Genomic DNA, 72,089 nt, shown 5'->3' with positions numbered 1-72,089 from the left:
AAACGCAGTATTATATTGTGCTTTACTTTAACGGAATTTTAGCCGTTAAAGTAAAGCGCAGTATAATACTGCGTTTTACCTAAAGCACAGTATAATACTGCATTTTACCTAAATCGCAGTATTATACTGCATTTTACCTATTAAAATATAAGCGATCCCCTTCTTTCCCATGACAGAACCCAGAAAGCTTCCATTAAAAAACACCACAGCCCCCCGATTCAAAAAAAAATCGAGTGGACCCCACCCATCACACAAAAAGTGAAGATTGTATGTCCCGCATACAACCTCAAGCCTTCAATTGTTGTGGTTTCCTCATTTCGGGCTCAAAATTTCAATTTTTCGACTTTTCTAAAAACATAAATCGAGGTATTCCGATTTAGTTTATGTCGAAACTCGTATAATAATGCATATTAGTTGTCTTGAATGTGTTTCCATGTTGTTTTGTGTTTTGTTTGCGATTAAATTTGTATATTATTTTTATCCAGATTAAATTATTAGTGTTTAAAAAGAATAGTTAAAAGTTGAGAAAAATAATTTTTCTTGTTAAAAAAAATATTCATAAATTTCATTTACTATTTTATATGTAATTCCGTGAATGTCATGTTATTAAAATATGTTTGTTGTTTTTATTTAGTTTAGATTATTTATTTGCTTACAGAATAGTGCCCTTTTAGCGTAGTAAAATATAAAGTCTTATAGCGTAGTAAAATATAGAGCCTTTTAGCTGAATAAAATATAGAGCCTTTTAGCGTAGAATCTTTGTAGTTTAAGTATCTACTAACTACAAACTCTATCCAATTACACTTTACAAAAATTAATTATTTAATTTATAAAACAAACACACAAAATTAAAAAATTAATATATGTTGTCAAATTAAATATCGAGCATGGAACTCAAAGATATATACCCTGTCCAATTAAAAAATAATTATTTAATTTATAAAAATAACAAAATTGTAAAAATATTAAAATTGACACACATAAGAATTCAGGATAGCTTGGTGCTACTGGGCCTCAAATATCGATACTGGAACCCATAAATATATACTCTATCCAATTAAATAATTAAATATTAATTATTATTTCTGAAACAAAATTCTAAACATATTAAAATTGATACACATAAGAATTCAGGATAGCTTGGTATTACTAGGCCTTAAATATCGAGTCTGGAATATATATATATATATATATATATATATATATATACACACACTGTCCAATTAAATAATTAAATATCTAATTTATAAAACTAACAAAATTGTAAAAATATTAAAATTGACACACATAAGAATTCAGGATAGCTTGGTGGTACTGGGCCTCAAATATCTAGCCTGGAACCCATAGATATATACTCTGTCCAATTAAATAATTAAATATTTAATTTATAAAACTAACAAAATTCTAAAAATATTGAAATTGACACACATAAGAATTCAGGATAGCTTGATGCTACTAGGCCTCAAATATCGAGTCTAGAACCCATAGATACATACTTTGTCCAATTAAATAATTAAATATTTAATTTATAAAACTAAAACAAAATTCTAAAAATATTAAAATTGACACACATAAGAATTCAGGATAGCTTGGTGTTACTGGCCTCAAATATCGAGTCTGGAACCCATAGATACATACTCTGTCCAATTAAATAATTAAATATTTAATTTATAAAATTAAAAAAATTCTAAAAAAATATTGAAATTGACACACATAAGAATTCAGGATAGCTTGGTGCTACTGGGCCTCAAATATCGAGCATGGAACTCATAGATATATACTCTGTCCAATTATAACAACAACAACAACAACAACCCAGTAAAATCCCACTCTGTCTAATTAAATAATTAAATATTTAATTTATAAAACTAAAACAAAATTCTAAAAATATTGAAATTGACACACATAAGAATTCAGGATAGCTTGGTGCTACTAGGCCTCATATATCGAGCCTGGAATCCATAGATATATATTCTATCTAATTAAATAATTAAATATTTAATTTATAAAACTAACACACAATTAATATTGTTTAATTTACATTAGACGATATGGATGTGCCGCATGTGCATCTTGGACCTTTCTCGGATGAGATATTAGTGTTACAGGGTGATCATAGGTCTGCCTACGTATGGGAGGGAGAGCTAGTGGAGCAGACTCTCCGCGCTAGGAGAGTGGACGACATGTAGGGCTTTATGAGGGAGAGAGGTTTTCATTCCCGCGTAGTCCAGCGCCTGCGTGATACGAGCTTCTATAAGATTTTTGAGATTGGGCGGTTGCAGCTCGACTGGTCTTTAATCAAGACGTTGATAGATCGGTGGCGATCGGAGACACACACTTTCCACCTGCCCATTAGCGAAGCCACCATCACGCTTCAGGATGTTCAGGTTTTATATGGGCTGCCTACTGATGGACTGGCCGTTGCACTGCCTCAGTATATGAGATCTATGATGCGTGCCCAGTATTTGGACTTGCTGCAGCAGTTCACTGGTTTCAGGCCACAGGGTGAGGCTGCACCTTCAGGGGCAGTCGCATTTCTGTGACAGCTATTAGACAGTATTTGGAGGTATTGCACCCCGACATCACCGGCGAGACAGAGGATCTACATATTCACCGTTACACGAGGTTGGCGCTGCTCCTTCTTTTTGGGGGTGTCTTGTTCCCGAACACTTCGAAAATTCTAGTGAGTATGCGATTCCTACATCATCTTTGTCACACCTCCTTTTTACATACCCGAGAGTACAAGGGAGTTTTTTCCAATTAAAGGACAATCGAAACGGGATTGGTTTATTTGTTTCAGAGTAGCCACTTTGGAGATTTAGGGTGTCCCAAGTCACCAATTTTAATCCCGAATCGAGGAAAATAATGACTCCATATTACAGTCTGCGTACCAGAAATCCGAAGAAGGAATTCTGTTAACCCGGGAGAAGGTGTTAGGCATTCCCGAGTTCCGTGGTTCTAGCATGGTCGCTCAACTGTTATATTCAGCTTGATTATCTAATTTTATACATGTTAAACCTATGTGCAAGTTTTAAACTCTTGACCGCTTTTATTATTATTTTTTACGAGAATTGAAACGTCGTGAAAATATATCTCGAACCACGTTACATCAATGCACCCGTGGTTATTGACATATCTCGACTTGGTTGAGATTTGGATTTGGGTCACATAAATGTGCACCCGAATTAAGAAAAATAACTTATTAAGACGCGCCTAAAGCAACTAACGTATTGTTATTTGGGGAAGGCCGTAAAATTTGCTAAACGGCATGTCCCGAATTCTAAGTATTTTTAATATATATACATTTAGAGGGCCCCGCAGCTTCTACATTTTGTTTGTCGAGGCTCGTCTCATTCATTATTAAAAGGATTTAAAACGTCATGGAAATGCATCTCAGACCGCGTCACAATCAATGTACCCGCGATTAGAGACACATTTCGATTTCGTTGAGACTTGGATTTGGGTCACATAAATGTGCACCCGAGCTTAAGGAGATAAGATTATTAGATGCGCGCTTAAAAGAGACTATCGCGTTATTATTCCGGGAGGGTCGTGAGGTTTGCTAAACGACCTGCCTTGGAAACTGGATGCTTCGATATATACATTTAACGAGGGCCCCGCAGCTTGTGCGTTTTTACTTGGCGAGGCTCATCTCGTCCTTATTTTAAAAGGATATCCTATAGCAACTACGTTTCTTGTCGCGTTTGTCTTTACTAACTGAAAACAGAGATAGTCCTAGTTAATTGCATGCTTGCAGGTTATTTATAGCAGGATTCAAAATGCTTTTACAGAATAGGAAGATGTGGCTACACGCACGGACTGCTGATCGAACATTATGGGCCCAAATCCAGCTCATGCTAGATGGGCCAGGCCTGGCTTGGACTGGACTTGTGTGCCGGTTTTGGGCCTACTGTTTTAAATTTTGGCCCAATCCGAGTATCCTCATTTTCTTTTGCTTTTTCTATTTTAATTTAAACATAAAATTCTTAAATAAGACAAAGTAAATTATATACCCACAGATTAACATTTAATAAAAATCAACCAATGATAAGAAACATTTATGCATATATTTTTGATTTTCTTTTCTTTTGGAGTAATTCCCGTGAAGCAAAAATCACGTGCTTACAATCTTCAGCAGCTAGATGAGTTACCCCAGTACAGCTGGGGTGCTGCTATTCTCGCTTACCTGTACAGGAGTATGTGTGGGGCTAGCATGGGCACCCAAAGCGACGTATGTGGTTTTCTGCCGCTTCTACAAGTTACAGCATATTCGAATACTCTGTTCATTACTTCCAATTCTATATAGTCAAAATGACTCATAAATTTTCCGTCGACCTTGTATGTTAGGTTTGGGCCTGGGAGCGGTTCCTGCCGTTGCAGCCACCTCTACCACCATTCCTCCAGATGTAGCACCTCCGTTACTCCCTCTTGCTAGGAGGTGGGTACTCCGGCGTGGAAACTACCAAGCTATTGATGCTCATCATAATCTCCCCCTTGTCAGGGATGTGTTGAATATGCTCGAGGCCGCACATGTAAATATGTACCTAAACTTACTTGTTATAAATTCATTTGTGTTGCGCATGCTCACTTTTATGTTATTATTTAATAGTTCATTTGGACGCCATACAACGACGACTTGATAGCTAGCCTGCCCGATTATTGCTTGGTCGGTCGACTGATTTGGAGCACTTCCGCCCCGTTGATGTGCCTCAATATTGTGGAGCATTATGCCACAGAGCGGGTACTTCGCCAGATTGACCGTCCACAGACTATACCGAGGGAGCCTACATGGGAGGCTACACATTATTAGCGGGATGATCGATCGAGGGCGGACGACGCATTTGTAGCATGGCTAGAGGCGCAGGTCCATACTTGGGAGTAGCGAGAGGACCTGTTTCCGCCACCACCTTCACAGATCCAGGCGGAGACTATTGAGATTTATACGTCCTGGTACTGCCTTCTCACCTGACTGATGATCGGGAACCTTGTTCATCAAGCTAGCGATCGGTTCAGACCATACGCCAGGAGGCACAAGGCACTAGTATATTTTTTTTGGAACCCATACTTATAACTGCGATATAGCATTATGTAATTAATATTTTAAATGTTTTGCAGGCTATTGATCATCATTTATTCTACCGGTTGGGAATGCAGATACAGCAGCATACCGACAATCCTGCAGTCGCTGAGTAAGGCCGGCAGGTGGTAGAGCTGGCTCTCCGGACACTGCAACGAGCTAGAGAGGACGAGAGGTTAGATCACACTGCTGAGTATGTGGCGCCAGAGCAGCACCATCGGGGTAGGCCTGTCGCACGAGACAGGGGTCGGGCATGAGCCAAGATTGCCCCACGAGGCAGGATTGTCCCACGAGGCAAGGGTGCCCCACGAGGTCATGGGGGACGGAGAGGAGGTGGTCCTTAGCAAGGGGGGCATTGAGCCACCTGTTGAGGCACATGATAAGGATCTTGGAGATGATCAGTCGAGTTACATCCCTCAACTAGACGAGCCTTCCAGCAGCATGCCGTCGTACAGCCTTCAGCTGGAGCTGCCAGCATTGTAGGTCACCCCGTCAGATCCATTGTTGATCACGGGTACATTCGACGGAGATGTAGAGCAGTTATTTTCAGGTCCATCTACCGCAGTTGAGGAGCGGCCAACCCGAGACGTGGATGGTTGGCGCAGGTTGAGTTTTGGCTCATCCCCTGCGGTTGATGCGGATCTATCACAGACGCAGGTATGTTTGTATTACTGTTAAATTTTAATTTACTTTTTTTCCTTAATGATTTGCCATAAATTAATTTTTAATTTTCTTTTTAAGGCTTCGTCCTAGCCTATCACGGAGCCCACTTTATGCGATGATGAGGAGACCACAAATGCTTATATTCAGGAACCTGATGAGACCATGGTAAGAAAATATTTTTGACTTAACACGTACATTACTAATATACATCTTTATATACTAAGCTTAGTAATTATTTTGTAGGTTGCTGACGGACCGACGACCTCTTCTACCGATCCTGCCAGCTCTACTGACGATCATGTTGCTGCACATCCTCACATAAAGAGCCGACGTGATGATGATGATCCTGATAGTGTACCCGGGCGATAGGGGATGCGCCTCAGGCCAGCGGTTACATTGAAGCACACAGGCTGTGGGACTCATTGAAATTTTTTTATTTGTATTTTATGTAAATAATACATTATGTAAATAATGGCAAGAATTTTATTTTAACACAATTTGAACAACAATTTTATTTTAACACTACAACACAAACACAAACGTACAAAACCTAATATAACATAAATTCAGTACAACTAATGAAAATACATGACACGGGAAACATAAAGATACACTACTACGCACAACACGTACATGTCATTATTTAGTCGCGATCGCCTAGTATTCTCTGCTCCAACCACTTAAATTTGTCTTCCGGCTTATTTTTCTCTTCTTCCACCTTCTTGAGTTTCTTCTTCAACTCCGCAACTTCTCGTTTGGATTGTCGCTCTCTTTCTCACTACTTCAAACACAAACTATAAAGAGAATACAACTTGTCTTTGTAGTATTCCTGCTGACAGGGTTCATCAATCTATACCTCAAAATTGCAGACAGGTTCGTCAGGAACCCTATAAAATTTGTTCATACATGCCCAGTAGCGGCGTCCAGCTTCTTCCCAACAATCGTGCATCATGCATTTTTTTGCCGCACTCGCACTTTGGGACATAAAGGGGTTGAGACATTTGTTAAAGCGTAAAGAAAAACCTTGCTTTTATGAAAATATTTGCTATTTGTTATTGTCTAGCGCAGAAAATAACTACAATGTGCCTGCTATTTATAGGTAAGATTTCACACAAAATGTAGTATTGTACAGTGCTATATATATTCAATTTTTCTGAAATGAAACAGCTTTTGCACAGTCGGTTCAGCTTTTTTTGCTACAAGACAACACACAAAACGTAGTATTGTACCACGCTATACATATTCAATTTTTCTGAAATGAAACAGCTTTTGCGCAGTCGGTTGAGCTTTTTTTTGCGACAAGACAACACACAAAATGTAGTATTATACCGCGCTATACATATTCAATTTTTACTGAAACGAAATAGCTTTTGCGCAATCGGTTCAGCTTTTCAGACCGATAAGACAATACACAAAACGTAGTATTGTACCGCGCTATACATATTCAATTTTTCTAAAACAAAACAGCTTTTGCGTTGTCGGTCAGCTTTTTAGAGCGACAAGATAACACACAAAACGTAGTATTGTACTGCGCTATACATATTCAATTTTTCTGAAACGAAACAACAATGTCTTGATTTTTCTTTTATTATCTTTTATTTTCATGTATGTTGTTTTGGTTATAGTTGTTGTGCTTTTATCTCTTCGAATATTATGTTATGAAATTTCAATCTTCAGATTGTTCTTCTTTATTAACACAAATAAGTTGAATGTTGGAGTACCATATCATCATCCCAATTCAAAAGGTCATGTTAAAAAATAAGGTGTAACAAGATTGTGGAACATAATTTTATTTGATAGATATTGCAACATACACAAGTACAGACACTTGTTAAAAAAAACATTACGAAAACAAAACAATAGGTGTATCCTTGATAGTTGGGTATATTCGATGAACTTGCACCATCAGTTGGATTACCACCGCCACCTACACCAGCTGAAGGACATTTACGACGGTCGTGTCCTGTTTGCGAGCATATGCCATATTTACGCGCATAAACGGTATTACCAACATCCATTTGGTTCCGTATACGCGTTCTCTTTTGTACTTACAGTTTGCGCAAATAGTCCTTGTTACACACCATTTTAAATGGTTCTGGCGGCCAATAATGCTCAACGCCTAATGGCTGCAACTGCCCACTATATGTGTCTACGTATGCAGCAACACTGTATTGCCTATCAACATAGTTGGTTGCCCCTAAACCAACTTGTTGAAAGCACTTCAAGCATGTGCGCACGGTATATGGTAGATGGTCCATTACCCACATGAACACAACCTGCTGGCTTCATTCACCGTCTGTAGATTATTCCCCCGGTGTCCGCGAATAGTAGTGCGAACTTCAAAAACTCCTCGGTTGTGATCGTACTGTAAAAATGAATGCCAATGTGCTCGCCTCCTGTACTTCTAAAATCTTCTCATCGGTATTTGCATAAATTGAATACCCATGTTATCAATTCCGATGCAGCTCTATGCCCTTCAATAAACCTCTCCGCAATCTATTTGAATATCATCCAGACCATGGTAGTGACAAGCAATTTGAATGACTCCGACACATTTGTAGTCAGGGCTCCCCATCGTCTGCCACCATCAGCATGCAATGTCCACATGTGAAGCTCATATCCCATCAGCCAAGTATAGGCTCGTGGATCTAACTGCCGCATCACTACCATGCGCCTCGTAAATTTGCACTACTGGTGCTCAGTTGCAGCCATCCACATTAAATCATGCAAGGCCTTGTCGTGATATTTCTTCTAGAAATTGGCCTTCAAGTGCCTCACACAGTAACGGTGGTATGCATATGGTTCCTGCCATTCAGGCAAATGCCGTACAGAACTTAAAATATCACCATGTCGATCAGATATTAGACAAATACCTGAACGTCGTTTGACAACGTGCTGCTTCAAGTGGTTCAAAAAAAATATCCACGTCTCTTCGCTTTCATTGTCACAAATGGCAAAAGCTAGTGAAAATATTTGTCTATGGCATCTACTGCAACTGCGATCAAAAGTTTAATATCATACTTTTCATAGACATGAGTACCGTCTATGAAAATTATCGGACGACAATGCACAAAACCATCAATTTCTAGTTTAAATGACCAGAACACATAGTTGAAAATATATCCGGGTCTGTCCGGACTCCGCTCAAGCCTCCATTCAACAATAGTCCCGAGGTTAAAGTGTTGAAGTGAGGCCATGTACCTGGGTAGAGATGAAAATGACTTATCCAGTCACTATAAATAATTTCAAAAGCACCCTTGCGCCCGAGATATGCCTTTCTTTTGATTATAGTACACCCATACTCCTGATGGACAACTGTAGTACACTCTTTAATCTTGAATCTAATTGACACTTTCAAGTATGGAATCAAGACAAGAGAAATCAAGTCTACATCCAAGTTGAAATGATTCTCATTGAATGTGCCCATTTCACATCTGTGGGTGCTAATATATTTACCCATTTACACAATCCTGAAATTACTGGCACGCAACATCCAGTGACAACCCATAAAGTCTCTACGACATACAGCCTTGTATACCTCTGTAGTTGACTCCCTTACCGTCATCTCACGGCACTCTCTTACGCTGTAGATTTTTATAGACCTAATTAGGCGAGCTTTATCGGGAAAATACATGCTCTTTGCCAGCACCGCTAGTCTAGACTCATCCCACATTGCTGACCGAAATTCGTCAGCATCCCTTGTGAGTGCATTCACATCCGGCATACTTGGCAAATTATCAAGGTAGGGAATATTTTGCTCATGAAACGGCACGTGAGACTCGTACACTCTTGCTCTAACAGGAGGTGGATGAGCATGCTCCCTCATCAGCTCAGGTTTAACATTCACTTCCTCCTCCTCATCACCCTTATCAGGGAAGGGTGTATCATCTCCAGACTTATCGGCATTGTTGTCATAATAACTATCATCTTCCTCACTCTACGCATCTGCCAAATCTCGAGTGAATACGTCGTCTACGGGCAACTATGTGAGGTCAGGAACATCAAGTTGCTCGTTTTCACTGCACAAAAAGAACAAAATGATAAGCTACTCAAATTGATAAATACTTTACATATAGCTATATCACTTCACTTACAAGTCATACTGTGTTGACGTTCTATGAAGGACATTTTCTTGTTAGTGATGACTCCTGGATGTCAGAACTACGCATATTCCAACTAGGAGCGGGGTCATAACTTGTAAAATTCATATCCGGACTGTACCCCCTATGAAAAATATGAGCGTTAATACAAATCCAATTCAAACATAAAGTAAACATCGCTAAAGCGTAGAAAAATTGAAGTTTACCAGTCGTCTTGTGGATTATATAAAGTCAAAAAAATTTTCCTCGCTGCTCATTCGCCGGTGGTGATAAGTTTAAATCAAGGCAAGCTCTTTCATCAGGAAGTTGTCCGACAAAAACTGCTCCAGAATAACCATCCGATGATTGGGGGTTATCCCTACTATACACAACCTCATTATTGGGAACGTCTTCAACCTTGACGTATATTTCCAATAATTTTATGACAATAAATTCTCTATATTCATCCGGGATACGCAAAAAATCTCTAAGAGTTTCATCATCTTCGATGTTAAACTCAGAATAATAAGCAAATCCTTGCGGATACGGAAATCTACCGGTTACTTTATGGTTCACCGAACGTTTCCTCACACTCATTTTTTTACGTAACAACGGTATCAATTTATCATACTCCATTGTAAGCGGCAATTTAACATGACAGTGTGGATGTGAACTATACCTCATAGAGTTATTCTCCATTACAACCTCACTCTTCCCCCCCCCCCCAACCAATATATTGAGTGGATTTTCATAAAATCCTAACACATTTAAATAAGGCAAGTCCTAGCTCGGGGTGCAGATTTTTTTTTATGTAAAACGCGGTATAATACCACGCTTTATATATTTGAATTATTGTTATGTCAGTTAACCGTAGAACTCTTATTGATGGGCCCAAAAAAGAAGTAAAATGCAGTATAATATTGCGCTTTAGGTAAAACGTAGTATTATACTGTGCTTTACTTTAACGACTAAAATTCCATTAAAGTAAAGTGCAGTATAATAATACGTTTTAAGTAAAAAAGTAACTTTTTTTTAAAACTATAGAAACGTATTTGAAGTCAAAAAACTTACTATTTTGGTTTCGGACACATAATAGTATAGTTATGCAAAATAGTAGAGAGAAGCTGCTACCATATGCTCTGAACTCAACAATATTAGAAGTATCTCTTGTATAACGTTAGTGGATGGCAGAGGTTTCGATTTGATGGTCAGAGAAATTCAAAGTATAGTCAATCGAGATAATCACTTTTTCACTCATAAAATTATCAAAAGCAGTTCCAGGTTGTCAAGTCGAGGAAAAAATTAGGTGTACTGTACTGTACTACTATTGCCAACTGCATACTTTTAGGCACCCTTTACACCCCATGGTACTGACTTAGGTTTTTATAACGTAGTAGACTCTTATGTATATTAAGTACTATAACATATTACTTTTTCTTATCTCATGGTTAAACGTTCCTAATTGGGTTGAAATTCCTCTACATTTAATCAAAAAGAATGAAGAATCTTTCGATAGAGCTGTTTATCTCATAGAAAATTTACTTGACATGAATTTAAATTAATGAAAATAGTAAACTTCAAATAAAGAATGATTAAAGATAAAAAATATTTGTATTAAATTAGCAAAAAGTATTTGTCCAGTTATTTGTCAGACGTTTTTCACTAGTTTATTCGACAACCATCCAAATTCACTTGATACAACCAACGCAGATTTTGGCGAACTTGGTTGCTTATCATATACTAGTATTAAAAATAATTTTTACTCTATTTCTTTTAAACGATTTTGGAAATTAGTACCCTGATTCATCTCAGCTTTTTAATTTTGATTTTGGAAATTAGTTCATATCAACAGCTCATATGCCACCAAATTTGACTGTTCTTTTAGGTATATGAAAGAGATGTAAGCACCATTAATTGTAGTTATCACAATTATCGAAGTACTATTCGAGCTAGTATTTGTACTAATCAACATCGTTTTGCACTTCATTATTATTATAGCAGATAATAATAAGAAAGTAAAGTTGGGAGGTCCCAGCTGGAGCAGATGTAAGGTATGATTTATGAATTCGTTCGAACTTAATAACTTTGATTTTGATTTTATATCATATCTAAGAAATTTATTGAATAAGTAAAAACAATAGATATCGAACCTAATAAAATAAAAAAAATTGTGGTAGAATTTTAAACTTAAACCCATAAATTATGGCACAAAACAGAGGAGTGAAGAGACTAGAGAACAAGCTAGACACGAAGTCCTGCCTGTCTTTGGATTTATAATTAAAACAAAAGAGAGAAAAAGCAAATGCCAGCTATTCCCACATCAATAATTGAAATGTTAGTAGTAGCATGTGTAGAAGATGATATTTGACTTAAACTGTGGTGGGTTTTTTTGGTACTTGAAAGCTCAGTGTCCTGCTGCTTTTTTTTGTTGTGGGACCCACCTTAGTAACATGCCGAATCAAGTTTATGGATTTTGAATTTACAATCGATCCGGTTACTGGGTTCTTAAATAAATAAATATATATATATATATATAATTAACTTTTTAATACTAATATATACTATGAGATTGTTCCGAACCCGTAAACAATACACTACCTCCGCCTCTGCCTTGTAATATTTACGAATATATATATAAGCAGTGGAGAAAAATTAGGAAATGCCGGACACTAGGAAGGAGCTAACGTTTGTGGGTAATGAAGAAACGGACAAGTGGTCTCGGAGGAAACGCGTTTACTGTCGGGGGACAGTGCCTCACTGTTGCCACTGCTAACTTCACGCCAATCCTTTTATGGATTAGGTTTTGTATCACAATCCAACACACGCACTCAATGTGGAATCTATTTTACATTATTTTATTACTTACTCCATTTCAATTTCGTAAATAAAATACATATATTTACGAAAAAATTATAATGTATGTTTGTGGTGTATATACATTATAAATCATATACTTTTTTAGGAAAATTCATATATATATATATATATATATATATATATATATATATGCATATGTTGTTTATATATGTCTTTATATTTAATTATATATCATCGATCCATTCCATAATAATTTTTTTCCTTTTTACACATGGACCTTTTTATTTAACTTAATCCTAGCAAAATTATATATTTGTATATTCCAATGGAATAAAATACATATATTTCGTGAAAAAATAATATAATACATGTTTATGGTATATTATAAATCATGTGTTTTTTAGGAAAAATTATGTATATATGCATATGTTATTTATACACTTATTTATATTTAAAGAGATATTATAAATATTCCATTTATATTTTGCACTAAAATAACATGTATATTTGTACAAATTATCTGTATATAAATAGTATATGTGACATATTTTTTTTTCTTCTATATACATATTAGTGGCATACTAATATTTTAGATTAAATTTTATGTAAGGTATATGCTAACAATATACTTTGAATAATATCAATATAATAATGTAGTATGATGTATATATAAGTTACATATGTGGTATATATATATGACATATTGATGGAATATTTACATTGTAAATTATCACAATATAATATACTTGAAATATGTTAAATGTATATTTTTAGTTAAAATAAAATTGTACAAAAAAAAGTTTAAAACTCAAAAAAGAAAGAAATACTAAAATTCTCATTGTGTAGAGAGAATTATTTTTGAGATATTCTTCTTTCAGAATCTTTGATATATTTGGGTAAGTGTTATTTATGGAAGAGAAAAAAGAAGTTATAGAAGAGTGAGAGAAAAGAAAATGTAGCAAAAAGTGTATTAATGTAGAGGGATCCCTTAGTTAATGGAGTTATCAAAATGAAAGTGCTAAAAAAGTAAAAAAAAAAAAAAAGTGCTGTTTTTGAAATAAACAAAGTCTACTATCATTTATGATAATAATTTTTAAAAAGGGACCAAGCATGTAAAAATCTGAACAAGCTATGAGCCTGATTACCTTGACAAACTGTGCTTGTAAAATACAATGTAACAACCCTTATCAATAAAAACACCTATTTGTCCAATACACGACTACCTTACCCCTTCCCAATTTGGTACATCTGATAAACCCACCGTCAAATTTGATCTCCTAAGTCCTAGCCCTTGTAAATAGGATTTCTCCCTATAAATAATATTCGTCTGTCTTAGTTAGAGAGTATGATATTGGCACAATGAAGCACCAAATGGTTCTACTGGAGAATATTTTGTTCTCTTAAAACTGTATGCATGAGTACATGCAATATCGGCGTTCCAAAAGTTTTTGGTCCAATATCAGTTAGCATACGCAACTCTACATATCATTATTTGGAGAACACAAAACAATATAACTCTCTAAAAGAGTACTTTCCATAAAAATAAAAATTGTAAGTTTGTAACGACCACAAAAATAGCTTTAGAGGACTTTCATGTGAATAAAGAGAAACGAAAGAGGAAATGCATATCGTGAAAACGAAGCATAATCTTTTGGTTCTTCTCAGTGTCTTATCCCACACTCGTTATATTCTTTTCCATCTTTGACTCTGCAGTGGAAAACCAAAAAAAGGAAGTGGAGAAGGAAAGTAATTCTCTACCCAAACTTAAAGCAGGATTGAACTGCTATGTCCAAAGCATACTTTTTCCTTTACTGTCAAGAACATAAACAACATGATCCAGTGATACGTCAAAGTTCAAACCTTGGGATCTGCACACTGATTCCATCAACACTTTTACTTTAACGTCATTCAAAATTGTCGCCCTTCTGCACAAGAGACCAATCCTTCCCATTCAGACAGATTCCTTATACTTTCAGACACCATTTCAGCCTTTTGTCTTCTCAAGATCCTAGTAAAGCCAAAGCCAAGATTCATCTTGTGCTTTTCCCCCCTTTTTTCTCCACTTTACTTGTAGTACAAATATTCCCACCCCTTTTTTCTTCATCACACATGAAAATAAGAATGAAAAGAGAATAAAAGAGTAAAAACATTGGGGTTCTCAAGCTAATTACCCCTCAAGAATAAAGGGATAACTAAAAGATGTGTCTAAATTTTCCTTTAAGAAAAAGGTGAAAATATTGGCAAAACTTCTATTATTCACACCATATTATGTACAATCTCTGTGCTATACAATCACAGGCCGAATATTAAACCAAAAACCAAACCTTGGACTTGTTACAATTCTGGCTGTCACAACATCCCAGCTTATGATGCCACTACAAAGCAGAAAATGAAAAAAATATGTCAAGGTTGAAGACAGAAGAGATAGAGCCACTTGCATGAATCATTAGATACTGCATAACATTTCCGTGTTCATAAGGTCATCTCCAACCTTGCCCCCATCCCCCCCATAATAGGGGAAATATTTGGGGGAATTTAGCTCCAACCCTCCCCCATTTTTGTCCCCAAAATGGGGGATGAATAGTGTTCCCTCAAATATGGGGGTACACTATTCATCTTCCCCATTACTATTCATCACTTTTTTATTATTATTTTATTATTTAATCTTTTAATTTATCTCTTTATATATACCTAATTATGTTTATGTAATGTCTTTATAATATTAATATTATATCTTAACTTTGGTGTATAATTTTGATAAATTAATTTTCGTGCATTTATTATTTTTATGTAGAAATGGTAGTAGATGAAAATCAACGATTTCAAGAATTTTTATTTCGACATAGAAGAATTAAGGACAAAGATGCTCATTTTGCACTTCGTAATGCATTAATAGATCATTTATGGGAGAATACTAGAGGTTGAAGTTGAATATTTATCTAGTATTTCAAATGAATTTTATCGTTATGTAATATGTATTTAATTAATCTTGTATCGCAATGATTTCACTTTTATTTGAATTATTAGTTAATCTATGATAATTGCTTACAAATTATATTATTTAAAATTTTATGGAATTGTTTTAATTACGGAAATTACAAATTAATAAAAATAAAAGATGGAATTTGTTTAATGGAAATTAAAAAATGAAATTGAAATGAAAGATAATAATATAATATAGAAGAATTAGAAGAATATAAAAAAGTTTGGGAAAAAAAATGGGGGAATGGTTGGAGTAAGTTGTCCCCACCCCATTTTTGGGGACCAAAAATGGGGTAAAGTTGGAGATGCCCTAAGAAATACTCCTATTTAGATTAACTCTGATGGCAATAAGCAATGTAACCAAAACTTATTATTATCTAGGTTTACCTTCGTTGACCTTAATCTCCAGAAGTTCCTCAATGGGTTGGCGGCATATAGGGCACTTATTTGATTGATGCCTCAGTGCTTTGGCGCACTCACTGCACAAACACTGCCATTTTGAAATACCAGAGTTAATGGACATCAAAGAGGAAAGAAATTGAGAATATAAGAGAAGGCACAACTTTAAAACAAGAAAACTTCCTGCTGACAGACTATACCTTCACTTCATTCTCTTGCTTTCCTATATTTTATCGTTTTTCATTTTTTATTTAATGTAAGGGCAATTAATAAGTCCCTACAGGAACTCAAAGGAGAGATCAGATGATCAAATAAAGCATCCTAAAAAAACTACGACATTAAAAATCAGCAGCTAGCATTTAGTTCCGTTGGTTTTAGAAACCCTCAATATATCTCTCCCACTTCTTGCAAATGTCTAATGCTCATAAAACATAAAGTCTATTTCTCTTTCTTTTATTAATCACTCCCTCCTTCCCACTTATGTCACATAATATAGAAGAAAAAAAAAAAGGAAGTTGTCACAAATTATTACCTCGAGTTATTTACAATTTTGAGAATATTAGCCTATTAGGTAGTGTTTAAAGGAAATGCTAAAGCGGAAAATGACCTATAAAATTATATAAACATTAGCGTCTTCACGTGAATATATTATTACAGATGGTCACCTTCATCTGCTGAAATAGGTCAACCTTTAGCTCCACAAAATTTTCTATAAAGTGTATAAGCAGGCACACAAGGCAGACATAGATGTGTCACATAGATTCACATAGTCCACTAGGGAGGGTTAGTCATGGCAAAAGCTTCAGAAGGCAGACTAATAAAGATCACATCTCGCTGGCAGACATATTTCTTTAGCCTTAAACTCTTCTGACTAGTACTCTACTTGCTTAATTCAGTATTGTGAGAGACCGTAAGTACAATTTTACATACATTTCAGATTTCTAATAATTATATATCCAGAAGTAGTGAATTTTTTTAAGCTTTTTCAATGAGAAATAAACGTAGAGGTAACAACCTGTTAAAATTGATCAAAAGCATTTGGTAGTCATTTGACCCCTCTTGAAATTCGAGGGCCTTATCCCCAACTCCAGCTCTGGAGTTCATTATATTCCCCAATGTCAACCTCCAATAAAGACTGAACTCCGGTATGTTACTGGGAGAACCAAGTCTGCCAAATTGCAAAAGCAATTATTGGTTTGTTCTTCTTTTTTGGGTTAATTTGTTGTTCTTAAGTAATGAAGCAGCATCTATAACCTAAAGATTCATACAAGATTTTCAAACTAGAAGCAAGACCAACAATGAGTGAATGTGCGGGTGCAGACTAGAGACATCAGGAATGGTCAAGTTTTTCCAAAAGTCTACTATATCATCAATGTTCACAAAAACCTATGGCCCATCATATGCTCCAGTAAACTCCATGAGAAGAAGAGCCATCAGCCCTTCTTTTTTTTTTTTTTCCTTTTTGAGAGGAACGCCTTTACACAAGTGTAAAATCCAACACTACTTCTGAACAGGTTACTGATAAAAGTATGAGCCAAGAGTAATATGCACCAGATTCTCTAGACTTATCATATATTATTAGCTTGAGATATTGAAGAAATAAATCAACTGTCAAAGTAATGACCATACCATATGCCTACATGGCAAAACTGCTGTGTCTTTTGGCTCAGTCATACAAATCACGCATTCTTTTCCTGACTCGTCATCATTGACGGTAGTTTCATCTGAATTGCTGATACCATAAATCTCTCGCAACTCATAGCGAACTCCTTCAATCCATAAAATCTGCTTGATCACTTTCACTTGAAAATGATCCTCATTATTCTTCACTAGCACAGCTTCAGTTATTTGTGCATGGGGAGACTTATCTAGTGATTGCTCATCAAACTTCTCATCTGTTGGTGTAGACGGAAAACATGACTCCGCTGATATAATAAGCGGGAATATTTCTTCTCCTTGGGTTGGCTTTGATAAGTCATTGACGTCAAAAAACCCGAGGTCAATTCCAGTTCCTGAAGGCTGGCAAAACTTTTGGCCCAGTCCTTTTTCAAATGGTATTTGAACAGGCTTGATTTCAGGATATACAGGACTGAATTTGCAGTTGGCCCCTTCCTTCGCAAAGTAGAAAATGGTGATACTGCAGGCAAAGGACAAAGGAAAAGAAATAAATGTTATTCTAAATTTTTTGGTCAAAATAATAGTAAATGCTATTTTATGAAACATCAACTGAGTGCCAAACTAGGATAGCATAGCACCAGCATCACTAACATAAGTAAGAAGCAATCATTGGAACCAAAATGCCAACAGAGCATATTCTAAAAATTAAGTAAAAACTTTTCGAACAAGACTGCGAAATGGCTGAGAAACAATCACATTATATATAGGTTCATGAACAAGATTCATTGCCAAACCTCAATCAGAAATACTCACGCAAATTTAGCAGTGTCACAAAAGAGAAAGATCTATATTCTGTTCTGCCAGACCCAAAGAACTGGCTCTTCACAAGAAAATAAACACAATTTACTCATTCCTATTGCACAAGGCCCTATCAAGCAGAGGCGGAGCCAAGATTTGAAGTTACTGGGTTTGGGATTCTAACATTTTTATGTTACTGGGTTCTTCTAAAGTAAGAATTTGTACTTATTCAATAAATTTCTTAAGACAAATATATGGTTTGGACTAAAGCTACTAGGTTCGACCGAATCCGTTGTCGAAGCTCTAGCTCTGCCGCTGCTACAAGAACAGGGAGAAGCCAAACAGAGAAAATGCAGGAACTTCATTCCCCTATAAAACTTGAAGAGAAAGCCAAAAGACAACTGCTCCATTGACAGGTTATTTGTGACTCCAAAAAAGAGAGAAGCCTGCTCAGTACGATGGCCTACTTAAAAACCTATTACTTAAGAAGGATTTGTTATGCGCCACGTACCGAAAACCTTCTCATAGAAATACAAAAATTAACCTGACTGATCTTTTCGTCGGAGATGTTCTTAATTTTAGATAATGAAAGCACTCAATTATTACTAACCCAAAGAAATATGACCTCTCTGAGATATACGGTTTAATAATCAATCAGAATGTAATGCGCATGTCGCCATCCAGGAATCTGATATTTGAAAAAGTGTCTGATCCAGAAGAACTTCCAAACATCTATCTATTTGTGGGGTTTGTCCTCTAAAACGAGGGCTTAAAGAAAAAGAGGAAACAACAATTTTCTTATACAATAATAAAGAAGTACCTCAAGCAAAATAAACTCAGATTTTTATGTCAATTGATATTTCATAGATGATCTCTTTAGACTACATACAAACCAACCAGTGACAGAGCAGGGATTTCACTTTGGGGGGGGGGAGGGGGGGGGTTTCAAAATATAAAGAAGTAAACACACAAAGAAGCCAAGGGATTCAACATACACACACACACACACACATACATACATATATATATATATATATATATATGAAAAAAATGACTAATCTACATAGTATAATTTTCCGGCGAATAGGTGCCTATTGACTCCCTTTGGACAAGGTAGCTCCACCCCTGCCAAGCTACCATACTAGTTCAGATGTTAAAACATTATTAGCCAAGAGTTTAGCTCAATGAGGCTCACTGAGCTAGCTAAGTTATTATTGTGGAGACCTTGAACTTAGAAGTTTTTATCTTCAAAAGTTATTGGCAGACCTTCAAAGCATTGTCATGTAGTTTTTGCCGAACAAGACAAGAGGATGTAAAAGAGTAACTCATAATAGCTTCAATTAAACTTTTGTCAAGCCTTGGGATCAAGACTCTCACCATAACTACTAGAATATCATTCCATAGATCGATAACACAAAAAAATTGCCTAAATTAAAATCTTACGTAAACAGTTGGATCAGGCTTACACAGCTTTACACAATACTATCCCTTCGATCCCTGAGTTTTAATCTCATATAATAATAGAAGCAAAATAATTGTTATATTATCGAGGGATCATAGTTCTAATCGATACCACAATATCCATCAAAATAATTAAATCAAAGCCAAATTAGACATAATTCAGTCAAAAACTTACAGCATTTTTGCAGCCACTACATAAGATCATTTACAGAATTACAGATTCCTCATTAATTTTCAATTTAGTCATGTTTTTGAATCCTCCATGCCAGGGTTCCTTAGAAGCTCATTTCCATAACAAATTACAGAGTAGTAACTACACAACTCAAAGGCATAATAATTAATATAAAAATGAACCATGAAATCAAAGCAAGAGGGAAAAATGATTAGTACCTTCCATCAACAAGGGCATCAAAAGTAAAGGTAACCAAATGGCAATCCTTATTGAGCTCATCGAGTTGAATCCGTATAGTATCCTTATGAACATTAACATCATTCTTAATCTTCTTTGCATTTTGGTGATCCACATACGGCACCACCGGCAACGGCGCTGGCGGAGGTCTAAACCCACCCCCCCATCCGTTATTACCGTGAGGATGATAATAAGGAGGGTAATGATTTTGAAAGACTACAGGCCTACTACTACTACTACTACCATAACTGGACTGATGATTGAAACTGAAATGGTAATTATAAGAATTTGAAGGAGGTGGTGGTGGAGGGTAAGTCGGGACTACGTTATGGCGTGGAGGCGGGGGGAGTAAAGGATAGGGGTTTTGCGAGGGGGGAGGTGGTGGTGTTGTAGTTGGAGGAAAGGAGTAGCTTGGGTGGGGAGGTGGTGTAATAGGAGGGAGGGGCGGAGGAATGGAAGAAGACGGTGGCGGTAGTGGCGGAGGAGGGTGGTGGAGGTGATGATTTTGTTGCCTTTTACTCAAAGAAATTCCCATTTTTCTTGCTTAGGGAAGAAGAGGCAGAAGACGAAGAAAAGTTTTGAAGAAATCAGCGGAAAATTGGAGGAGGAGATGGATGAAAAATGTGGGACCCACGCGGGAAGATTTGGTCTGATCAACGTTTAAGGGAAATGGGTAGGATGTTTAGGTGTTGAAGAAAAATTAAATAATTTGCATTTGTACAAGAACTTGATTTTTTTTTTTCCAGCGTTAGTTTAATAAAAAAAACTCAACCTCTTCTTTTAAAAAAAAACTTTTTTTTGCAAATTTGGCTATTAAAGTCGGTAGTGAAATTAAAACGTCAGATTATGATTAATCCCATATTATGACGACAAGAACATTACCTTATGTTAATAATTTTTTTATATTGTTATTTTATGTTATTTTGATTCTAGAATATGTCAGAATTTGACATTTCTGTGTTCTAACAATGTATAGAAGTATATCTTTTTTTATTATAAATTATTTTACCTTTTTAAATAGAAAAAAAGGCGTGATCTTATTAAATCGCATTTCTTTTCGTCTTATTAAATTGCAGTTGTACTTGTAAATTTAATACTTCTATAAAGACTTGTGTTTGAACAAAACAAAGAAAAATCTAAATAGTATATAAAGTAGGTATTTAACTTATTCAAAAGGACTAAGCATTTAGTCAAAGATATAACTTTTCTTATTTATGATTTTTCTCCAACGAGGATTATTGGCATTCTTTTCTTCGCTGCTGGCAATTAAATAAAATAATATTAATATTGTTGAAATGCCATTTTGACCAAAGATCAAATAAAACAATTTGATGGAGAATTGAGGATCTCGAAGCCTAGTTTTGGGCTTCGACGAAAGAAATGTAGTACATTATTTACTTCTCATTAGGTTTTAATAATCTCTTAAATTAATTATTAATTATCACGATTATCACGGTTCTATTCCGGTTTATTTATTCATCATTTTGCTGTATAAATTATTAGAACTATGAGTAGACGGTTGAAGAAATGAATGTGTTTACCTCGAATAAAGAAAGTAACAGACAAAGCTAGCAAGATAAACCCCAACTTTCTCTCTCTAGAAAGTAGATGACTATACCACCTATTTCCACTAGCCAAACCACCTCAATCCCACCCAAATCACCAAATATTCCAACCAATACTATGACAAGCGTGAGTCGATCAAATGATCATAATCCTACTCCCCTAGGAGACTCTCTCACGGAATTGAAAAGAAACAATTGAAGAGAAAATTCTAGAAAACTTGAATGAGAAGAAATGATTTCATTGATTGTCCTGCTGCTATAATGTATTGTCTATATATATATATATATATATATATATAGCTCAACTAAGAAGTAAAAATATATATTGCTAGTGCTACGTAAACTCATATTGGCCTAGTTGTAACAAAAATATAGACTAGTATAATTAAATACACATGTGCTCCTGTACAGCTGTCTGTGTCCATGTTCCTGCCAATCTAGAACCTTCCACGTGCATCAGACTTCATCAAGTAGAACTAATTAAAATTATTTGGTCAAGTTTAAGTCTCCTTTGCCTCTACCAAACACTTCCTCACGGATGTGTATTGGCTCAGATTCATCACTGGCAACACCCCCCCCCCGCAAGTTGGAGGGCGGGGCACGAACTCCCAACTTGCAGAGAATAGAGCGGTGAAGAGGGCCGGCAAGAGCTTTGGTGAAGATATCAGCGAGCTGACCGGAAGAGGGAACGAACGACAATGAAACCAGGCCATCCAAGAGCTTTTGACGGACGAAGTGACAATCAAGCTCGATATGCTTTGTCCACTCATGAAAAACAGAATTCTTCGCAATATGGATAGCCGCCTTATTATCACAGTGCACTGGAACAGGTAAAGAAGGAACAACAGAAATGTCACCAAGAAGATGAACTACCAACTGAGCTCTGCAACAAGGCACCGCATAGAACGGTATTCAGCCTCTGCCGATGACAAAGAGACAACTGCCTGCTTTTTGGATTTCCAAGAAATTGGGCAACCACCGAGGCTAATAAATAACCCACTAACGGAACGTCGAGTATCAACACAAGATGCCCAATCAGAATCGCAATAGGCAACCAACTGAAAAGAAGGATCTTTAGACAGAAAAATGCCTAAACCCGAATCTGCCCGAACATAGCGAAGTGTGTGAAGTGCAGCCTGAAAATGATCTTGGGTAGGAGATTGCATAAATTGACTCAAAGATTGCACAACAAAAGACAAATCTGGGCAAGAGTGGGTTAGAAAGTTAAGCTTGCCCACCAAATGCCGATATGTTGAAGTATCAGAAAGAGGAACACCAGAAGCAGAGGTAAGTTTGAGCGATGAGTCCAGAGGAGCAGAGACTGGTCTGGAATGAAGGCAGTTAAAATCCAACAGTAACTTAATAGCAAATTTACGCTGGGAGACAATGAGGCCATCAGACTCGCGAAGTAATTCCATCCCAAGGAAATAATGAGCAAATCCCAGATCCTTGATACGAAATTCAGAATCCAAAAACTTCTTAAGGTCAAGTATCTCAATGGGACTGTTCCCTGTGAGGAGAAAATTGTCTACATAAACAGTGATAAGCATAGAAAAACATCCCTGGTGCTTGTAAAATAGAGAGTAATCATTTAGCGACACAATAAAACCCGAGACACAAGGGCAGTAGAGAGGCGAGCGTACTATTGGCGTGAAGACTGCTTAAGGCCATACAAGGATTTACGGAGTCGACAAACATGATGAGGAGAAGGAAGAGACATTCCAGAAGGTGGCCTCATGAACACCTCTTCATCTAAATCACCGTGAAAAAAAAGCGTTATTGACATCCAACTGAAGTAGAGGCCAATCACGCTTAATAGCGACACTAAGGATGCACCGGATAGTAGTAATCTTAACTACAGGTGAGAATGTCTCTGTGTAGTCAATACCCTCTCTCTGAATGTCACCCTGAATTACCAATCGAGCTTTTAGACGCTCAACAGAACCATCAGACTTAGTCTTAAACTTGTAAATCCATTTGCAGGGTAAAATCTTCTTTCCAGGAGGGAGCTCAACCAAATCCCAAGTTCTATTAGTCTCTAGAGCTTCGAATTCTTTGGCCATTGCATCCTGCCAACCTGGATGGAGAGTTGCCTGATGGTACGTGGAAGGTTCTTGGACATGGGTAAGGTGTTGAGGATATTCTGATTTTGGGTGGATAAAGCAGTAAAAGAAAAGGAATGTAAACAGGTAACAATACGGGAAGGAGATGGAGAAGCTGTGTTGCACATATATTCACTTAAGTATCCAGGTGTGTGCCTTACTCTGATGGACCTCCGTAGTGTTGGACTCGCGACAACATGAGAAGGAGAAATAGCAAGTGGAGAAGGTATAGGAACAGACAAGGATGATGCAGTAGATGTAGGAGATGTGGGAGATGTAGGAGAGGTGGGAGATGTAGGAGGGGATGATATAATAGATTCAGAGGAAATAGGAGTAGGTGAAACAGAAATAGAGGAGGAATTCAAAGGAGACGAGGTAGGAACTGGATGTGGGAAAGGAGAAACAAGACGAGTAGAAACAGAAGAAATGACAGATGAAATAGGAAGAGGAGAATAAAAAGGGAATATGTGTTCATGGAACTTAATATTTCGGGAGACAAAGAATTGTTGTGATTGTAAACTCATGACTTTGTGGCCTTTCTTTCCAAAAGGATAACCAAGGAATACATAAGGTGTGGCTCTAGGATCTAATTTATTTCTCCCATAAGAGAGCGTAGAAGCAAAACACAAACAACCAAACGATTTTAGGAAGAAGTAATCTGGTGGTTTATCAAATAATTTCTAGTAAGGAGAAACATTACCCAAAATTCTTGAAGGAAATCGGTTGATAAGGAGTATAGTTGTTACCAGACAGTCACCCCAAAATTTGATAGGTAAATTGGACTGAAATAATAAAGCCCGACATATTTCAAGTAGGTGTTTATGCTTGCGTTCAACCACACCATTTTGTTTTGGTGTCGCTACACAAGAGGTTTGATGGAGAACACCAAGAGAGGAGAAAAATTGAGAATGTGTAGTCCCTGACCCAAGCTCATAAGCATTATCAGATCGGACTTTCTTGATTTTGACATCGAATTGTCGCTCTACCATGGCAAAGAATGCTTTGAGGATAGGAAAAGCATTTGACTTAGTGGATAACAATAATGTCCAGGTACATCTTGTAAAATCATCAACAATTGTCAAGAAGTAACGATGACCATTATAAGTAGGCGTAGAATATGGACCCCAAGTGTCTATATGAATGAGGTCAAATTTTTGTTTAGAAGTTATATAGCTAGATGGAAAGGATAGTTTTGTTTGTCTTGCTTTTGGGCAAATTACACAGACTTCATTTTGTTCAGAATTCAATTTGTGAGGTATTCCAGGAATGTTACTCATAGCAGGGTATGGTAAATGACCCAAACGTTGATGCCACAATTTACTCAAAGTGCTACAATTCATAGAGCAAACAATTTTATTCATTGAATTAGCTTCAGTTACAACGTCGCTAGAAAGACGTCCATCAAAAGGACTTATATTGAAAACATCTGAAAATAGAGATTGTGAAGAACTACATGGGACACTAGGTTCAACAGAAGTAGTGGAATTGACACTGACATTGGAAAGACTAGAACTAGAACTGGGAGCTGCATTGTCCAACACATAGAATCCATCAGTGGTCTCACCAAACACGTGTAGCCTCTTCAGAGAAGGGGCCTGTATGTAACAACCAAATTTGCTAAAAATCAGTAAACAATCAAGTTGAGTGCACAACTGTTGTACAGAGATCAAGCTGTGTTTAAAACTTGGTACATATAGAACATTTATTGAATCAGATTAGGAGGAATAAGCAATTTTCCAATGGCAATAGCTTTAACTTTGTATCCATTTGGTAGATTAACATATACAGGTTTTGACAATTCTTTGGTTTCATGAAGGAGTGAAATATCATAAGTCATGTGTTGTGTGACCCTTGTATCAAGTATCCAGGGATTATTAGGAAGTTTACTGAGGTGAGAGGAAAAAACATACAAAGCAGCTATCATACCAGCCATGTTAGCAGTCACATTAGCCTCAAAATCCGAAGAAACTCCTTGACCTGCATGAAGATTTTGAAGTAAATGAATCAGTTTATCACACTTCTCCTTTGAGAAGCCTTGCACTATACTCATGGGATTCACAGTCAGGTTAGTCTCAGAAGAACCTCCTTCTTCATTTCCAAATGCTGCATTTGCACTCCCTTGTGCATTTCTATAAGTCCTCTTCTGCTTAGTGAACTTGAAAGAGGGAGGAAATTCGTGCAACTTGTAACACTTTTCAATCAAATGTCCTGATTTCTTACAATAATTGCAAAATATTCCACCTTTACGATTCTCAAAATTGCCTTTCTGGGCATTACCTCTATTTTCCCACTTTGCATTTTGAAACTTTGTACCTACTACATTGAATGAAGAGGTTTGTCCTGAAAACTGTATAGAAGCATGAACTTCACGTTGCTTTTCTTCATGCAACAGAATAGAGTAAGCCTCATTCGGAGTGGGCAAAGACTTCATCATAAGAATGTTTCCTCTATAGATGTATAAGCCTAATTTAATCCCATCAACAACAGAATTAGCTTCTGATTTTTCGTCGCCTTCAAATTCCTTGTCTTAGCTCCACATTTACACTCACATCCACAAATTTCGAAAATGTTAAGAAACTTCAATTCGTCCCAAATTCGTTTGATTCTAGTAAAGTACGTGGCTATATCATCAGTTCCTTGCATAATACTACTAAGTTCTTTTTGCAATTGAAATAATTGAGTTCCGTTTGACTGTCCATACCTTGTCTCTTGTTCTTCCCAAAGTTCCTTTGCTGTAGAGGAGTACAAAACACTATCACCTATATCTTTGCTTAAGGAGCTAAGAAGCCATTGGATTACAATATCATTGCACCGATTCCAGTTCTCAAACTGAGCTGATTTCTCATCTGGTGTTTTGATACAACCGTTTATGAAACCTAATTTGTTCCTCACAGATAAAGCTATCAACACACTTCTCCTCCAAGCTCCATAGCGGGAACCATCAAAAACTTGAGATACAATGGTCAAACCAGGGTGATCAGTCGAACTCAAAAAGTATGGATTAGAATAATCCATAGCACTAGCTGGAGAAGTCACGTTTGATGGAGAAGAAATTGTATTTGTTGTGCTGCCCATTCTCAGAGAAAATTGAACAAAAAAGAATTTGAAAAAAAATCGAACAAGGATTATTGAAGAGAAGAACAATGGACTCGTAGAATCAATAGGAATCGGAAATGGATTAGAAGAGAATTGATTCATGTAATCTCGATCTCCATCACTGATCTGATACCATCACAAAATTGAAAAGAAACCATTGAAGAGAAGATTCTAAAAAACTTGAATGAGAAGAAATGATTTCATTGATTGTCCTGCTGATGCAATGTATTGTGTGTATAAATGTATATATACAACTCAACTAAGAAGTAAAAATGTATATTGCTAGTGCTATGTGTCAAACTCCTATTGGCCTAAAATGTATATTGCTAGTGCTACGTGTCAAACTCCTATTTGGCCTAACTGTAACAAAATATAGACTAGTATAATTAAATATACATGTGCTCCTGTACAGCTGTCTGTGTGCATGTTCCTGCCTATCTAGAACCTTCCACGTGCATCAGACTTCATCAAGTAGAACTAATCAAAATTATTTGGTCAAGTTTAAGTCTCCTTTGCCTCTATCAAACACTTCCTCACGGATATGTATTGGCTCAGATTCATCACTGGCAACACTCTCCCTCTTTCAAAGAAATACTACTCACAGACCCCCCCCCCACTCTAACCTAATAGCACTATAGGGGGGGATGTCTTCCTCACTGCCTATACGCCAAGAAGCGAAATTAACAACATCAATTATATATGCAGGACACACATTTGGAGGAACCTGTAAAGGAAGACTACTGTATTAGCCTATCACCAGATGATCTCCGGCGAATCTACGATCCTTGGAAATATTGAATCATCATCAAGCTCTTAGGTAAATGAATTCTACACCACTACCTAAAGAAAAAAATCTAGGACTTGTGAAAACTTTTCGATTTTTTTTCATTAATTGACCTGGGTGCAGACTACTATATTGCGAAATTCTCTAAGGGAGAGCATATGGTGAAAGCTTTATAGAAAGGCCCTTGGTTTATTAATGGCTATTTTTTATCAGTTCAAAAATGGGAAGCTAACTTTGTTGCTTCTGAGGCAAAGCCTCTCTCTACGGCAATATGGGTCCGTCTTCCCCAGCATTCTACAGAATTTTACGATAGTTTAATCTTGTAAAGGATTGGAAACACGATAGGAAAACTGTTAAAGGTTGATGAATGCACATCTGCTACTCTTAGGGGAAGATATGCAAGGATGTGCGTGGAAATCCCCATGGATATTCCTTTTAAGTCTTTTATTTTTATTGGCTCTCATAAGCAAGACATTTGTTATGAAGGAGAAAAGTTCTTGTGCAAAAATTGTTGTAGATTAGGCCATGTTGCCCCTCAATGTCATTACTCCATTTAAAACAAAATGCCAAGGCACCATGTATCCCCACCAATTTTGAAAATATTCAAAAGCAGGAGTAGGAGCCAATGGAGGACGACTGGAAAACAGTCTCCTTTGCCAAGACAAAAAGGAAGCTTACACGATCTCCTACAACTTCCACTCATAATCAAAATGTCCCAGGTATAAATGTCAGAATTTATGATGCTGATACAAATAAATATCTCAACACTCAAAAGCTTAATTACGTGAAAAAATCTACTAGTGTTTAATATGAGAAAGATAAAAGGAAAATCCAAACCACTAATGAGCCGTTTTTCCTTAACTCTAATATGATTAACAACCAATTCTTTAGTCTAATGGAAGAGCCCATGGTTTTGGAGGAAATAACCTCTTCTAAATTTGATAGTATCCCTTCCACCCAATGCATGCCCACTTTGCATGACACTTTGTAAAATTTAAAGCCACACGTGGACAACAACATGCAACCCTCTACTATTAGCTCCCAATCATTAACTAAAAATTCTACTAACAAAAATCCTTTGCTTAATCATCAACCTCTTAATAAAATAAATTCTAGCCTTAATAGTATGGATTTTTCTCCAGCAAACACCCCATGCACTGACACTATCTTTCCCGTTAATTCCAAAGCTCCTCTAACTCCACTAGCCAACAAGCTCTCTGAGGTATGCCAAATGGACACCTCTCACGACCAAGTGTCACAAACCAAATCCTCCAAGGATCTTGTTAACTCCCTTACTCTTCCCCAATCTGACCCAATACAAGTAGAAAATTCTACTATAAAGTTTCCTAGGGAATTGTCTAGAACCAATTCCACTCGACCAAAAATCCTTAATATAAACTCTGCCACTCATAAAAATGCCAAGATTACCAATCTCATCAAGGAGGAGAAACAGACTTCTTCAATCCTTCGTTACCAACACCTCCCAACACAATGAACAACCTTCCCCCACTTCCCCCTCATCTCCCAAATCCAACAGTTTACTACACCTCTCCACCATTTCCCCAAAACTACCAACCCCTATCTTGGCTAGAAGCAGGACTGATGGGCCATGCAATCACGTTCAACATGGACATCAATGGCCAGGACACGATCCTTATAATCCAGAGCACCACTTATCTTGATCAACTAATATCGGAAGGAATGAGGCTAGCCATGAACAATTACATGAACCAAATATGGATCAACAATGTCCTACATCCCTTGGCTCCAACAATGAATCAAAATCTTATTCAAGCCATGCAACAACAATGAAATCTTCCTCCCCAAGCAAACCCTCAAGTCCTACAAAATCCACCAGTAGAGCTTCCATTCTTCATACTGGAGGAGCTTTCCCAAATCAACCCCATTTTTATCCCTTGGGACATGCATGCACATGCAAAAGCCTAGAACAACATTCCAATGCATATGGGAAACAATCCCCCTCCCAATGTGCAAGAACCAGTAGAAAATCACCTAAAAGAGGAGAAAGAAATAGATCTTCTACTTATGAAATCGAGTGTGGAATTTGCAAACCTAAACAAAGTAAAAGTACTACTATTCAAAGAGATTCTGAGCAAGAAATTCATCTTCAACTGCCTCCTTCAATGTTCAAATGCTCAGTGGACATAAAGCCTCTACGGGACCCAACTGTGGGAACCCATACAATGATCTTAGATCCATGCCAAATGAGGACCTCAAACTCCAACTTGGAGGAGGAAGAGATGACTCAACCCAACCCGCCAACCAAGAATGATGAGATCCACTAGAATCATCTTCTGGAATGTCCGTGGTGCTAACAATGACGACTTTTACCATAATTTTAGGGACCTAGTTGACACTCATAGGCCTTGCTCAGTTGCTCTCCTTGAAACTAGAATGGCAACGCATGGTTCCCTTCTTAATGATTTCAATTTCTCTAAGATGATCGAAGTTCCCTTTGAAGGCCAATCTGGAGGAATGACCATTCTCTATGACCATACCATGGTCACAGTTCATAATTTCACAAGGAGGGGTCAAGAAATTCATGCAATGATATAGGTACTTCCCTTTCGCTTTACTTGGTTATTAAGCACTATCTATGCTAGTACTAATATTCATGCTAGTGATTCTGTATAGGAAAATCTTATTAATATTTCCAATAGCTACAAGGGAGGATGGTTAGTGGGTGGAGATTTTAATGACATTACCATGTCATCCAAAAAATTTGGAGGAAGAATTGTCAGTATTTCTAGGACCTCTAGGATTTGGAACTTTAACAAATGTAGACTTATGGACTTAGGTTATAAGGGTAGCAAATTTACGTGGTCCAACCATAGGAAAAGGTTTAAGGGTTTAATTATGGAAAGACTAGATCGTTTTTTAGGTAATGAAGACTGGGCTAATCTTTTTCCTAATGCCACAGTAACCCATCTTCCAAAAACTTACTTTGGCCACAATCCTCTTCTCTTAAACCTTAACTCCTTTCCTCGTGTAACTCTTTGTAAACCCTTTAGGATAGAGAATATTTGGTGCACTCATCCTAATTTTGTCAACTTAGTTCGTCAAAATTGGCTTAATCATAACCTTTTAGAAGCCACTCACAATTTTACTATCAACATCTCCAAGTGGAGTAAGGAAACTTTTGGTGATGTCTTTAAAAGAAAAAAGAGAATTCTGGCTCGTCTTAAGGGTATACAAAACTCCCACAATTATACTCATAGTTCTTTTCTCCAAAGCCTAGAATCTTCTATGAGAAATGACTTCAATAATATCCTAAAACTAGAAGAAGACTATTGGAAACTTAGATAACGAATTTCATGGCTCAATGATAGGGGCACAAACAAAATTTTTTTTCATATAAGTGTCTCTAATAGGAGAAGAAGAAATCATGTCAGCTTCTTTAAAGATGACCAAGGGAATTGGGTTGACAATCATAGTGATATCCTTACTCATGCTCAATTTTTTTTTTTGAGAATGCCTTTACAACTTCCCACTGCTTTACAAATAAATCGGATATTTTCAGTGGCCTTGTTAGTTTTGACTCCTTAGACCTCTCATCACTAGACAAGCCCCTTTCAAACAGTGAAATTATCAAGGCTATCTTTTCTTTTAAGCCTTACAAAGCAATTGGTCCATATGGTTTTCACTCATTCTTCTATCAAAAATACTGGAAATTTGTCGGGCCTAGTGTTACTTCCTTTTGTCATGAAATCTTCACTTCCTACCAAAATTCTGCCAATATTAATTCCATTTATTTGTGCCTTATCCCTAAGATACACAATGCTAATAATCTTAAGAACTTCCGACCTATAGGATTATGCAACACCAACTATAAAATCATCACTAAAATTATAGCTTATAGGTTAAAACCATTCCAAGACCAAATCATCAGCCCCTTCCAATCCAGTTTTCTAAAAAATAGAAGAGCTAGTGATAATGCAATCTTTATTCAAGAAATCATCCATAACTTCAAAAAAAGCTCTAGTAAAAAGAATAGAATGATCCTAAAAATTGACCTAGAAAAGACTTTTGACAAGTTGGAATGATCTTTCATATGTAGAACCCTTAAATATTTCAAAATTCCTCCTAACCTGTCAAAATTAATCATGTCCTGTATTACCACGTCCAGTATGGCTGTTATTGTGAATGGTGCAAGGAGTGATTTTTTCTATCCTAGTAGAGGTATTAGACAAGGCGACCTCATGTCTCCTTATATTTTTATTCTCTACATGGAAATGTTATCACGTTATATTAATTTCCAAGTAGACATTAAAAGATGGGATCCAGTTACCATTTGCTCAAATGACCTTCCTCTATCTCACATTTTCTTCGCAGATGACCTAACCCTTATGAGTCACATCAATCAAAAATCTTGCACTTTTATTAAGTCTGGCCTTGACATGTTTTGTAAGTACTCCGGTCAAAACATCAACATAGCCAAATTAAAAGTTATTTTTTCCAAAAACTGCACCAAAGACATTAAAGTTGCTACCTCTAGTTTCTTTGGTATAAAGAGTAGTAATTCTTTTGGAATATACTTAGGATTCCCCATCCTGGATTCTGATCCAAAATCGAAAGACTTTCACTTTATTATTGATAATATGTAAAACCGTCTAGCAAATTGAAAAATTAATTGTATTAACATGGCAGGTCATACCACCCTTACTTCATCAAACCTTGCTAGCATTCCCAATTACATAATGCAATATACCTTTCTCCCAGAAAAAATCCTTAAAACCATTGACAAAACTTCAAAGAGATTTTATCTGGGGATCAAATGATTCTAAAAAGAAACTGCACCTCCTTAAATGGGATACCATTACTCTAGGAAAAAACAAAGGTGGCCTTGGCCTTAGGAAAGCTAAATCAAAAAACATAACTCTCCTAACAAGCCTTGCTTGGAGATTTCTAAACTATCCTTACACCCCTTGGGCCAAAGTTCTCATGCAAAAATATATATCTTCCCCTTCTTGGGAACCAAATAACAATGGTTTATTCTCTACATCTTCTTGTTCCAACCTCATTGAGACCAACGAAACTCCTTCGAAAAACTTTAGTTGGATCTGGAAAACTCAGTGTCCCAACAAATTAAAATTTCTTCTATGGAAATATTACCACAATAGACTACCTTCTAGATCCTACCTTCATCATATAGGAATTAACGTAGACAAAATATGTATTGTATGTCGCCAAAACGAAGAAGACATCCCCCACATTTTTATTCACTGCATTATTGCAATTTTTTTTGAAAAAACCTTAACATTAGTATTAACTGGCCTACTTCTAAGGATAACCTATGGGTAGACAAATTAAAAAATTCTAACTCGTCCATTTCATCTACATTTCTCACTTGGTTCCAATTATTTCCTTTTGCAATTTGGAATCTCTGGCTAAATAGAAATAATAACCTTGAAAACAATACTTCTAATCATGTTTTAATCTCTTCTGTTATCAAGCAAATGATTGAATTTGCATTACTAACTACTAGAGAAAACTCTCCCTAAAAAAATATTATTTGCAACACTCAATAGCACAAACCCCATGCTGGTTGGTTTAAGCTAAATATAGATGGAGCTTTCCACCAGAATCGCGCAGGAATAAGAGGAGTCATAAGAAATAACACAGGAGAATGGATCATGGGATTCCAACAAAGAGTTCAAGATGTAAATTGTACACATGCTGAAATTCTGGCCATGACTAATGGCCTAGGGTTTATCTCTCAACACAATATATGGCCTTGTGAAATAGAAACTGATTCAACACAAGTAATTGATCTTTTAAAAGAGGGCAACACCCCTTATGATTTTTACTACAACATGCAGGTACTTGATCTCCTAAAAGGACAAGGAGATGGTGATCCGGCATAACTTTAGAGAAGGAAATGAAGTTGCTCACCTGCTAGCCCAGGAAGGAGCCAAACAACCAATGCACTATAGTTTAGTCTGTTATGTTGTAACCTCTACCTTTGTTGAGTCCAGGAGGCTGTAGGACAAGGAGGGTTTTTCTCCAAAAAATAAATCTGTTTGTGAAAGTAACTGTAAGAAACTTGCCAAACTTGGTAACCTAAATGCCTTATATGGCCTTTCATCCTTTTGTAATGATCCACTAGATCTTGTAATGGACGTTACGTAGTATTTATCAATAAAATTATTCTAGTTTCCCAAAAAAAAAATTAATTTTGATTTGTGATTTTAAAGATACGTGCTTTAGTTCAATACCAATTAATAATCAAGAAAAATAAAGTATAGATGAATAAAATAAGTAAGATCAAACGAGTAGATATGTCAGTATTGGCCTCGAGCCTAGTGACCTCGAGACGAGCTAGAACAATAAAGCAAGAATAGTAAAATTAAAGGACAATTCTGATGAACAATGAGCGAAAAGTATGATAGTATATTCTTTGCCAATGATTACATGCCCTTTACAAATGATTGGGGTCCCCTTTATATATATAGGGAAACCCTAAAATAGGGTACATTTCTATTTACAGTAAGGAATCTTATTGGGGACAGCTGTATAACCGCCTAGTACGAATTTGTACTAATTCGTACAAATCTATTCCGGAATTCACGCCATATCTTGGGGACGTGGCAAGAATCTTATCCTTTTGTAACAAACTCATAACGACACTGTTTCGGAATCGGTCGTACCTAGCTCCGATGTTCCTCGAGCACTTAGGTCTTCGAGCCTCTTATTTTACCTTCGAGCCCGAGCTTGGTCTATATCGAACTTTTGTCCCCGATGCGACTTCTCGAGCCTACAAAATCGGAGGCATATGATTTTGACCGTATACATCGAGCTTGCTCCTAGTCTATTTTACCGGCCGGGTTTTCACATGAACACTTATAAGCTTACATAAATGGGTATCATCAAACTCAAAGCCGATTAACGGATTCTATCAACTAATTATTATTTCACAATGCTATTCGTTATTGTCCAATCTATTAGGCATACACTACTCTGAATAGAGTTGTACCTTTTGATAAATCAAAACAATAAACAAATCACATTGATCATAACTATATCAAAATTAGGAGTATAAGCTTGTTTAATGAATCAGAGAAAATATTTTATATATATATATATATATATTTAGTACAAAAACATATTTTCTCTACTTGGTCCGTTCCATATACACTAAGTATGCTAGCACAAGAAGTTGGAGTAAAACTACTCCCATAATCAAGATAAATTATACTTTAATCTTGTGGTATAACCATCTAGATATTTTGCCCAACAATATATTCAATTGTGAATGTGAGCACGTGATTTTTGCCCTATATGAATTACTCCCACAAATTCAAAACAAAATAATTTTTTCCATTATTTACAATTTTGTAGATTTTCGTAGCATTTTTCATTAATTGTTTGCATTTGTCTGAGCATGTTAATTTTGTTTAACTAGTGAAAATAAAAAAAATGTTGCATTTGAATTTTAGGATTTAATTTTTCTTTTTTTGAATTAAGTAGTAAATTAGTTATTTTATAAGAATTGGGAAAATCACAAAAAAATATAGTTATTTTTGCACTTTTAATTTTCATTGTTAAACTTTGGTAGTTTTTCCTTTATTTGGTTTTTAATTAATTGTGTTAATTGTTAATTAGAGTTAATTAATTTAATGTGATAGCATAATGGGATTAGGAATTAATTTAGGTTTATTTTTAGTTTTAAATCAAAAGAAATTAGAAAAATTGAAAAGAAAAGAAAACAAAAAGGGTCTTGTATCAGATTTGTTGGGCATTGTTTAAATTCTCAATTTCCAAGCCAAACCAAACACCCTCAACCCATCCAAATACCCGCGAATTGGGGCCCAGACCCGCTCCTAGTTACCCGGTCCATCCCCTTACAATCCAAACGGCCCCGTTTTGTGTTGAGTAGATCTCAACCGTTAACTTTCCTTGATCCAGCGGTCGTGAAGTGGGGGGTCGATAGTATTTATATGTACGAACCTCTAACCCCCCTCCCAATCGTCTCTCTCATCCCCTCTCTTCAGAGACTAGAACCCTAATCCACCGCCACCATTCCCCCACCGCCTTAGGGTGGCGGCGCCACCTCCAATCCCTCCCAAATTAACACCACAGAACCATCAAGACCCCCTCATACTAAATCCACCATTTATCTCCCACAAATCCTCTTTAAACTCTTCGAATCTTAAATCCCAAATCCGGGTTCTAAGAGCCAAATCTAAACTTGGGTGTGCACGGTGATTGTTCCAACCCTCATGAGTTTTAAAGCCGGTTTTGTCACGAAATAGTATTGTTCACTTGTTTTTAACAAAGAACAAGTGACTAACATTATTTGGGGATGAAGTTGGAGTGTCAGGTCTCGAGGTCGAGCTTAGCCGGTGAGTTCCATTTCTTTTTGGGTCTGTTTCTAGTTTCATTTTTCATTTATTGCCATCTTCTTTCTTTTTCTTTTCCTTATTTAAAATTTCACCAAATATTTGGCCGAGTTTGGGACCTATCCGTTTGATCTTCGTTGGTTTTTCTTTTTGTTCATTTTTCAAGACTGTCCTGTTTAATTTGTTTATTTTCTGTTGATTAAATCGCATAATTTTTGTTCTAGTTAGTCACCTAGTTAATTAAGCCTATAAACTAGTTAATTTCCTACTGTTGTTTAGGTTAATTAGTTCTTAAATTGGGAATCCTTGTTTGATTTCAATTGGACTCTGAAAATCAGAAGCCCAAGAGGGAACTAAACTTGGGTTACAAACCCATATCAAATTAGGCCATTGGGCCAACTTAACTCATGTAATTTTCTGAGGGTAATTTCAAGAGTTCAAGGGGTAGTTTAGGAACTCTAGGTAGGGAATCTTTGTATAACTGAACTGGAAGCTTCTAGGAAGCTGGGGTGGGGGCATTTCTGAATTTCTGAGTTTTACACTAGGGATCTTTAAGCTAAAATGAAAATTTCAGAAGGGTCAAAATGAAAATCTGATCCCTTAAGGCAGCTCTAAATTCCTTGCACATAAAGGCTCTCTAACTTGTCATTCAAGGAGGGATTAAGAGAAAAAAAGATCAAAAAAATTGAAGAGGCTGAGTTCTTTTTTTGGAAAATTCTGAATTCCTCACAATATTTGTTTAGAAAAATTGCTAAAAGTTTGCTCATTTTTGGAGTCGTCTGATTTCATTTGGTGAACAAAACTTCTGAAAATCATAGTTTCTCATCTTGGGGTTTGAAATGGACTGAAGTTGTGTTTTGAAAAATTCTGGATCAAGCTTTGTTATGGGTTTACTATTTCATTGAATTTTTGAGCTGATCTCACTGTGTTGACTGGTTGAATCTGGGCTAGCTGTTACTGATCACTGCTGATCCTTCATTTTCTGTTTTGTTTTGCTTACTAGGTATTTCCCTTCTCCTTGATATGTGAAATGGGAGAACAAGAGATTATATGAATGAATGGCAAGTTATTTGAATGAAGGAGTTTTACAATGTTGAGAATAGAATCATATTTTGTAATTAACTTAGTTTTTTAATTATATTTGATCCTCCTTATTTAGTTGTAAGTGTTATTTATAATGTTGGGTGAACTATGAATTTTAGCCCCTTGATATGAATGAGTTCGAATCATATAGTCTAGGAATGGCTGTTAAAATATGGCAAAGAAAGATTTAATTCACATGGTGTGGATTTTGTTTTGTGATATCTGCCGATGACTAGTTTTGTTCTAACATCAATTTCCATTTTTGATGATTTTGCCCACAGTGGCCGATATGATATGATGGGATGCCCTCAGAGGCTGATGATGTTATGAAACATATACCTATGCACGACATGACATTCATACGCATATGCATGACGCTGAAAGTAATTTATGATTTACAAAGTTATTCAGACGTACGGGTTGAGTCATGTACTCCATATGTCTTCCATGTCTCCTATGTATTTATTTATGTGCCTTACATACTCGGTACATTATTCGTACTGACGTCCCTTTTGCCTGGGGACACTGCGTTTCATGCCCGCAGGTCCTGATAGACAGGTCGAGAGCCTTCCAAGTAGGCTATCAGCTCAGCGGAAGATGTTGGTGCGCTCCATTTGCTTCGGAGCTGCGTATTTGATTAGTATGATTTAGACGTCTATTGTTTGGTATGGCGGGACTCTGTTCCGACCTTTATGACATTCATGTACTCTTAGAGGCTTGTAGACATATGTCGTATATATAAAAGATTGTACGGCCTTGTCAGCCTATGTTTTGAGTTTATAAAGGATCATGTTGGCCTAGTAGGCCCATATGTCATGTGTATATGATAATGTAATAAGAAAGATATGTTACGTTGGTACTCAGTCAAGTAAGGTACTGGGTGACTGTCGCGGCCCATCGTTTTGGATCGTGACACGGATATTGCTGCTCAGCTAACAAATCCTCACTCAACCTATGGTGTATCTGGATCTGCACGCAAGGTGCAGGGAGTAATGTGAGTACTCCGACCCAGTGAGTAATAAACATAATAAAGGCTGAAAATAAGAAATCGTGGAAAAATACAAAGTAAACTATGACTGGCAGTTTAGAACAATAATTAGTGAAGCAACAAGTCAATTAAATCAGAGTATCAATTACTGAGACAGGTATAATAGATAAAAACAAATGCATGAGTGCAATGCAATGCATATAATGGTACTCTCTAGTACCCATTGCGGTGTGCAGCCCGAGCCATCCATTTTATTTATCGTCGACGGCGCTCACTAGGGGTGTGTACAGACTCCGGAGGGGCTCCTACAGCCCAAGCGCAATATAAAGCCATCTCGTGGCATCAAATCTAGGCCCTCAGCCTCATATCAATATCAATATAATCACCCAAGCTCTCGGCCTCAATATCAATGTAATCAACCAGGCCCTCGAACTCAATATCAATGTAATCAACCAGGCTCTCGGCCTCAATATCAATATAACACTGCGGTGGCGCGCAGCCCGATCCATGCTCGGTCCAGAAATCATCATAAGCTCCTTGGGCATTTGTAAAACAGTAGTTCTCAGCCCGAAATATCATTTAGAAATATCATTTAAGTTTTCAAATCTTAGAAAGATGGCTGAGTTTGCAAAACAGTATTTAAAACCTTGGACTGAGATCAAATGATATGCATTTATGCGAAAACTGTGATGTCAATCCCTGAAGGATTCAAATAATTGGCAAGAAGCCCAAATGTAACAATTAAATCCAAGTAAGGATGATTCTCAATTTAGTTCAAATAGAAAATACGGTAAAAACATCTCTCGGGACGGACCAAATCACAATCCCCAATGGTGCTCTACCCCATACTCGTTATTCGACGTGCAAGTCACCTCAATAAAGCGTTACGATGTGAAATTCCGGGGTTTCAAACCCTCAGGACATCATTTACATCAATTACTCACCTCAAATCGGCTATTTTTTTAATTCGCGACGCCTTTGCCCCTCGAATTAGCCTCCACGTGCGTCGAATCTGCCCAAAATTGCAATGAATATGTCACATAATGCAAAAAAGACAATACCCAATCGAAAGCACTCGAAAAATATCAAAATTCACGAATTTGGCAAAACCCGAGCCCCGGGCCCACGTCTCGAAAAATCATAAAATTAACATCACCGGATTCCTTATCTCGCCACGAGTCTACACATATCAAATTTACCAAAATCGGAGTCCAAATGACCCCTCAAATCCAAATTTGAAATATTAAAACTCAAGCCCTAGTTCTTCCTCTTTCGCTAAATTTCCATGGATTCCAAGATCAATTTCACAATAAAAACGTGTTTTTAGTTCATAGGACTTACCTCCAATCACTTCTTGTCGAAACCCCCTTCACTCCCCGTCCAAAAGCTCTCAAGGTTGCTCAAAAATGGAGGAAATGGGACTTGGATCGCGGGTGGAATGTTTATTAAACTCACTGCCCAAAATTTTTCGGAAGTTCTGTTCACGGGCGCTGTTACTGTTCACCCGCGCGGTTACTGTTCACGCTGCTAAAACAATACAACAGCAGCCAAAGAAATTGCAACACTTTTCTTTTTACTAAAATAGCTCTAACTCCATCATACGAACTCGGAATTCGATGATTCTTGTTCTTATGAGTCACAAATAATGATACGAACATAGTCCTTCAATCGAAACTCAATTCGGAGCTCGTTTGCTCAGTGCGATATCCATTTCACTCGTTAAACAATTAACTCATGTTTCGTGTCAAAAACTCAATCGCGACTTGATAAAATTAGACCAAACTTTCCAGATCACTCCTATAATTCATTATTTAAATTCTGGAAATCTCGAAATAAAATTTCGATCTCTAGAACTAAAAATGGACCTTTAGATCATTACATGCTTATGCTCAAACGGCAAAAATCTTCCAAAAAATCTTCCAAAACTTATCCGAGCCTCATGGGACCCCGACCAAACATGCCAACATAATTCATAACATTATTCAAACCTCTTCCAATCATCAAAATACCTCAAACAACATCAAATTGCCCAAAACTCATCGAATTCAAGCCTAATTTTCTTAAAACTTCCGAAATACACTTTCGATCAAAAACCCGACCAAACCACGTCCGAATGACCTGAAATTTTACACACATATCCCAAATCACCTAACGAAGCTACAACAACTCTCGGAATTCCATTCCGACTCTCGGATCAAAATCTCACCTATCAACCGGAATTCGCCAAAATACTAACTTCGCCAATTCAAGCCTAATTCTACACCGGACCTCCAAAATTACTTCCGATCACACTCCTAAGTCACAAATCATCCCCCGAAGCTAACCGAATCATCGGAATTCACATTCGAGCCCTCTAACTCATAAGTCAACATCGGGTTGACTGTTCCAACTTAAGCCTTCTTAAAAGAGACTAAGTATCTCATTTCTTATCAAAACCACTCCAAACCAACTCGATCACATAATATACGGATAATAAAGTATAAAGAAGCTGAGAATGGGAAAAAATGGAGCGGTAACCCATGAGATGACGGGCCGGGTCGTCACACCCCTTTTTTTAACCAAACTGCACTAACCCCTCTTAAATAAATAAAAAGAATTTATAAAGCTTGAAAAGGGTTTTCCAATTAGAATGTGACAAAAATTGTATTTAAAAGGTAAATAACTCAGAGTCGCCACCTGACATTGGATTTCGGTGTGTCAGGTTACCGTTTTTATAAAAATAATAATTTTCCATTCAAAACACTTTGAACTCTAAAACCAAGTCTACACCAGAGATTAGGGTAAGGCGGTTCATCTGACTCGGGGAGAAGGTGTTAGGCACTCCCCAAGTCCCGTAATTAGTACGGTAGGATACTCGATCTAGTTGGCTTTTAAAATATTCAATTGAGGAAGAAAATACAGGAAAAAGAAAATAGATACACAAGAGGCTCGATGTCGTCCCCACCTAAATAAAAGAAAATAAAAATAAAAATACTACAATTTTCTACTTTTGCCCTCCATTTACATGTACGACAGGGCATTCCACGGAATTATATATATATATACAAATCCTTCGGGGCATTCCCCGGATAAATTTAACTAAGGGAACGACCTCTCGCCTCACAATTAACAGAAGTCCTAAAACTTGCCTACCCAGATGTGGTCGGCCTAATATGCTCCTAGAGAGTAATAATTAAATGAGAATAAGTAAATAAGAGAAAAAACTAAAATAAATTCAACTCGGGTTAATGTTCTTTTAACTTATCATTTTCATGTATTTAGAGTAAGCAAATTAACACTAATGGGCCAAGTCTTTCTCCCAACTCCCACGGCCCAAATCATTCAAGACACTCCAAATATACAGACAGACACCAAGCAACTACAATCAAAGGAACAGGAAAATAACAACAAACAAATACAACGGGATTAGAATATAACGAGAACCATAGGATTTTCGTTTGAACCTAACCGCCACTCATTCATTCTAAATGACCCAAAACACTCCCCATGAACTTCAAATCCATAGTTTTATTCCCGTTATGAAAATCAATCCACCTCCCTCATTCTCACCACTGTCTTCCTTATAATTAGAATTATCTTCAAAATTGGTTAATGGAGTCTTCAAACCAGTACTATAAGGCATAACCTTGAAACATCTATAAACAAGACCCTTTTGAAACAACTGAGCAAAGACCCACCAAACACTCTTAAGGATTTTCAAGTTTAGGCTCTCAACACGTACAATACTACTTTACTAGTAGGAAACCACTCTCTCAATTTTTTTAAAAAAATCTATTCACATGCCATGAAAGGACAATTTAAATGATCCAATTTAAACACATTGAGAATGCCCCTAAATTCGTATTTCTAAGGAAATGCCTCAACATAATTCTCCCAAGAATTAGACTTATAGCATTAGGATAAACATATGACTCTCAAGCCCATAATCAGTGATGCACATAATAAGGAAGCTTATGGATTTTCATTTTTCATTTGAAGCTCACTGCGAAACTTGTGAAAATCACAAAGAAAATATACGGGTTGCTTGATTCATGAAGTTGTTTCACCACTATATTTAGCACATGGCATTTCCCAGCAAAATTTTAAACGCCTGGACATAAAACTCCAGACAAGGAAGATCAAGCATATGGCAAGTTAAGCATGTAGATCTGATACAAACCTATGATTAAGCCTCCAAGTTTCAACCAATAAGAATAATTTTTAAGTTAACAGGCTAACAGATACTAATAATCTATCAGAGGGAAACTTTGCAAACATCAGAGGGACTAATCGAACTAAAACTAACAGTAATATGACACTTGAATAATCCATACAACTACCAGCCAATTCCGACTTCAGTCGAGCATATCGGAATCAGTCAAGTCTGATATTATACGATATTTGAACGCACAAACGAAACAGAGCAGACGCACATACCAAGGAAATTCATCCAAATTCTTCATCAATCAGAATCCAACAATTTGTTTCGACTAACACTTAAACTTAAACCATTTTTTTAAAGATTCAAACCAATTCTAATGGCTTATTCTAGGCTCTCGACATATTCGATCGCATCTTTACGCAGAGATATAGAAAAGAAGGAGATATGAACCTGATAGACGAGAATTTTGATTAATTCTGCTTTCAATCGAAGACAAATGAATCCGAAAATGAAAATCCAAAGAGGACAACAGCTACAATGCGACAGGATGCAAAAACCAACGAACTCGAACTCGAATGGCGAACTCGATCTCGGCTCAATCAATCTCCATGTTAAAACAAAATTTAAGAAAAAGAAGAAACTAAAATATTTTTGGGATATTTTCTAATTTTTCTAAATGGAAACAAGTTCTGACAAAAATTTAAACTCAATTTCTATTTTTTTGTATTTTTTTTTCGAAATTAAATTATGTCTAAAAATCTGAAAATGAAGATGAAAACAGAAGGAGAATATTTTTTTTTTGGTGAACCTTCGCTTCTTTCTTCAACTTTCTCCCCACCTCCAATTTCTGTCTGATTTCTCTCTCATATAGTTCGAGATCGAACAAATGGAGGGTCTAGATTGACAGTGATTCAATCTACGACCTTCATTTATTCGATTCCAACTTAGAGAGCAAGAAAACGCGCGTCAATAATGATGAGATTCGTTGGGATTTTGCTACGTGGAAGATGAAACGAAGGGAAGGGGGACCATAGGGGACCAGTGCTTACGTGGAGTGCCGGATTTTGGGTGATTTCCGGCGGGTTTGGGGTGGTAGGCGCGCGGGCAGAAGCTTGGAGATGGGGGCGCTGGTTTGATGGGGATTTTAGTTTAGGGTTTGGGAAAAATTAGGTTTTTATATGGGGTGTGGGGATTAACCTTGACCTTAGGATTAGAGGGGTTGGATGACCAGGATTTAAAATCAAAACGGGGCGGGGCGGGTGGACTGGGTGCGGGTCACCGGGGCTGCTTGGGTTATCCGATTTGGGCCTTGTCTTGTGTAGAATGGGGCCCAAAATTTTGTACTTCTTCAATTTCTAAAAGTCCATTAAATAACCAACTCAAAATTAAAATTAATTTTATTAATTAAACAAACTATGTAAATATATGAAACTATATATATATATATATATATATATATATATATATATATATATATATATATATATATATATTATGTTTTATATAAATTAAAAGTAAGATTAAAAATTATAGTAAAAACAAAATATATGGCTACAAAAATCTTAATAACCTTAAGCTAAATAGAAATATGATAAAACATGAAACTATATATATATGTATGTATATTTTTTAGTTTTCTATATATATATATATAATGTATGTATATTTTTTAGTTTTGTGCCTTAAAAATAAAATTAAAATTAGTAATAAAGTAAAATTCTATAGAAATAAACCCAAATAAATATCCTAATTATTTATTTAAAAATACTACTTTTTAAAAGTTGCTCATGTAAAAAATTACGTGCTTACATTGGCTATGATAGAAATTGCGGAAATCCAATCACTTATATGGACAGAAAGCAGTCAACTTTATTAGTAGATGATAAGTTGAAATCAGAAGGTATTAAGCTTGCTCTTCTTTTGAGTGAGGAAATGGTTTTGTTTGGAACAGAGCCTAAAGTTCAAGGTCCTGCTTCCCCTACTGATTTTGGTATCAAGACTCGGGATTGTCAGCTCTTAGCTTCTACATTAAAAGAAATAGAAAAACGAATGAGGAGAAGGAGGAGAAAGGGGCAAGTTATTTAAAAAGTGGGTACAAGTTAAAAGTTAAAAAAAATGGGTATAGATTAAATGGGGTCGACCAAATAGGACGCCCCGTGCAATTTTTACCCAGTCCATCTCATATTAGATTTCCTCTCGGCCCGTCTTAGACCAAGATAGGTCCATTTCTCTTAGAGCTTTCAAAAGCCATTTTAGGTCCATCTTATATAAGCCTCATAGAGTTGTTTTGCAAAAACTTGAGCGGTGTTGCCACACAAAGGGCGGGCCTTAGCAGAACATCCCGTAAGTAGCAGTATTTAATAAATGGCCTCCCCATTCTTTCCGTTGTGTAGGCTTCGGCTAAGATCTATACATGATAGGATTTTTTACTAAAATAGTAGCTGAAAAATATTTTTTTTTCTATAGATATATTGTGTATATTATTTACAAAAATTATACAAAATTTATATACTGTTTGGGCTATTAAATGTAAATAGTTTCTAACGTAGGCTAAAAGTAAAAAAAAAAAAAAAAAAAGAAAATTGAACCCTTTTAGGTAAAAATAGCACCGGGTAGCCAGTTTTCGGACTGGTCATTGAAAAAAAGCTAGCGTTTGCAAAGTCATTGAAAAATAGCCATTATTTTGCTGCAACACGGAAAGTTCCTGGAGATCGGTGCACCTGTGTATGAACTTCCAGCATATTATGCTGGAACTCCAACAAGCGAAAAATTCTAGCATAATATACTGGAGATTGGAGCACCTGTGTATGAACTTCCAGCATATTATGCTGGACCGATATATTATACTAGAACTCCAGTATATTATGTTGGAAGTCCTATTTATTATAGTGGAGTTCCAATATACTTATGCTGGAATATTTTTCGGATTTTGAACATTTTTTTGTTCAAATTTATCTTTACATAAAAAGTAACTAAATTTCGATAACTTTTAAAACTGTAACTATTTTAAAATGACTATTTATAAATCTGGCTATTTCTGCATTTCTTCCCTTTTAGAGAGGTAACCATCACATACATCTCACACTCAGTGGCAACTGCAGAGAATACCATCTCTCAAAAAGATTATTATACTCAAGTACTCAACTACTGATATAGACTCAACAAGTTCAATTAATGAGTAATTTAAAAAGGCTATAAATCTGGAACATTTGAGAAAATGAGGTTTTTGACAAAAAGAACGAAAAGAGGAATTAATAAGAATTGGTCCTACCTGAACCGAATCTATGCAACTTTGCAACAGAAAAATAGTGGTAAAGTGCTATTCCACACATGAAACTTTTTGAGTCACAGATTTTTGGTTTTCCATATTCCTACAACTGTTGAGAGGTTGGTTTAATTAGACAGAAAGACATTCCAAATGGGATAAGTACAACCCTACATATCCACATGGATTTTGATATTCTGGTGTATGTTAGTTAGATATGTAACATATTGAACAAGTGTCACTCTCTATTTTTCTGTAAGATTAAGAAATAAATGCATCACAAGTTTATGTCTCATTTCGTATCCATCCTAGTTGTTACTTTTGGGGGTCAGAGCCAAATCCGAATCTTTAGCACAGAATAAACTATAAAGTATGACAATATTAATGTATTTTCCATCCTCGAAATGTTACCCATTCTAAATATTGCACGCAACCTGAGTTGGTAACGAAATACCTCAAATGGAGATTGGGGTTTACGATCTACCAACTACAGTTTCACTCTGCAGCAAATAGATAATTTAGATTTGGACTTCTAAGATCTTATATATCAAGATCTTTTCTGTTTCCTAGCACTTCTTTGTTCACGTACTCACAACCTCCTATAAATTTTAAAAGAAATAAGACAAAATGTGGGTTGATGGAATCAAAGTCATAAAACTTTGTTTTGTCATTCAAAAATTACTCAACTTTACCTAATTCACTTAAATAATTATTCTTATCGGATATAGAGTATCTGCTAAAGTCGACCATATATGTGGAATAGGTTAGGTATTAGGTAGAAGAATTTTCATACACCACTATTGTTCGTAATTATAGTTTGCCTAGTTACCATTCGTAGCTACTATTTAATTGTTACTAATTTATATTACTTGTATTCAAACGTGCAACAAATACAACATGTGTTAACTATATTCGTTCGCTCAACGAATATAACGTGTATCAATTGTATTCGTTCGCAAAATTGTATTCATTCATGCAACAAACACAATATGTATCAATTATAACTAAGGAGAAATACAAGCGTATATACAAAGGATACAACTTGTATCAACTGTATATACATGGGTGTATACAAATGATGCAATATGTATCAATTGTATTTGTTGGCGCAACGAATACAACTAAGGTGAAATACAGAAATACAGAAAAATAAAATGTTCTAATTGAGGGTCGAACTCAAGACATCCGCTAACTAAGCGGACACTCTAACCCTACGAGAGCTTGTTGCTCTCTTGTTTCAAAACAATTAACCTCTTATTTCATGAATTTGCTATAAAATTCAAATATAGCTATGAATGGTAAATTTGCTAAAAATATAACTACGAATGATAAATACAATATAAATGTTTGATGTATCGCATAATTTTCCCTATTATGTGAACAAGTGGGTTAAGTTTAAAAATGGTCAAAGTTTCAAATTAGTGTTTTAATGGTTTTTTCTTATGTCACTAAATCATATCTGAAAGTACAAAAGCTGGCAAGAATGATCATTTAAGTGAACTAGATAAAGTTGAGTAATTTTTGAAAGATAAAAAATAATTAATGACCAATTAATCAAAGTTGAGCGATCATGTGAGCTACAAAAGTAAACTCCAATATGCTATACTTATCAACCTATCACCAAAGGGCAAACTAAGAACACACGATAAGGTACACTCCAATGGAAATTAGTTAAGGAACAGGCACTTACATCCAGAACACATTTCAGTATGTCTTCATACATTTACTTTTCCTTTTTGTTTGCCTTTATTTTCTTCTGTATTTAACTCTCTGTCTGTTTCTGTTTTTCTTGTTGAACGTCACATCCAATCATTTGGCTGTAGACAAATGGGAGTATAACGGGAGAAATTCTAAAATAGTCAGATTTATAACTGGTCGTTCAAAAATAGTCCAGTTTTAAAAGTAATCAAAATTTAACCATTTTTCATGTGGAGATAAATTTGAGCGAAAATACTGTTTAAAACCCGGAAAATACTTATACTTATGCTGGAGTTCCATGATAAGTATGCTGGAACTCCAGCATAATATGATGGAGTTCCAGCATAAATACACTAGAATTTCAGCATAATATACTGGAGTTCCAGCAAATTATACTGGTCCAGCATAATACCGTGCTATTTGAATGACCAGTCCGAAAACTGGCTATACCGTGCTATTTTTACGAGTATAACTTAACAGTATACGGGTATGGAATTCTCCACATTATTCACTCAGGCCCTTTAGGCAAATAAACGTTAAGTTTCTGAATTGCAACCATTCATTAAATATGAAAATAGAGAGGTCCTGTGAATCCCTAAAAAGGTTGCCCTGAAATCCAGGGCATATTTTGACCTAAAATGAACACTAATTGCGGACCCATAGCCTATCATAATGGTGCTTTAACTTTTAAAAGTATTGCCCAGTCAACATGCAATTCTAGGATATCCATCACCCTATCCCATAGGTAAAATATTACTTATGTCAATTTATTCATTAATTAATTTTCTGGGTTTGATATTTGGTATATGGAAGTTATTACCACTGGCTCGACTAATCTGGACTTGCACCAAATAGGCCTACTAAGAGCAGAGGCGGTCCAGGATTCGGCAGTCGCGGACATCATGACATCCAATATAAATTTATCATTGCTCATAAAAATTGATACGGAGACATATGCTAATATATGATTATTTTTGAAGACATTTACAAGTATAATGGAGTTTTTGTCAAATTTTTCGGATGCTGGTGACCCCTACTTATAATGTGCGTCCGTCTCTTACTAAGAGTGGTTAACCTCTCCCTATCAAAAGGTTCTCCATTTCTAGAATTCGAAATCTTTAGTTAAGGATGAACATCTAAACTATCCCCCACATCCCGAGTAGCTGTATAAGGGAGATGACAGAATATGGGCAGACAGCAAGTTGATTATCAGCAAATTATTAGAGCCCCAAGACTTGAAAAAGAGTGCAAAGAAGTTCCAAAAAGGTGTTTCTCTGAAAGCAAGACAAAGACTAGACCTTTATATAATAACAAAGGAAGGGACAGAATGAAGTACAGAAAAACCATTATGTATGAGTGTTGAGTCATGTGGCCAATATATGTAGGGCAATATGACCTCCTATGAAGGGAAATTTGTAGCATTAATCATCTTCATCATGTGGTTCTAAGGACAATATCATGATCTAGAAATCCAAAAACCAAATTCCATTCTTTCATATTGCTGCCTCATAATTCTTTCCATACACCAAAAAACCTCCATTTTCTCATTCTTTCTGTGATCATGGAAAATAACAACACTGGAATTGCAACAAGCCCAGTTGGATGGAAAAGTAACCATAGCCATAGCCATCATCATTTGGAATCACAAAGTCATAAAATCCACCGACATAATGACATGCTCCCTTCTACATCTATTCTGTTGATAATAATTCCCATCATAATTATCATCTTGCTTATTGCAATATCTCTTCTCATTGTAATGCTTAAGCGCATACAGTCTGCCAAAGACAATGGGATTAGTTCAAAAAGCAGAAGTGTCATCAACAATAGCAATTGTATGTTCATTGCTCATAGTACCATTAACATCCATTCCAGCCCAGGTAATTAAGGAGAACTCTCCGTTCCAAAATTTTCTATTTCTCCTTTTCCTTATATTAATGATGATTTAAGAGCATCTTCATCTTCAAGTGAAAATATTAACATGCTGGAAAATGACTTAACTTCTTCAAGTACACATATTTGCACACTGGCAAATGTACAAATGCATTTATGAGCATTGTTCAAATATGGAAAACCCCTCCATATTTTTTATTTTTCGGTACATGACAAAGACAAAGTCATGTGCAAAACAACAAATTTTGCGTAAATCTTATGATAAACATTACTTGATAGTCTAGTAAAAGTGGCAAATAATCTGCTATCACAGGCTAAAGTACTACTACTATGTCAAAATCTTCTTACACTGTCAGTGTTTATAACTTCAATTTATATGACAATATGATTGGCAGAAGTGAAGGGTGGATGTCTGCATGGAGGAAGTTCAGGGCGAATGCCACAACCTAAATTGAGAGGAGTTCAAGTATTCACTTACAAAGAGCTGGAGATGTCCACAGACAAATTTAGTGAGGCAAATGTCATCGGGAATGGAGGTTATGGGGTTGTCTACAAAGGAGTCCTCACTGATGGGACTGTGGCTGCAATTAAAGTTTTGCAGAGGGAAGGCAAACAATGGGAGCGTTCATTTAGATTAGAGGTCTGTCACTTCATTTATTACCTCTTCTTTCCCTTTCATCATCTATTGCATTTTTTCTTCTGTTTTTCTCTTTCATTGTTAATTTCCAATTCACAGCATAATAATACGAGTTTCTTTCTATTTGTTTGGTATTTATTTATTTGGTTATTTGCTCGTATTGTTTGTTACTACTGCTTCTTCTTTTTTATCTTTCCTTGAGCTGAGGATTTATCGAAAACATCCTTTTTACCTTCTCAAATATAGGTTAAGGTTTGCGTACATATTATTCTACTCAAGCTTCACTGGTGGGATTACACTGGGCTTGTTGTTGTCATTGTTGGTATTAATTTATTTATTCATTGTAGGGGTGGGTCTGGGGAGGACACTATATTTACTTGCAAAATTATCTTAATAATCAGCATTCTTTGTGCAACCACTAATTAAAAAGATCATTTGGAGAGAGTAGATTTTTCTGGGTGTTAGACTTTAAAGTGTGCTACTATATCTTAAAACAAAAGGTGTATATTTAAAGTTGTCTTTGAAGATCACTCAAGGGTGAAATTAATTATTCCAAAAGTGTTGACTTTTTTCCTTCTTTTATTTTAAAATATTTTATCCCTCAAAAAGAGAACAAAAAAAGGCCCTAGGATAAGATGCACCCTCATATACACATGTGATGGTACTTTGGCAGCTTCCTGTGTAATTAAAGCATTTCAGGAATGTCAAGCCATCAGAACCATGTTTCTCAGAGCCACTGTCTGTCACATTAAATGATTCATATGATTGCAATACTGTAGAAAAAAATGCAAGTTGCAATTTTATTTTCTTAATTTATGTGACTTCAAATTTTTATATTGTTTTATCTTACATAATATTGGATCAAGACATGCTTAAATGTCACAACAACGAAATTGATGATTCATATAGGACCTAACTTGCTTGAGATTGAGTCGAGATTGAGTCGTAATTGTCGTTTAATGCTGTCTCAAATTTTGAGTACTCTGTTCTATGTTTTGGCAGGTGGATTTACTAAGTCGCTTACACTCTCCTTACTTGGTTGAACTTCTTGGATACTGCGCAGACCAACAACACAGGCTCCTAATTTTTGACTATATGCCCAATGGTTCACTGCAACAACATCTCCACAGCCCACAAAAACAATCCAAGAATTCATTAAACTGGGGAGTTAGATTGAGAATAGCTCTTGATTGTGCTAGAGCCTTGGAATACATGCATGAACACACAACCCCATCAGTCATCCACAGAGATTTCAAGTGCAGTAATGTTCTACTTGATCAAGATTTTAGAGCTAAGGTCTCTGATTTTGGGCTAGCAAAAATTGGCTCAGACAAAATCAACGGTCTAATCTCAACGCGAGTATTAGGGACCACTGGATATTTGGCCCCAGAGTGAGTATAGTACACCAATCATCTGTCCATTACATCTCTCCTTATCATAAACCTTACTCAATGAATGTGAAAATTACAACACAATCTTGCACATGGGGTGGCTTCAGTTCCTATCTTAGCACATTGTCACTTTCTGTATTTTTCTTTGAGGTGTACAGCTGACACTAACATATTTTTCTAAAATGTAAATCCCATTTGTGGTCCTCTGTATAGCTAACGTTTGAAGGCTACCTAGTTGTTACAACCTACAGCTAACGTTTGTCGATACAAGACTATCTTGTGACCATTAACCAACTCAATTCTTGAAACAGGTATGCTTCAACAGGCAAACTTACAACAAAATCAGATGTATACAGCTACGGTGTGGTGCTTCTAGAGCTATTGACAGGCCGTGTACCAATCGATACAAAGCGACCTCCTGGAGAACATGTGCTTGTCTCATGGGTCAGTAAATACTACTACACCCTTTTGTTCCATTTTGTATGACACTCTATTTTTTTGTCTGTTCCAAAAAGAACGACCCCTTACCTTAGCATTTGTCCAACTATTACTAAATTCACTTCTGTTATTTTAGGCTCTTCCAAGATTGACAAACAGAGAAAAAGTAGTTGAAATGGTAGATCCAACATTAGAAGGCCAGTACACCAAGAAGGATCTAATACAGGTGAAGTTAACATTGAATGTATGTTGTAGTACTACATATGAAACCAAATTCTAATGATTTTATTTTTCTGTTACTGTGTTTATAAAGCAGGTAGCAGCTATAGCAGCAATGTGTGTGCAAACAGAAGCAGATTATCGCCCATTAATGACGGACGTTGTTCAATCCTTAATACCTCTAGTCAAGACTTACTCTTCTTCATGTCCTTCCAATTCCTTCAGATGCAACCAAACAGTTAGTCCGAGGTCTTAGAAGCTATTCAGAATCTGAAGACAGTTCTCAACATTCATTAATTTCCACAAAGTTATTTGATCACATGGACAATGACAATCTGTAACATATTTCTGCAACACTTCAAAAGACAAGGCTTATGTACTCAAATAGAGACACCCTAAATTATTACTACTATTTATCAACAATTTTTGTATTATTATTCTAACATATAATAATCCGTATATTATTATTCACATATATCAATTCCTGCATTAAAGATCCTGGATAACTAATCCATGAACCAAACGGCCCGTCAAGGTAGGCAATCTTGAATAGTCTCTAATTATTCATTCTTTAACTACTTTTCAACTATTATTAACCACAGAAGAATTTCTTTATTATAATCTCCGCATAACTAGTATGTGAACCAAACACTCCTAAAAGGAATATATATGGAACATAAGACATTTAATCATATGAGCATTCAGTTCAACTATTTAATATAGAATATAACTCCACACCTAATGTCAGTGTTGGAATTTTTAATGTATAGACAAGCAACATATATGGATCAGCAATCTGAAAGTTATTACTATTACTACAGAATAATTCTGAGTGTACATGTACTTGAACACTGTAGCACAAGTACGGATAGCAGCTAATGTGACAATCATCACACTGTTCTTATGAGAGCAGATGTAAACAGTTTATAAGGACGAATGCAGACTGATCACAGCTAGACAAAAAGTAAGGGGAAGAATATACAACAACAACGACAACAACCGTCCAGTATAATTTCACAAGTGCGGTCTAGGGAGGGTAGAATGTACGCAGCCTTACCCCTACCTTGGAATGACAGAGGGACTGTTTGCGATAGACCCTCGGCTAAAAAAGGTGAAGGAAGCCCTGATAGCAAGTAATATAGCGAGACAAATAATTAGAAAATTAAATCGAAGATAACAACAAAGAATATAAAAGGGGTACCGATAAGAAGTAATAGAAAGATAATATATTTAGAAAACTAAATCCAAGACAGCAAGGGGAAGAATATAAAAACAAACAGAAAGAACATAGACTCCATGTGAGGTTATGCTTTGTTACTAGTAGTAACAACCATTTGGTACCAAGGAAACCTTTGCATTTTAGTGAAAGGCGGGTAACAAACTACAACTGGATTTTCCTCTTATAGCACAGACAAGGAGAATATCAAAGGAGAAGGTATTATCATGTTGCACTCTATCCATATCCCCTATGTGATTGATTTTAAAATTAAATCAGACGACAATTATTGCTTTTCTTAAAATTACTGAGTGCAAGAAGTGCTGTGAATTTGTATTTTTCCTAATATTCAAACTAGCAAGACATTATAATTTTAAAATATTATCAAAATTCACTTAGTTTGACTCTCCATCTCACCCTTTTATTTCCTATAGATTAAGAGGCTTGGCCTCAAGTTTTTAGACACTAAAGATTCTGAAATCTCTCCCCTCTTATCATCATTGTTTTTCCAAAACAAATATAAATTAAATTTTAAGTGTGATTTGCTATGTTATTTGTGTTGGTTGAAATTCAATAGTTTGAAATGCCGCTATTACAGAATAGGTTTTTCGTGGATAGAATTAATCCAAATACTTTGGGCAACAGTGAAAAGATTAATTAAATTCCACAAGGACACACAAGAAACTTATGAGCTCTAGAATAAATTCAGGTTTCTGCTTTGACAAATTAATCTGTTCATGTTGTTTTTACAATTTATTCTGATTTTGTGCTGTAACACAGTTTACTACAATCAAAATGCTAGTGACAAGCATTTTTAGATAGAGGGAGAATTAAATTTTGAACATATATAGTATTTACGTTATAGCACAACAGATAGAATCGCACTGGTACATACACTACTTTAAAGAGAAACCTCTAATTGGCAAATTATTGGAATATTTTGCAGGTTATATATGCAGGCATCTAGCTAGACCTAGCCCTATTGTTCTTTGCAAAATTTGAAGAGATAATTAACATATTCCCCTTTCATCTCACATGTGAGTGATATTAGGTAGTATTTCTGTTTGACTCAAAAGATATCGAAACCTTTTTGAACAAATCAATCAAAGAAGATGAAAGGTAAATCCTAGATAAAGATAATTAACTCTAGATCCGAGATGAATAATATGAATAGAAAAAAATAGCCAAGTATGAGTATTAGCCGTGATTATGGCCAGATTTAATAGCATAAAGAAAGATGCATTAAGTAACATTAAGTGTCAATAAAATGTAAATAAAGAAAAAGATTCACCCAATCTTGAGTGAGACGGATCTTCTTTCATTTGATAAAGACGAATGATAGACAAATACAAGAACCTTAGGACCCTTTTTGGATCCGAAGAAGGTATGGGATCACAGATCCTCCAGAGAGGTGTGTTTACATATTTTCTAGAGAGAGGGAGAGGGAGAGAGCCCCCCTTTTTTAGAAATCCTCTCTTCTTATTTATAAGGAGTATCCATAGAAAATCCTAAGAAAGTACAATCAGAGGGAATATTCAATAAAATATTCCCTTTGAGGATTCCAAAGCAAACTAGCTATTTCATCGCTGTCCGACCTCGGTCTTATTGATGACTGTCTGACTTCGGCTATTGATGACTGTCCGACCTCAGCTATTGATGATTGTTCGACCTCGGCTATTATTGACTGTCCGACCTCGACCTGTCCGATCTCGGCCTTATTGATGACTGTCCGATCTCGGCCTTATTGATGACTGTCCGACCTCGGCCTTATTGATGGCTGTCCGACCTCGGCCTGTCCACCTCAGCCTGTCCGACTCAACCTTATGTCTGTCTGACCTCGGTCTGTCCGACCTCGGCCTTATGTCTCCGCGTGCCAAATTTTTCTGATCTAATTTTGACCCATACAGTTAGTCCCTCCACTTATTGAGGTCGTCTCTTGGTCGAGCTCGGTGAGCGGACTTCATTAATCGTAGTTCGAGAAATTCAGATGGGGTGGTCGACTAGTGTGGATCGCGGCTGAGGGCGCCGATCTTTAGGTCAAAGTGGTATCCCCACGGGATGAACTTTAAAAAAGTTCGATCAGGGACAATGACTCGAGTGATGAGTCGATCGAGAAGACGGTAGAGTTGGGGAAGGCCGTCGAGGCCGGGATGGCAGCTTCGGCAAGGATGGCGGCATTGGAGGAGGTCATTCGCATCCTCGGATCTGGACGGGCGAGTAGGACGAATGTGAATTCGGACGAGGTCGCCGAATGCGAATTTAGGCAAGGTCAAAGGTTGATTCGGACGAGGCCGAAGGTTGATTCGGACGGGGCCGAAGGTTGGCTCGGACGGAGCCGAGGGTTGGCTCGGACGGGGCCGAAGGTTGGCTCGGACGGGGCCGGAGGTTGGTTCGGACGATGCCGAATGTTGGTTCAGTCGAGGCCGAAAGGTTGGTTCAGTCGAGACCGAACGTTGGTTCGGACAAGGCCGAAGGTTGATTCGGACAAGGCCGAACGTTGCTTCGGACGAGGCCGAAGGCCTTAAAATCGGAACCTTAAAGGTAAAGGTCAGGCGCTATTTCTTTGGTGAAGTATCTCATTCCACAAAATTTGGTTGATTCGGTCGAGGCCAAACGTTGGTTCGGTCGAGGTCGAACGTTGGTTCGGACGAGGCTAAACGTTGATTCGGACGAGGCCGAAGGTTGGTTCGGACGAGGTCGAATGTTGATTCAGACGAGGCCGAATTCTTTTTTTTGGCGATGGCCCTTTTCCGTAGGGGTGTTATTTCGAGCTGGTATAAATGTTAACCCGTCGGGGTTCGAATGAGGCTGACCTCTTCTTTTTTGGTGATGGCCCTTAGCCGTAGGGGTGTTATTTCGAGTTGGTCGAAATGTTAACCCGTCGTGGTTCGAACAAGGTCGACCTCTTCTTTTTTGGCAATGGCCCTTAGCCGTAGGGTTGTTATTTCGAGCTGGTCAAAATGTTAACCCGTCGTGGTGCGAACGAGGTCAACCTCTTCTTTTTTGGTGATGGCCCTTAGCCGTACAAGGTCGACCTTCTTCTTTTTTGGCGATGGCTCTTGCCCGTAAGGGTCGACCTTTTCTTTTTTGGCGATGGCTCTTGGCCGTACGGGGTCGACCTCCTCTTTTTGGTGATGGCTCTTGGCCGTACGGGGTCGACCTCCCCTTTTTTGGCGATGGCACTTGGCCGTACGGGGTCGACCTCCTCTTTTTTGGCGATGGCCCTTGGCCGTACGGGGTCGACCTCCTCTTTTTTGGCGATGGCCCTTGGCCGTACGGGGTCGACCTCCTCTTTTTTGGTGATGACTCTTGGCCGTACGGGGTCGACCTCCTCTTTTTTGGCGATGGCCCTTGGCCGTAGGGTCGACCTTTTTTTTTTTGGCGATGGCCCTTGGCCGTATGGGTTCGACCTCTTCTTTTTTGGTGATGGCTCTTGGCCTTAAAGGGTTTTATTTCAAACTTATCGAAATGTTAACCCGTTGTCGTTCGATCAAGGTCGAACTCTTCTTCTTTGGCAAAGGCCCTTGGCCTTAAAGCGTGTTATTTCGAACTTATCGAAATGTTAACCCATCGTCGTTCGATCAAGGTCGAACTCTTCTTCTTTGGCGAAGGCCCTTGGCCTTAAAGGGTGTTCCCTAGGGGAGTCCCAGTTTTGCTTAGCTTCTGCATTTCTTGAGTGAGTCCCAGTTTGCGTAATTTTGCTTGTATTGGAGTATACGACGCATTTCTCGGGTGACTAGCCCTACTTTTATTCCACTTGGAGAAATAGTTAGTTAAAACAAAATAAAAGCATTCGTTACCTCAGTTTGATCACGTTCCCTTCTCCGGTTATGCTTTCGGTGGTCGCTACCAATTTGGCAAGGCCGTCTGTTTTGATATTTTATGCTCGGGGTATCTGGTCGAGTTGACACTCGTCAAACTCGGGCAGTAGCTTATGAATTCCTGCCTGATATTTTCGTAGCCTTTATTCTTTTATTTGGAAAGTCTCTGTGACTTGGTTGACGACGGGTTGGGAGTCAAATCGGAGAATGATTCGTCGTGCTCTATACTTGAGAGCTAGTTTCAGTCCTTGTATTGTCAAAGCAAAAAGTGAAGTTGGCATGGCAAAGCACGTGAAGGCTTGAAAGGACACCACTGTGCAGAACCACACCTCTCAGCCGTGGTAATTTAGCTGCCAAGTGTAATATTGGGCCACTGTAAAGAAGGAATAAACTAAAATTTGCAAGGAAGACATCAATTGTTATGGACAGTAGTGGAGTGCACTTAATAGAAAAAAAATGAAACGTGGAAAGCATTAATTAAATGATAGAAATGTATGATGTTGTTAAGATTTGTTCCATTGACGTTTGCCAGGTTGTCCTTTCTCATCATCAAGAAATGTGATCTTCTAACTTATTGCTTTTCCTTTTATCCTTTACTGTAATATGAGGATAATATAAAAGAGCAAAGATGAATACAACTTTCATCTCATGATAATGCTTATCGAATGAGGCCATATTGATGATCATTAATCAGCAGCAAAAGTCTTCAACTTCTATAATAACTTCCTACGGGGAGCATATATAAAATTGTCCTACTACTTTTATTATTGTTTTTCTGTTTTCTGCAGCCTATTGAATGTAGTAGTCTTCTTTAAATAAAGAGGAAGAAGAAAAACAAAATCAAATGATGACCCTTTTAATTAACTGCCTCTCATTTGCACAAGCACCAAATACAAAAACTATTTGGTGTATCAAATTCGTTTGGCTTCCCTGAAGACGCTCCATAGTTGGAATTGAATTTTAGATCTAAAGGAAACTAAAATTTTAACTAGAAATCCCCACAGACGGCGCCTAATTGTTTGACTCAAAAGATATCGAAACCTTTTTGAACAAATCAATCAAAGAAGATGAAAGAATAAATCCTAGTTAAAGATAATCAACTCTAGATCCGAGATGAATAATATGAATAGAAAAATATAGCCGAGTATGAGTATTAGCCGTGATTATGACCAGATTTAATAGCATAAAGAAAGATGAATTAAGTAACATTAAGTGGCAATAAAATATAAATAAAGGAAAAGATTCACCCAATCTTGAGTGAGACGGATCTTCTTTCATTTGATAAAGACGAATGATAGACAAATACAAGAACCTTAGGACCCCTTTTGGTTCCGAAGAAGGTATGAGATCACAGATCCTCCAGAGAGGTGTGTTTACATATTTTCTAGAGAGAGGGAGAGGGAGAGGGAGAGAGCCCCCCTTTTTTTGGAAATCCTCCCTTCCTATTTATAAGGGGTATCCATAGAAAATCCTAAAAAAGTACAATCAGATGGAAGATTCAATAGAATATTCCCTTTGAGGACTCCAAAGCAAAATAGCTATTTCATCGTTGTCCGACCTCGGTCTTATTGATAATTGTCCTACCTCAGCTATTGATGACTGTCCGACCTTGGCTTTTGATGACTGTCCGACCTCGGCTATTGATGACTGTCCGACCTCGGCCTGTCCGGCCTCGGCCTTATTAATGACTGTCCGACATCGGCCTGTCCGACCTTGGCCTTATGTCTGTCTGACCTCGGCCTTATGTCTCCGCGTGCCGAATTTCTCTGATCTAATTTTGACTCATACAATTTCTTTATTGAGTAGGAAAAAAAAGAAAGAAAAGTATAAAATGTAGCAAGCAGAGTAAAGGTGCTCAATAATTGTAGAAGGGACAAACACCTTTTTTCATCCACAGAAAATCAAAGCCACTAATATATATATAGTGCTCTCCTTTTATTTTTGATTTTGATATATTAGAGAAGACAATTATATCGGACATAGTAGCATGAATTCATCCATGCTTTTAGCAACCACTATTGTCTCATTATTGGGAATAGCATAGACAATGCATTAATTTACTTTTTCTTTTTTCTGGAAAATACTTAGAGATAATGAAGGATTCCAATGACTTTAGCTACATATGATGTTGGCACCTTCCAATATCAAAGCAAAAAGATGTTTATGTCTTCTTCAATCCATTCAGTAATGAAATAAATATGTTGTCGGAGCACAAAGCATCTCGCATTCACGTAGAGTTTAGAAAGGTTTGCATTCGAATGATGTGATGTAGACAGTAACGGTGTGCATTTGAATTGGTTTATCGATAAATCGAATCGATTATTTGTTATCGGTTTATCAATTTATCGATTTCAAAATTTTCCGAGTTATCGATTTCGATTTCGATTTTATCCTTTTCGATTATCGGTTTATCGATAAACCGATAAGATAACAAACAGAATTTGAGTTGTCAAGTGTCAACAAATTTAAATTGCCAAACCAAATTATTTTCCCCAAGTGGGGCCATTGAAATTTCAGAAATTAAACTTTTGAGAAAAGCGTCACTTCGAAAAGATAAACAAAAGAACATACTACAAATTGTTTCAACGGTTTATAAAATTGAAGAATTATTTAATATTTCATGCCCCGCATGGAAAGAAAGAAGCAAAAAAGGAATCACTTAAGAGTGTTTGTCTCGTTCGTTGTCATGCACATACAATATTATTTCACAGCTTGCTTTAGCAACTAGGAGAATTAGACTTATTAAAACACTTAAAGACAGTTTGCCATCTTTATATAAGATTACAAACATAATTAATACTAAAAAATGATAGTAAATTTTCGTAAATACTATAGAACACTTTCTTGGGAATTAGAGCGTCAATTCTGGCCTATTGTTGTGTAATTCACCCATGTTGCTCAAATTTAAACTTAAATGGGATTTCGATTTCGATTTCGTCTTATTTTAGATTCTTTTTGTCCATATTAGTTAGGCGTGTTTATAGCGATATACTTTCCGTGGAATCCCACAAATTTTCTTATTAGTGTAATCGATAACCGAATCGATAAGCCCCAAAAATCGATAAATTGAAATCGAAAAAATCGAAACCTTATTGAAACGATAAAGATAAGCATATGTACTAATCGATAATCGATAAGTAATTATCAATAAGGGTCAAAATCGAATTGATAAATCGAATGCACACCCCTAGTAGACAGTCTATTCTAATACAAATATTAATAGTTATTTTCACGACTCGCACCCGTAAGATCATACAAAGATAATTTTACCGTTGCTCCAAGACTCCATTATATTTGAAATGAAGATGTTGCTAAATAAATATTTTATCATCTCCTTCAAAATGTTCTCTTTGAAATTTGAGTTCAAATGTGACGGAGAAGTGTTACTTTCTAGGAGATGGAGTGTGTGTACGAGAATTGAGCTGATTAGGTGAATGTGAATCCTATCTCTATTTTTCCTAAGTTTGTTTTGTTTATATTGACCGATGCTTTTGGAGGATTACATATGCTTTTTTTAGGTAAAGGGATAAGAGAAATCAAAGAGTAAAATAGTGGTCCACTTTGTGACAACAGGTTTTCTCTTCTTTCTTTTTTTTTTTTTTTTTTTGTCTCTCGCAGACATTGTTTATCTCCATTACAGCTTTTCGATGTTATTCTTTTGCTTCGGATATACTCGTTTTTGTGAAATAACCATATTGCATAACTTTTCTCTGGTAGTTGCTAATATTATCTCAGCATTTAAAAGAAGAAAAATTGTCATCGAAAAGAATCAAATTCGTTGCGTTGTCTACATGATAAACCTATAATAACGAATGATGTTTGTATAAAAGCTCTTTCAAGAAAGCACTTCGAAAGACCTAAAATCAAAGTTTAGGAATCTCATTTTTTATGAGCTAGTGGACATAGATACTATATATATATATATATATATATATATATATATATATATATATATATATATTGGCCCAATATTCTTGCAAAGTTTGATTGATCAATATTCCAATTAATTGTCAATATTCCAATTAATTAATTGGAATATCTATGTTCAAATATGAGATTCAAAGAGAGTTACAAATCACAACCAATATCGAAAAAATTGAACCAGAGAAAAATCAAACCAAGAGATAGAATTTTGATCTAAAATACTCATTACAGTTTGATAATGAATTTGTCTATCTACGAATGAAAAATTAAGCCAGTTTGAAACAAAATTGACCGAAGTCTACATTTGAAATTTCTCTTCCTTGAATAGTTGTAATTAGCCCCCAGTCACAAAGTTATTTATGTGCCCAAATTAGCTTAGTTTTCTTTTATTATCAATCATGTCAAATTAAAGTAATTGGGAGAAGAGAATAAGAGCTAGTCTTTATTTTGGGGGCATCTCGGCCGTTTTAGTAACGAAGTCCAGAATATTTGTGGCAAAAGGAAAAGAAATTATTCTCCAGGTATATGTTCATTAGAAATAGCTAGCGCACAGAATAGTTTTATTTTAACGTGAAAAAATAGTTTTGTGATTTTTTTCGTGATCGTGTGTGAAATTAATGTTAAAACATGCATAGCGGAAGCAAACATACAATTCAGGCATCGCAAACGTCTAAACTAGACAATGATATAATTCGGAAATTAGAAGCACTAACCTCTTGAAAAAGTTGCACAGACCCTCCACAAAGCAAGAATCCAGGGCTGCAGTCTTCTGCTATGCTCCTAGTAAGACTTTGACGAAATTATTTTGAGTGAGCAAAAACAATACAACTATGAAGAGTGAGTTATTGAGTGAAAAACGTCTTCCTTATGTATACCCAAAATTCAGCCAAAAGGGGCTCAATAATGTGCAGGATTCCACTTGTGCAAGTAAACTCAAAAGGATGACTTTTCTCCCAACTCACTTTTTACCCAAGTCTGTTCAGGTTTTTACTAGGTATAGCAGAGACCATAGAAACAATAAGAGGCTACCAATTATAGCATTAATTCCTACTATAATTAATTACAGTTTATTCCACTAAAAACTGCAATTGAACTCCTCAATATGAATTTTAAAAATTCACTAATACTTATTTTAACTCCCCGTGTTAAGATCACAAATACCAGTTAATTAAATTAAATCACTGATAATTTAATTTAATCAACTAATTAAATCCTTTATAATTTCGCTTAAACTATTTCATGTGACGGATACAAAATTCACCGGCCAGGTTTTCATATGAAAACTTATAAGCTTACATAAAGGGGTATCATCATACTCAAAACCGAGTCATGAATTCTATCAACTATTATTATTTCACAAATACTATTCGTTATTGTCCAATCTATTAGGCCTACACTAACTCTTAATAGAGTTGTACCTTTTGATAAACCAAAACAATAAACAAATCGGATTGATCATAATAATTATATCAAGATTAGGAGTATAAGCTCACTTAATGAATTAGAGAAAATGTTTTATATATATTCAGCACAAAAACATCTTTACTCTACTTGGTCCGTTTAATAGACACTAAGTATACTAGTACAAGAAGTCGGAGTAAAACCACTCCCATAATCAAGATAAATTATACTTTAATCTAGTGCTACAATCATCAAGATATTTGCCCAATAACCTCTTCGATTGTGAACATAGTTTATTAATTATGAGAACTGATAATTTAATCTTCTGTGCATGAGCTAAGATTCCATATACTAAATTATCTACTACATAACTAAATGACATACATGTAATAAATGATCTATTTAAAATAGTACTTTATTGAATTTAATAAACCAAACAAACAATTATTCCATAAAGAATAAAACACAATACTATATCTAAACCGCATGGTCAATAGTATATCCTAACAATCTCCCACTTAGACTCATAACCAAGCGTCTACAACTCTAATACGCGTTCCTTCTACATGCTTGTCAAAAATATTCTATGGCAAGCTCTTTGTAAACGGGTTTTCCAAATTATCCTCTGACGCAATCTTCAACACTTTTGTATCACCTCTCTGAGTTTTGTCCCAAATCAAATGATATTTACGCTCAATATGCTTACTCCTTTTATAGCTTCTTGGTTCCTTCGAGTTTGCAACTGCACCACTATTGTCACAATAAAGTACAATTGGTACTTGAACCGAAGGAACTACATTAAGCTCTTTAGAAAGTTCCCGAGCCAAAAAGCCTCTTTAGCTGCCTTAGATACAGCCACATATTCAGCTTTCATGGTGGAATCAGCAACACATGATTGCTTGATACTCCTCCATCTTATGGCTCCATCTCCTAAGGTTAAAACATATCTTAGAGGTAGATTTTCTAGAATCTCTATCTGACTGAAAATATGAATCAGTATAGCCAATGGGTACAAGATCACCTCAGTAATAAACCAACATATAATCCCTAGTCCTTTTCAGGTACTTGATTATATGTTTAACGGCATTCCAATATTTTCGTCCATGATTAGATTGAAATATACTAACTATGCCAACTAAAAAACAGATATCAGGTCTAGTACATAGTGTAGCATACATGAGACTCCCTACATAGAAGCATAAGGGACCGCCTTCATTTTTTTTATCTCATTAGTCGTTTTTGGGGACTGATCTTTTGACAGAGAGATTCCATGCCAAAAAGGGAGAAAACTTTTCTTGGAATCTTGCATGCTAAACCTGGTGAGAATAGTATCAATATAAAGTGCTTGGGATAAGCCTAATATCCTTCGTTTGCGATCAAGCATAAGCTTGATCCCAAGAATATATGCCGCTTGTCCCAAGTCTTTCATATCAAAACACGAGGACATCCACCCTTTTACTGAATTCAACATGCTCACATTATTTCCTATGAGCAAAATATTATCTATGTACAAAACCAAAAATGTAACTTTATCTCCATCCCACTTCTTATAGACACAAGACTCGTTTTCACATTGATCAAAATCGAAGATTTTAATCGATGTGTCAAAACACGTATTCCGTGCTCTAGAAGCTTGTTTCAATCCATAAATGGATTTCTTTAATTAAAACAACATGTGCTCATTGCCACTTTCTATGAAACTAACTAGTTGTACCATATAGATGCTCTCATCAAGACTTCCATTAAGAAAAGCAGTCTTGACATCCATTTGCCAAATCTCATAATCATAATGCGCTGCAATGGATAAGAGAATCCTAATGGATTTAAGCATGGCTACTGGTAAAAAAGTTTCCTCATAATCGATCCCTTCTTTTTGAGTAAACCCTTTTGCAACAAGCCTAGCTTTAAAAGTTTGCACTTTTCCATTAACTCCTCTTTTTTTCTTATAGATCCATATACAACCAATGGGTTTGACTCCAGCAGGTGGTTCTACAAGATCCCAGACTGGATTGGAGTACATGGACTTCATTTCAAATTTCATAGCAACCAATTTATCAGTGTATGTACCCTATAGTGCTTCGTCATAATTAAGAGGTTCTATATTATGCTCTTCAGGAATTCTATCATAAGATTCTCCCAAGAGCGCAAACCAGAGAGGTTTTTAATAATTCTCCCACTATGACTAGTCACTACAGGTGTAGTTTGATTTTGTTGTTGAATCACAACATCATTTTCCGGAACTGAAGCCCTAACGTTATCGTCAACGCCTTGCGGTGCTGAGATATCATTAACTTCTTCGTGGAGTGCAGGCTGCGCAACAATTTCAGGTTTCTCCACAATCTGAGGTTGCTCAACATTACTCCTACTATTTTGGGGTAGTGAGATGTCAGACAATTGCTCTTGTGCGTTCTGATGCCTATTGACATTCTTTCCACTACGATAATGCAGTGGTATATCAATACTAGCTTCCGGATACGTTCTAGAAAAGAGTCATTAGTTACTCCATTACTTAATTCCTGTAAAACTAGTTTACTTCTAGGAATATGGTTCATTAAATAGTCCTCTTCTAAAAATCTAGCATTTGTTTTAATAATTACCCTCTTTTCTTTGAGATAATAAAATAAACTTCCTTTCGTTCCCTTTAGATATCCAATAAAAATGCATACTTCTGTCCTCGATTCCAATTTATCCGCTTTCCCTTTCAGCACATGTGCTGGACAACCCTAAACCCGAATGTGCCGTAAACTTAGCTTGCGCCCAGTCCACAATTCTGTTGGGATTGAAGGTACTAACTTTGAAGGAACCAAATTTAGAATATAATTTGTTGTTTCTAAAGCATTTCCCCAAAAGGAAGAAGGCAAATCGGAATAACTTAACATTGACCTGACCATTTCCATAAGGGTTCTATTTCTTTTTTCTGCTATACCATTTTGTTGTGGTGTTCCTAGGGCATATAATTGAGATGTAATTCAACAATCTGATAAGTATTTAATGAATTCCGCAGAAACATATTCACCACCACGATCAGATCGCAATGTTTTTGATATATTTATCATGTTGTTTCTCTGTTTCCGTCTTAAATTGTTTGAATTTCTCAAAGCATTCAGACTTACATCGCAATAGATAAAGGCAGAATGGCCTAAATGGCACCTATACTTGTGCCACTTTGTCTTGCCGGTCCTCAAACTTAACAATTTACCAATTGAACACTTACACTCCTTCAAACCGTGTATAATAAACGCTTATGACAGGAGGCTGCAGTGCGTGTAATACAATCTCCTCCACGTTGGCTGCCACGTCAAAAAATAACAATGTGTAGATGCCATGTCACATGGTAGATTAAAAATAATTAAAATCAAAAATTAAAAAATAAAGATAAAAATAAAATTTAAATATTAATCTCCTAACCCCCTCCCTCATTAACTTCTCTCTCTCCCCTCACCTTCTTCATCCTGCCCATCTCGCTTCTCTCTCTTCATGTTCTTCCTCCTCTCCCCTTCCAATTATTCACTTTTTATATTATGAAAAAAATTAAAATGAATAAAGAGAATAAACCGAGATAAAATTATTTTTTTTCCAAATCGAAACGTGAGAGAAGAAGTTCTGCGGTTCCTTTCCATGGCTGAATGTGTTAGGTGGCGGAGAAGAGGTTCGGTGGTCAGAGAAGGATTTTCAAGTGTTAATAATTTTTGGGTTGCAAGTTAAATCATTACTATCTTAATTAAGCTTTCTCCCTAATTTCATTAGCACCCAACTTCAATCCAACGACCCAAATAAAAATATAATCACAACTTTAGCTCAATGATTTAATAGTACTCCAGATCTCGAACTCATACACTCCAACGAAATTCAAATTTTCAGATTCAAGATTTAACTTCAAATGAGTTTTCATGTGTTTAACTTTGCTTAACACAATCCCCCAAACAGTAAAAATTTATCATCTCATTTGACAATGATTTATGGAGGGATAAGATTCTGGTGGTGGTGGAAGAGAAGGACGAGGTAGTGATGGCAGAGGTAATGGAGAAGGGAAGCAGCAATGGCGGATGGAAGAAGGAGAGAGGAGGTGACAGGGTTGAAAGGTCCTTGTTTTGTCATTTTCTTTTATTTTTTATTTAATTTTTGGGTTTTTAGTTTTTTCTTAATCAAAATAGACCATCCACGCTCTCAACGTACGTGTATCCTACACTCTTTGTCCATCTCAACTTTATAAATTCCACATAATCTCGGTCAACGGTCAGAGGTATTTAAAAGATCAATTTTGACAAGTTAAAATGTCTGGATGAAAATAATTGAAATACCGGGGCCGGGATGTCAAAACGATGCAAGTACAAGTATGTATTAGTGTGAGCACGTGATTTTTGCCCTGTATGAGAATTACTCCCCAAAAAAAATTCAAAATAAAACAATTTTCCTTTGTGTGTAATTTTTTGAATTTTCGTGACATTTTTGGATAATTATTTGTATTTTTGCCTGTGCATGTTAATGTGTTAAATTAATAAAAAATATAAAAATATGTCGCGTTTGCATTTGATATTTAATTAAGTTTGTTTTACAAAATGAAAAAATCATAAAAATATTGTACGTTGCATTTTTAGCATTTAATGTCCAAATTATGTGATTTTATCGTTAATCGCTATTTAATTGTGTGTTAATTGTTATTAAGAGTTAATTAGTATTTTCAGATAATTTTGGGTTTTATAATTTAATCTTAGCATTTTTAGCTTTATTATTTAGGAAATTGAATAAATAGAAAAGAACAAAAATAGAAGAAGACAGGATTGGACCTTTTCTTCAATTTTAAACCACAGGCCCAAAGATACCCAACCTTCCCCTACGACCCGGCCCATTTCAAACCGGGTCGACGCAGTCCATAACCCCAAAGACCTAACCCCTTTCTTCATTTTTCATTTTTTCATTTCCCTAACCTAAAAACCCTAACCATCCCCCCCCACTTCTTCTCCTCTCCAACCAAGCTCACATGGCTGCCCTTCCATGGTTGCCCGCCTCCCACCTCCTCATTTCCACCAGCAACAACGTGAACCAGACCTTCAACGACCATCATGACCACCCCTTCACCACCCTCATCGACCACGATAACTCCAGCTGCCATGGCTTCCCCCCCTCGTTGCTTCATCGTCTTCGTAGCCTCATCGACCACCCTTTTTCCGTCGAGCAGCAGCGAGCAGCAACGTCGGCCAGCCACTGCTGCTCCAGCTCCGGTCTGTATCCAAACGACCAGCAGCTCCGTCAATAGCTCTCGTCCCCGTCGCCCATAACCTCGCTCACCAAAACAGCCCCGTCATCGTCACGACCATCGTCACCCATAACCCCACTGTGTCGATCTTCGTCTTCTTCATCGTCCAGCGAGCAGCAGCCACCTGCTGCCACTGCTTCGTCTTCACCCCATCGCCAAACAGCCACTGCGTCATCTCCAAGCAGCCATGGACGAGCTCCAGCTCGGCGACGCAGCAACAACCAACTGCTGTTTCCTCGTCGCTGCTGCTGCCTTCTGCTACGTTTAGCTGTTTCTTCGTGGTCGTCTTCATCGTCGAGTTATTTTGGTGCGATAATTGTTTCCGGGCAGATTTGTTTCCGTTCGAGTTCGTCGTCGTTCCGATCCGGTTAGTGAGTTTAAGTTTCATTTCTGTCCATATTTTGTTTGATATTCTCGGATCTGAAATCAGTATATCTTTGATTCTTTTCTTGTTCGTTGTTTATCATTTTTTGATTATTTCTTCAGTTTGTTTTATGTTCTTGTTTAGTTTAATATAGAAATTGTTGGTTGTAATGTTGTTAGATTTAATTTGAAGTTCAATTGATTATTGAGTTTAGTGATTTGAATCTACTTGTTTGTTATATTTAATTTGTTACTGTTATTGAATCTGAAAGTATGTTTGTTGTTAAAAATATTGTTCAGTCAAAAATATTGAGTTTCTAGCCTAAATTTGTTCATGAAATTTGATTAGGAATTGGTTATAGCTGCTGTATTTTGGTTAGAATTGATCAGGTGAATTGGTTATAGCTGATGTGGGTAGAATGGTAAATTGCAGTATTTTCAGGGGTAGAATGGTAATTTCAGTAATTTCAGAGGGGTATTTTTGGAATTGAAAATCTGAACAATTATTTATTTTGAGTGCTCTGTCCACTAAGCTAATAATACTAAAATAATATATAAAATAATATGTAGTGGGGGACAAGACATAATGGTGGGGAATAATGCATTTGTTTAATCAATCATGAGGAACAAGACATAGTAGGATTACGGGGCTCAAGAAAAGTTGACTAAATAATTGCATTTTTTATGTAGTAGTGGGTTTGGTAAGAGAAAGTTGATGGTTTTATTATTTGATTAATTGATTAAGGGGTCTGTTATGAGACATAAATAGAGCAGACTTGGATAGAATTAGGAGGGGAATTAGTTGAATACGAAAAATATTAAAAGATTTTTGGGGATTCGAATTTGAAGAGAGTTTAAAAGAAAGAATTTTCTGAACGTTAAGAGAGAATTAAGGGTTAAACATTAACTGGTCTTTCAATTTTTTTTTTTTTTTAAAAAAAAGAAGTTCACTTTGTTTTTGCCCGTTGATTTTTGTTGGTGTTTCTGGATTTTCATGTGGTTTGTTTCTTGAGTTTGATTGGTTATTTGCTACTACTTCACTGGTTATTGCTGGATTTTATTTGGTTTTCAAATCTGTCACTGGGTGTTCCGTTGGTTGATTGTTGCTGGCTATTGTTGTTGTTGCTGTGTTACATACTACTTTGCTGACCTTCTTCTTCTCGTATTGGCAATACCAGGTACACAACTGTAACTTTGGCATATTGTAAGCTGAAATGTGAAAGCATGAATACATATGAAGAATGGAACTTTGAAGTTCTAATTTAGCTTTTTCTTTGTTTCTTTTGCTAATTGTATTTAGGCTATTTCATGTATTATTATTCTGTAAATTTCTGTCGCATTGCATAACTAGGCATCTTGTAGTGATGTATTAGATAATACTTTGCTTTAACTTGATTATTAGGTAGTATATATTTAAGCATGCTCATTACTATCAAACTGTTTAATAATTGGAATAAGAGGAAAATAACATAAGATGGTCTTTATTGAATCGGCTTGGCAAAACTGATTAAGTTCACTAGCTATGAAGGTTTTAATATTGTCAACATTAAGTTAATCGTAAATATGTAGCTAAATTTAGATAAAGCATGAATTTAAATTAATTTCGCGAATTAGGCATTATGGCATGATTTGAGTTCAAACAAGACAAGTTAATGTTAAATTTAATAAATTTTCAAAATACGCATTAGTAATTAAGATTGATTCTAATTTCCAATAGTTGTAAATAATTAATTTCAACGGTTCAAGTCATCTGACAATGCGAGTTTAATCTGGTTATGGGATAATTAGTTTCTTTTGAATATATTATTTGACGATTCCGTATTGTATTTATAATTTTAATTTTTAGTAATATTCCTTTCCGTTAACATTTGTCTTAACCTAGCATTTAATATGTTACATTTTTTAAAGCATGTAATTATTTAGGATTTTTTCTCTTTTATTTTAGAGACGAAGTTAATAGAAATGTAGTCATTTTAAGATATCCATAAAATAAAGGAGGCGTGCTTCGCCAAAAATAAATACAAAAATTGCGGGGCCCTCAATAATTATTTGTTTTAAAATACTTAGATTCCGGGACGAACCGTTTAGCAAATTTCACGGCCCTACCAAAAATAATAACAATGCGTTAGTCTTTAGGCGCGTATTTAATAATGTTATTTTCCTATACTCGGGTGCACATTTATGTGACCCAAATCCAAATCTCAACGGAGTCGAAGTGTGTCGACGACCACGGGGACATTGACTGTGACGTGGTTCGAGATATATTTTCACGAGGTTGCAATTCTTGATAAAATAATAATAATAATAATAATGATAAAAGCGGTTAAAAGTTAAAATTCGCATATATGTTCAACATGTATTATATCAGATAATCAAGCCGAATATGACAGTTGAGCGACCGTGCTAGAACCACGGAACTCGGGAATGCCTAACACCTTCTCCCGGGTTAACAGAATTCCTTATCCGGATTTCTGGTGCGCAGACTGTTAAACAGAATCATTCTTTTCCTCGATTCGGGATTCAACCGGTGACTTGGGACACCATAAATCTCCCAAGTGGCGACTCTGAAATAAAGAAATAAATCCCATTTCGATTGTCCTTTAATTGGAATAAGCTCCCTTCCGCGTCCCTTTTGCGGGTGGCGCGGGTGAAAAAGGAGGTGTGACAGCTCTGGCGACTCTGCTGGGGATCAGACCCAGAATCTCTGGTTCAGGGTTTAGAATTTGAGCTTATAATAATTGTTGTATGTGGCTTTGTTTATTATCTGATTTTATTACATGTTTGGGCTTAATGTGCTAAATGTTGTTTTTTACCGCTTTGATATTATCTGAACTGTATATATAAACTGCTACGAAATTTCTCTCTTCTCTCTCTTGAGGAGTGCACGCTAGTCGTGACTTCTTTCTGTTAGTGTCATATCCCAAAATAGAACGAGGATTCGGAGGAGTTGCAAAACCGGATGATCTTTTGGTTACCGGTACGCAGCTCCCATTCTCGGCTCGAGTTGTCCGCTCGGGTAAGCCAGGTCTAGAACGAACACCCAGGATAAACCTAGTATAACAAAACCTCATGCCGGATCCCTAGTAGGAACGCTTATTTGCATCATGTGCACTTGACTTAGGGGACTCAACACAGGGGTTTGGTCCGTCTAGGACAAGCAACCTGAAATGAAAAGACCATCCTGCTGCATCCTGTTTGTCTTACGCATTTATTTGCTGCAGACTTGCATGCTGACCGATTTCTGAAGATACTGGAATATTCAAAAAAAAAATAGCAGTGTAGAGAGATAATTACCTATTTTTTAAATTAAAAAAAAGTGTCCAAATAGCAAACTCTGCCAAAATTTTGAGAAAATGAAAAAAAAAATTAGTAAACAAGTCTTGTTTTCAGAATTAGTTTATTTTCGTTGCCCGAACTACGCCGGTTTGATTCTCACCGAATGTGAGATACGTAGGCAACCCTCATCGGGTCCAACCTCCCCTTTTGCAAAATAGCCACAAATGTCAAAATTTTTAATCTTTCGTCGTAAATAAGTCGGGTGATTTCATTCTTGTAAAAAATAGCCGAATGTCCCTAAAAAGACGCCGGTAGGTTATTTTTGCGAAAATAGCCACTTTTGGTCATTTTCAATGTTTTGTCCGGTTGGTAAAACACAGACTTTAATCTTCTTCGAAGTGCTGAAAGGCCGTATTGACAAGACCGGAGTTTTATTTTAATGTGTGTCAATTTTAAGTTTATTCTTTCTTTGTGTCCATTGAGTGTTAATCACCCCAAACAAACATACAGAATGAGCCCGGGTCCAAGTTTGCCGGTGGCAGTTAGGAGCAAGATCTCTTTGGAGTTTCGCTTATGGTGGGAGGATTTGAAAAAGTCAGAGCGAGAAAAGATCAAACTACATCTGGGAGGTCTCACCAGTTTGTTGAACGTCAGACCCAGATGTGACGTCATAAAGGCCTTGATTACATTTTGGGACCCGGCCCACAACGTATTCCACTTCTCGAATTTTGAACTTACCCCAACCTTAGAAGAGGTAGCAGGATATATGGACATTACTGAGGGGTTAAGGCACAAATATCTGATTGCACCAAGAGCCGTCAATTCGCACAAGTTCATGGATCTGCTGAAGATAAGCAAGGGAGTCTCAT

General features: G+C 36.4%; 4 protein-coding genes and 2 long non-coding RNA genes across 8 annotated transcripts; 2 read left to right on the top strand and 4 right to left on the bottom strand.

Annotated features, from left to right (window-relative positions):
* Positions 1 to 14,148: 14,148 nt before the first annotated feature.
* On the bottom strand, positions 14,149 to 20,955 carry LOC104219198 (probable E3 ubiquitin-protein ligase LUL4). Of its 2 annotated transcripts, XR_011405605.1 has the most exons (5): positions 20,284 to 20,955; positions 17,647 to 18,154; positions 17,033 to 17,185; positions 16,006 to 16,108; positions 14,866 to 15,011 (listed from the first exon to the last, which is right to left on the bottom strand). XR_011405605.1 is itself a non-coding variant. In XM_009769832.2 (4 exons), the coding sequence occupies exons 1-4, from the start codon at positions 20,835 to 20,837 to the stop codon at positions 15,001 to 15,003; spliced, it is 1,176 nt and encodes a 391-aa protein (XP_009768134.1). In that variant the 5' UTR covers positions 20,838 to 20,955; the 3' UTR covers positions 14,149 to 15,000. The 2 variants fall into 2 exon arrangements, 1 of the variants encoding a protein (XP_009768134.1); XM_009769832.2 differs by lacking the exon at positions 17,033 to 17,185 and having other exon boundaries at positions 14,149 to 15,011.
* Positions 20,956 to 22,353: 1,398 nt separating this feature from the next.
* LOC138875145 (uncharacterized mitochondrial protein AtMg00810-like) lies at positions 22,354 to 23,653 on the bottom strand. The gene is made up of 3 exons (XM_070153970.1): positions 23,564 to 23,653; positions 22,745 to 23,429; positions 22,354 to 22,688 (listed from the first exon to the last, which is right to left on the bottom strand). The coding sequence occupies exons 1-3, from the start codon at positions 23,651 to 23,653 to the stop codon at positions 22,354 to 22,356; spliced, it is 1,110 nt and encodes a 369-aa protein (XP_070010071.1).
* A 9-nt stretch (positions 23,654 to 23,662) lies between these two features.
* LOC138886559 (uncharacterized) lies at positions 23,663 to 34,039 on the top strand. 2 transcript variants are annotated; one of them, XR_011405603.1, is made up of 4 exons: positions 23,663 to 23,728; positions 23,851 to 26,034; positions 27,771 to 27,882; positions 33,690 to 34,039. It is a non-coding gene; the product is annotated as an uncharacterized lncRNA (long non-coding RNA). The 2 variants fall into 2 exon arrangements; XR_011405602.1 differs by lacking the exon at positions 33,690 to 34,039 and having other exon boundaries at positions 27,771 to 28,375.
* Positions 25,483 to 27,222, bottom strand: LOC104219199 (uncharacterized). The gene is made up of 2 exons (XM_009769834.2): positions 25,896 to 27,222; positions 25,483 to 25,564 (listed from the first exon to the last, which is right to left on the bottom strand). The coding sequence occupies exons 1-2, from the start codon at positions 26,401 to 26,403 to the stop codon at positions 25,530 to 25,532; spliced, it is 543 nt and encodes a 180-aa protein (XP_009768136.1). The 5' UTR covers positions 26,404 to 27,222; the 3' UTR covers positions 25,483 to 25,529.
* Positions 34,040 to 38,404: 4,365 nt separating the features above from the next.
* Positions 38,405 to 43,553, bottom strand: LOC138886558 (uncharacterized). The gene is made up of 2 exons (XR_011405600.1): positions 42,872 to 43,553; positions 38,405 to 39,292 (listed from the first exon to the last, which is right to left on the bottom strand). It is a non-coding gene; the product is annotated as an uncharacterized lncRNA (long non-coding RNA).
* A 5,210-nt stretch (positions 43,554 to 48,763) lies between these two features.
* Positions 48,764 to 52,433, top strand: LOC104219200 (probable serine/threonine-protein kinase PBL7). Its single transcript, XM_009769836.2, has 6 exons — positions 48,764 to 49,264; positions 49,673 to 49,917; positions 50,917 to 51,305; positions 51,617 to 51,749; positions 51,880 to 51,969; positions 52,060 to 52,433. Exons 1-6 carry the CDS (start codon positions 48,946 to 48,948, stop codon positions 52,216 to 52,218), a joined length of 1,335 nt encoding a protein of 444 aa, XP_009768138.1. The 5' UTR covers positions 48,764 to 48,945; the 3' UTR covers positions 52,219 to 52,433.
* Positions 52,434 to 72,089: the final 19,656 nt, after the last annotated feature.

This window comes from Nicotiana sylvestris, chromosome 1, assembly GCF_000393655.2.
Source record: "Nicotiana sylvestris chromosome 1, ASM39365v2, whole genome shotgun sequence".
NCBI classification, from domain to species: Eukaryota; Viridiplantae; Streptophyta; class Magnoliopsida; order Solanales; family Solanaceae; genus Nicotiana; species Nicotiana sylvestris.
This window is presented reverse-complemented; position numbering and strand designations above follow the sequence as displayed.

Excerpts from the sequence above, each read along its gene's own strand:
- LOC138875145 (XM_070153970.1), bottom strand. The coding sequence starts at position 23,653 with ATGTCAATAACGCTTTTTTTTCACGGTGATTTAGATGAAGAGGTGTTC. Across the intron at positions 23,430-23,563 it reads CTCTTCCTTCTCCTCATCAT|GGATGTTTTTCTATGCTTAT; the intron begins GTTTGTCGACTC and ends TACAAGCACCAG. Across the intron at positions 22,689-22,744 it reads GTGCCTTGTTGCAGAGCTCA|TGCACTGTGATAATAAGGCG; the intron begins GTTGGTAGTTCA and ends TACCTGTTCCAG.
- LOC104219199 (XM_009769834.2), bottom strand. The coding sequence starts at position 26,403 with ATGATGAAGTCTTTGCCCACTCCGAATGAGGCTTACTCTATTCTGTTG. Across the intron at positions 25,565-25,895 it reads TGTGACTGCTAACATGGCTG|GCCCCTTCTCTGAAGAGGCT; the intron begins GTATGATAGCTG and ends TGTTACATACAG.
- LOC104219200 (XM_009769836.2), top strand. The coding sequence starts at position 48,946 with ATGGAAAATAACAACACTGGAATTGCAACAAGCCCAGTTGGATGGAAA. Across the intron at positions 49,265-49,672 it reads TAACATCCATTCCAGCCCAG|AAGTGAAGGGTGGATGTCTG; the intron begins GTAATTAAGGAG and ends TATGATTGGCAG. Across the intron at positions 51,750-51,879 it reads AACATGTGCTTGTCTCATGG|GCTCTTCCAAGATTGACAAA; the intron begins GTCAGTAAATAC and ends CTGTTATTTTAG.
- LOC104219198 (XM_009769832.2), bottom strand. The coding sequence starts at position 20,837 with ATGGGAATTTCTTTGAGTAAAAGGCAACAAAATCATCACCTCCACCAC. Across the intron at positions 18,155-20,283 it reads GATGCCCTTGTTGATGGAAG|TATCACCATTTTCTACTTTG; the intron begins GTACTAATCATT and ends CTTTGCCTGCAG. Across the intron at positions 16,109-17,646 it reads TTTTGCCATGTAGGCATATG|TGTTTGTGCAGTGAGTGCGC; the intron begins GTATGGTCATTA and ends TCAAAATGGCAG.